Consider the following 72,089-nt stretch of genomic DNA (forward strand, 5'->3'; position numbering starts at 1 on the left):
GACTCAGTACCCATCTTTAAATTTAATTCTAAAATGGATTAAGGAATTGGAATATCTTTCAGTAATAATCTATATATATAAAAGAAAGTCGTTTTTTTTTTGACAGAAGTATGGTTCTCAAAACTCCGATTGGATATTCTCTCAATCTAGACAACAAAGCAAGCTCAATCATGGCATCGGAGATATAACTAATTTGATCCAGAAGTGATACACGCGCAAAGCCTAAAATAAAAACCATACGCAATTTCACTTAACATCTGAAGCTCATAATCATTAGACTGTAATAATATGTACCTAAAATATGCCTATTTTCGTTTCAAAATTACATTGAGCGCCATAATTTATTACATTGTATGTGCGCTAATGAATTCTGACTTTTTGACTCCTGTCCACGATGGTCTAATATAGTTCAATTGTATACAAAAATCATGGAATATTGGAGAAAAATTCCAGTTATTTCACAGGTGCATATTGAGACGGTTTTAAAATTTAAATCTTAAATAGATCATGAGCTTGGAGTATCTTTCAGTGACTATCATTTATCTCAGAAGGGTAATAACGACGTTCAAAAGAAATATGCCTCCTATGTCCCAATTTTTCTGTAGGAAATCGTGTGCGAAGGGTATTTGGTTGTAATTGGCATTTTATTTAAAATGAAGAGTTTTCGTTATAAAATACTACGAATTTATTGACGAACTAGTTGTTACCCGCAGCCAATCGTGCATAATTGCTTTTACTAAGTAATATAAGGACTTCGGTTCTTAAGATTTGCGTGCGAAGCCGTGGGTAACAGCTAGTCAGTAATAAAACTCAGAGTTGCTTAACATCTAAATGAAATTCCTCTTTATATTTATGGGTGCGTGACAAGGAGAATTGAACGGAATAAGTCACCGAGATGTAGTTATCTTTCAATTCCATCTCTACCCTCACATATGCTAAGGAATATGTCATTATTGACAGTAAAGGTCAAGTAGTCTCCTTTGGAGGCAGAGTGAGACAAGAACCTGGAGCAATGCAATACAATTGAGTGCCGAGATATTCCTTTGTAGCATAATGAGTTTTTCAATTATTATGTGTTACATAAGAGTAATGTATGAGCTTCCAGGTTTACATTACACTTTTAAATGACGCTCTTCTAGAAATTAATTGAAACTTGATATATAGCGCAACAAGATGGAATAAGTCGTTAAGATGTAGTTATATTTCAAAGCCATAACTTACCCCAAATATGCTATAGAAGATATCATAGTTAAAAGTAGCTATGGTGGGAAGGGTTGATTCAATGTGAACTTTGGTTCTAGCACTAGGTCACCTTACGCTTAATACAGCGTCTGAAATCTGATGCTGTCACAGACGACTCCTTGAAACATGGAGTCATGTTAGTTAGTTTGATGAGATGCAACATCTTAGATCAGCAAGATAGGAGAGAGGATGGAAAGTAAAGTTTTTCTACCAAAACCTGCAAATGTAAGTTTACTGGAACAGGATTTTAAAATATTTAATTTTTATTTATTTTTTACCATGCAACTATTACTGTCAAAACGACATATATCACAATAAATAATAGCACTTAGCTAACGATGTACTGCTATAGCTTTGATTGTATTAGTAACAATGCGTTTGTTATGCAACTAATTAAGTCAGAGGATATATTTATGTAACATCTTGAATTAGCCATACTTAATAAACACATAGATATTTTACTGTAATAAGTATAATACAAATACAACTAACATATCTTTTTACAAATGATATGTTGTTAATGCAATCAAACAGAACATTTACAAAATGATTTCTTTGTACGATCGTGAAATGTTATGTATGATTAAAACACTACTTTAATTATCTTAACGCGTTGTGTGGCTGAATATTTTATACCAGGTTAATTAAATAATTTACTATTATAATACTACAACTTACAGAGAAAACACTAATACCTCTAAATAAATATTTAAGCTTGGATTACTAAGGATATAATCAGGTGCTTTAATGAAAATCAAAGTTTGGAAATAAAATCAATCTGTAGTAACTTACTTTTGATACGATACACTTGGAACTAAATCATCTAGGCCTACTTGATTAAAGCCCAATGTCGGTTAACAATTAATATAACTCTACGCGTGTTGTTACTGATAAGATATACCTAAGTAATAAATACAAATACATATAGTATTCTTTATAGGTTTTTTATAAGTCAGGCTCTGGAATCTACCTAATGCCCAGGACTTTATCCTAAATCAAAGCGGATTATAAAGGCGTCACACGCAAATAACCGCCGGGAAGCTGGGGCTCTGTAGCGATGATTCAATATACCATACCAATTCAGCGGTTTGATCTTTATCGGTGTAAATGTCCAATTTAATTTTTAAAACTTTATAATGGATCCCAAAATTCAATAGATTACAAGTTTGTTAGGTTTTCTCAGTCCAATATCATTAGGTCATCAGTTAATTTTACTTTTAATTTTTATCAGTAGATGCCTACAGATGATCTGAATGTAAAGGTAACATATAGTTTCCATATATGATTCGTATTAATTAGTTGCATTATAGAATAAATTTATGAAAACGCAATGCGCTCATATACTAAATGATATACTAAAGATGCACAACACTGAAGCCAATCAGGTCTACCGACTGTGCCAAGCCCATTCACTCTCATCTACATTCCACGATTGAGAGAAGCAGTTGTAATAAATCTTAATGTTTCAATACGTATTACAGTGGAGTCCCGCTAATCCGAACACGTGTAATCCGAACGTCGGTTAATCCGAACAGGTCCAGGAGGAATTATTTATAACGATAATGAACAGTTATAGGAACTAATTACATACAAAATGAAAATGGGTGCATCATTTCGTACATAAACAAAGAAAACTTTAATTAAATAGACATACAGTATTTTATTAAGACAAATTGTGTACGGTACAGTACATAAATAATGAAATTAAATACAGTACCAAATTAAGACTTGTAGGTTAAGTATGAGTTAAATTACTGTATTAAGAAGTGAAATCAAACAAAAATTGGACGTACAGTACTGATATTATTATTGAGTACAGTATTAAATGTTAAAAGACATAAATTCAGTTATTCTCTTCTGTCGCATTGAAGGGAGTCTATTGGATGACGCGTAGTTTCGTACAACTATTGAACGCGTGGACCCGTACAATATCCAGTACGCTCACATTGCTTAACAATAGAACTCTCTCACTAAATACGGTAAATGTGCTTAGTATTCGCAAACACGTTTATTTGTCAAGAAATACAATGCAACAGTCAGAAAACATGTTTTAATAAACAATGTTGATAATTCTATAACAAAATAGACCCATTCTCAAGTTTAAAACCGTATTTTTCTGTAATTCTGGCTAATCCGAACAATCACATAATCCGAATAGGGCTCGGTCCCAATTAGGTCGGATTAACGGGACTCTACTGTATTTGCTTACGTATGGTAAAATAGTAATAGAATAAAGGTATAATTAGAAGGTTATAGTAATTTGGATCTACTAATACTAGCGACATGCTTGATTAGTAAAGACTGTGCTATCAGTATTTGTGTAATCTAATTGAAGTGTGCTAATTCTTCCTGTCATAGGATTCACAAAATTAAGAGATCCGCGACCACCTGGCGACGTATACCAATTATTTCCATGTAAGCATAATTGCGCGAGTAGGATCTTCTCTGGTTTGAACGATTTATATTATCGGTGCCATTGTTACGTTTGCCTTGTTGCTCCTACCTAGAAAATTCTCGCTCTTCTAATCTACTACCGGGTAAGGGAATGGTGGGAGAAGCTCCACTTCCTGCTGTGCTTTGCTTTTAAATATTGACATTAAACCCTACACGGACACCTGAGGTCTCCTAATGGTGAGGTTAGGGTGGCTAGGGTAGTAATTCAGGAACTCAAACCAAAAAAGTCATCTCTCGAAAATTTCGTTTTTTTCATATTTCTTTAAGGCAGTTAATGTTATAATCGTTTTCAAGAAACTAAAATTCGTGAAAAATGAGTAAATATCGTCCAAGTTAAGTATCGTATAAGTTTTGACAGTTTTTAGTAAGGTATGTGAGAAACTATTCAGAATTTTCAGAAAAAGTTTCATATTTTGAGTTATGAAGATTTGGATTTCGTTGGTTAATGGAAGATTTATCAACCGATGAAACTTTAGGTTATTAGGAAATTCTCCGAAATCAGCCAGTTTAAGCTCTTCTGACACGGGTATTGTTGTCTAAAATATTCTTCTTAGTTTAGGAGTTTATGAAGGGCTATTAGGACAATTGGAAACCTTTTTTTAGCAACTATAGCGGCTGGAATGCAAAATTGAATTTATATGGATTTTCTCATGTGGTAATGTGTAATTAATTGTAGTTAGTAAATGCTAATGTTTCTCAAAATAAACTATTTTGCTAGTCCAGAAAAGCAAAAGTTTCAGTACTTCATGTAGCTCTAATAATAATTCACTATTCAAATTTGTATTTTTTTCACTAGTATTATTATTTTTTGCTTTTATGACACATACCATTTACTATTTTTAGATAATTTGTTATTGTTACATTCTTGTAATTTACTAATATCAAAATAATTTTTTACCTGTGCACACTAAATATTACACAAGTTTATGGTACTGTAGAGACCAAGGCAATACGATTGCAGAATTATTGCAAGTAATAAAGATATCTTATTCTTGTGCTTTATTATTAAGTAGACCAACTTTGTACTGTATCTCTTTGTTGTAAACCAAACCGTTCTTGAGGTATTAAAATCTGCACATAGTGCAGAAGCGAATAATCATCTACGGTAACGTGGATGAATGTCGAAACTTGACACTAGCGGCTTGACTAAATCTCCTTCCTGTTAATAATAATTGTCATTTACAGTGATTGTAGAATGTTTGTATTCAAGTCTTACCGTCAAATGACAAGCGTGGTTGTCATCATCTCCATCAAATGATCTTGTCGCTCTTACAGCAGAGTCAATCCACTAAATTAATCAGTCTGCTGATATTAATTAGAGTCTGTTCTGTCATACTCTGCATAATATCATCAACCAATCACATTAAGGGAGTAGTGTAACATAATTATATTTACTATTATTGTATTTGAATATCCTAACTCTATTATACTGTAATCAATAAAAATTAGGGATCATATCGCGATATAATGTTCAACTTTAATGAAGCAACAGTGGAGATGTAGGTTTTTACAAAGTTAAATTATATTCTTATACAATTTTGGTACAGCTTACAGTGTAATTAAAATGAAAATAAAATACTAACACAACATATTTTAATGTTTCTCGAAATAAACTATTTTGCTAGTCCAGAAAAGCGAAAGTTTCGGTACTTCATGCAAACAACTTAAAAGTGTGTTTGAGTCTTTGCCCCGTCAAAGTTTGGCTTAGTTTGAAGTTCCTGGTTTCTGATGCGAGCTCAATCTCTAAATTTCTGAACTTTTAATGTTGTCAAGGTAAGTAAGAATATCAACATACCTTACTGTGTGTAGAAATTTTACTGTTGTGTACGAAACGTACATAATATTCACGATGGAATATTCAGGAAATATAATTCACGGCGTTGTAGAGGTCAATGGCAGTTTAAAGACCTAATCAACATTTCGTAGGAGAAACATTCTTGTGACACGCTACTGCCCATTTTCATTTGGTAACTTGTTAACTTGCAAACTCTATTTCTCTTTGGGTCTGCTAGATTTGTTGTGATGTAGGTTGTAAAACAGTAATTTGACGATTTACATTCCATTATGTGAGAACATAATCAGCAAGTTTAATCCAGTTTTGAAAGACTCATGGATTGAGTGCTGATGATATGGTTAAACCTTTATTAGATATAAATAATATCCAATCTGACAATTATGTAGCGCTGTAGCAAACCTGGGTCGACGGATAGAAATCTGAAAAAAGAGAAAACTATTTCAATTAAAATTACTTAATCATATTACACAAAATAGTGGTGAATTTAGTAAAATATGTCACTTGTATATACTCATATATATTTGAGTTGAAATTCGGCTATTGCCATCTACACAAATTTATCGAATGTAAATAACAATCGTTTGACAGGTATTTGGTCTTCCGATCATATGTTAGTTTGGTTATTTAAACGCATATATGACAGAAACGGCCTAATAAAAAATAATTGAATCGTAAAAATTAAGGGTTCTGTGGTTTAGTGGTAGCGCACTCACCCGGCAAGTGAGAGAAGGCAAAGTCCATTCTCACTCATAATTCTCCCACATCACGATATCTCTAAAAGTTGAAATTTGCCACACGTATGCCTCATGACTTAAACTAAAGCATTTACACAAATCAAAGCAAGATCAAACATCCTTACGGTTTGGGCTGGGGTTGCAACCCCTAGAAAAACTAAGTTTTGTTTTTCAAGTTGGCATTAGAAACATGAAAAATTACAGACACATTTTTCTAGACATAAAAATGTATCATTACAATCAACCATCTATAGGGTTTGCAGCCCAAAAATGAACTATAATTTATGTTATCCAATTTCGCCATGTCCAACAAAGATCAACTTTGAGATACGTTACTCGTGTTCTCAACAAAAAAAGAAAACTATTTTCATAAGGAACAATCACCCATAGATGGATTAATGGGATTACAACCCAAAGAAGAATTATATTTTTATTTTATCAACTTTCCGATGTCCTAAAAAAATGCAATATGACATGCATCTCTCATAATTTCGATATAAAAAATAACAGAAGGTTAAAATTGTTACGGCAAGGAAAAATCTTAGAAATTATACGTTTTATTTATTTTCTTAATACAATGTAATAATATTAAGATAGTAATATTAATATTAAGGAAATGCAACTTTTCATATAGCTAATGTTGCTTTAGTTTAGTGAATATGATAGTAACAATATTTTCAATTTTCATTAGTATTAAAGTTATATTGTAATTATGTAATAATATAATCTACAACATGTGTTAAAAGTAACGATCAGTATTACTTGGTTAACGGTTACTGTTACCCTTTAACTATAAAATTAACTTTGCTCATTTATATAGAACGAACAGTCTACTTCTTAATAACATAGACTAAGTAATAACGTTCCATTTCCCCCGAGACCTCTAAGGGTAAGTCTTGGTTGAATATTGTAGGTCAAGTTTATATAGTATAATATTATGCAAGTACTCACTTCTGAATAATGCAATAAACCAACAGTGCAGCAAGGAATTTGTCAAATGGTGGAAAATACTAAACATTGGAAATGTTTTTAGTCACAATTTAATGGTAAAAAACTAAAAATAGTTTATTACATATACAATAATAAATGCCTGTACAAAAACCTGCACCTAAATTTCATAAGCATGTAGTGCATAATTGTAACGATCTTGAATAAGGTTTATTGTCACCAAAAAGGTGTTTGATTAATTTTTCGTAAATTTTCAAGATAAAGTAAATTCAAAAATTTCGTAATTTCAGAATATTTTTTTATTTTAAGAAGTTTCCAAATATTCATAATAAAGAAAGATTTAAGTTTAAAGTGTTAAGTTGCGCCAAATTTGTCAGTATTTAACCGTACAAAACTTACCATTAAGTGTTGGATTTAGTAGTCACTCCCTGTAGATTATGTACTGAACAGTCAGGTTACCAAATTTAGACTCTACTAAACAAAGATGATGTACAAGTAATTAAAAACAATAAAAGGAATAAATTATTTTCTAATAATATTATTATAAATTATTTTAATAAGGAATAAAACAAACTTTATATATTTTACAACAATATTTATTGCCTTTTTACATCATGAAACAAAATAGCTCATTTAAAAATACAGGAGTTAGCATTGTTTACTATATACATTCGTATTTAGTTACATTTTCTAATTGAGCAAGTTTTATTTAAAGTAAAAAAGGTATTGTAACAGATATACACGGGAGTTACTGGTAGAGTAGTAGAGTGATAGTCCAATGTCACGTGGTGGTGGCGAGAATAGCTGCTGACAGGGCGGTGACAGTTGACAACAGGGAGTCTCTACAGCTGGCTGCAACAATATACCACTCTGTTTATGTTTATACACGAGAGGTAATGCTATAGTGGTAAAGTGAGGGTCTAATGTCTCGTAGTGTGGTATGAATGGTTGTTGACATGGCGGTGACAGTTGACAACAGGGAGTCTCTACAGCTGGCTGCAACAATATACCACTCTGTTTATGTTTATACACGAGAGGTAATGCTATAGTGGTAAAGTGAGGGTCTAATGTCTCGTAGTGTGGTATGAATGGTTGTTGACATGGCGGTGACAGTTGACAACAGGGAGTCTCTACAGCTGGCTGCAACAATATACCACTCTGTTTATGTTTATACACGAGAGGTAATGCTATAGTGGTAAAGTGAGGGTCTAATGTCTCGTAGTGTGGTATGAATGGTTGTTGACATGGCGGTGACAGTTGACAAGAGGGAGTCTCTGCAGCTGGCTGCAACAATATACCACTCTGTTTATGTTTATACACGAGAGGTAATGCTATAGTGGTAAAGTGAGGGTCTAATGTCTCGTAGTGTGGTATGAATGGTTGTTGACATGGCGGTGACAGTTGACAACAGGGAGTCTCTACAGCTGGCTGCAACAATATACCACTCTGTTTATGTTTATACACGAGAGGTAATGCTATAGTGGTAAAGTGAGGGTCTAATGTCTCGTAGTGTGGTATGAATGGTTGTTGACATGGCGGTGACAGTTGACAACAGGGAGTCTCTACAGCTGGCTGCAACAATATACCACTCTGTTTATGTTTATACACGAGAGGTAATGCTATAGTGGTAAAGTGAGGGTCTAATGTCTCGTAGTGTGGTATGAATGGTTGTTGACATGGCGGTGACAGTTGACAACAGGGAGTCTCTACAGCTGGCTGCAACAATATACCACTCTGTTTATGTTTATACACGAGAGGTAATGCTATAGTGGTAAAGTGAGGGTCTAATGTCTCGTAGTGTGGTATGAATGGTTGTTGACATGGCGGTGACAGTTGACAACAGGGAGTCTCTACAGCTGGCTGCAACAATATACCACTCTGTTTATGTTTATACACGAGAGGTAATGCTATAGTGGTAAAGTGAGGGTCTAATGTCTCGTAGTGTGGTATGAATGGTTGTTGACATGGCGGTGACAGTTGACAACAGGGAGTCTCTACAGCTGGCTGCAACAATATACCACTCTGTTTATGTTTATACACGAGAGGTAATGCTATAGTGGTAAAGTGAGGGTCTAATGTCTCGTAGTGTGGTATGAATGGTTGTTGACATGGCGGTGACAGTTGACAACAGGGAGTCTCTACAGCTGGCTGCAACAATATACCACTCTGTTTATGTTTATACACGAGAGGTAATGCTATAGTGGTAAAGTGAGGGTCTAATGTCTCGTAGTGTGGTATGAATGGTTGTTGACATGGCGGTGACAGTTGACAACAGGGAGTCTCTACAGCTGGCTGCAACAATATACCACTCTGTTTATGTTTATACACGAGAGGTAATGCTATAGTGGTAAAGTGAGGGTCTAATGTCTCGTAGTGTGGTATGAATGGTTGTTGACATGGCGGTGACAGTTGACAACAGGGAGTCTCTACAGCTGGCTGCAACAATATACCACTCTGTTTATGTTTATACACGAGAGGTAATGCTATAGTGGTAAAGTGAGGGTCTAATGTCTCGTAGTGTGGTATGAATGGTTGTTGACATGGCGGTGACAGTTGACAAGAGGGAGTCTCTACAGCTGGCTGCAACAATATACCACTCTGTTTATGTTTATACACGAGAGGTAATGCTATAGTGGTAAAGTGAGGGTCTAATGTCTCGTAGTGTGGTATGAATGGTTGTTGACATGGCGGTGACAGTTGACAAGAGGGAGTCTCTACAGCTGGCTGCAACAATATACCACTCTGTTTATGTTTATACACGAGAGGTAATGCTATAGTGGTAAAGTGAGGGTCTAATGTCTCGTAGTGTGGTATGAATGGTTGTTGACATGGCGGTGACAGTTGACAAGAGGGAGTCTCTACAGCTGGCTGCAACAATATACCACTCTGTTTATGTTTATACACGAGAGGTAATGCTATAGTGGTAAAGTGAGGGTCTAATGTCTCGTAGTGTGGTATGAATGGTTGTTGACATGGCGGTGACAGTTGGAAACACTATTCTAAGCTATTTTAGTTTACTATTTAATTTTGAAATATTATGCATTAATTCTAAGTTTTCGCCAATAAAGAGTAAAGTGATTTACCCTGACTGAGAACCATGGACAGCTTCTGGTTAGTGAGATCGACGTGGAGTCGGGGAGTGACCAGGCGCTCCCAGGGGGGCAGATTGTCGATGGTGACGCGACAGCGCAGCTCCAGGGCGAAGTACGGACCCTGGAAGTGTCGTCTCTCTGGGAGAAAACTGAGACCCAAAGACTGGGCGAACAAACCATGACTAGAGACCAGGGGATACTGTACCAACCGTGTTGGTTCCGCCTACACACAGAAATGTATGTATAAACATAACATGGCAGAACTTAGCAAGTCTTTGTGTATTATTACCTTATAGATATTTTTAAAGTTGTACGGGAATGAAAATAATTTATGGCTCCATCTAGCTCACAGCTTGCTTGTCTGGAATTTTACCTGAACTGGCATTCTCCTATAGTAAAAGTTTGTGACTTTGTGTATTATTCTATGTAATGTAATAAATACAATATTCACTATGAATTGTTACTATTTATTCTCTTTATTTTTTTAAATTAAACCTTAAAATTATTACAAGAGTCATGTTTTAGTACACTTTCTTGATTATTTAAGGTGATCATATTAATGGTCTAGCCTGGTCATATATTAAAGTAAAATTGTTTCTACATCTTTAAACTTACAATCATTTTACGATCGCAACCAACAATTTCAGCCTTCTAGGAAATTTAAAATTTTCAGCGTGGTATTTATATCTACTTATGTATCACAGATAGTTGCACGAAATATTTACGTTACTAAATGTTAACAATAACGAATATTATAGTCACGCTAATAGCCGTTATAACACCATAATAGCCAGAAGGTTGGGTTACAGTAATTTCCTAATATAGATGTTTTTAAAATTTGTATTTTTAACTGCTTCATCAAAATGGAGTACACGAATGAATCATCTGAAACAGAGCTACGGCGATTAATGTTACTGCATTCTAGATGAAGTAATGACATTAGACGTAAAAGAATTATTGCTCGAAGATCACTTAGGTAATAAATTAAAATAGTATAAGTTGCATCAACGTATTGATTCTGTGTAAACTTTGCTTTATGACAGAACAACCACAGGCTATATGTAAAGAGTTTAACCACTACTATGTGCTTAAATGTATATCCCTCAAATCATAGAGTCTGTTTGTTATCAATAACAATTGTTATTTTACCCTTTTCTGAAATCGTTTTTATAGCACAGAGGAAGAAATAAACAGATACAAATTTATATTTTAGTAAAAAATATACTTTTAAATGCAAATATCAGCAAATATAAAGTATGGACTGAGTGTATCCTATTGTATGATACTATTTCGAATAAAATGTGCAATATTAAAAAAATAACACTGAACACAATTATACCAAAACACCCCATTAAACTCAATTTATTATGTAATAAATTGAATTCACCTTGTTTCGTATAAACATTTATTTCTAAGTTTGTATTATTATTATTATTAACGTTATTATGCTATAACGAGTTAATATAAAATTGTGTTTTATGTGTTAAATTACTTTACTCAAATATTTTACTAGTGGTAACAATAATATTATTCCAACCCTTTCTTAAGTTGTATGTGTCAACCACTATTATCTCTGACATCAAAGATCACACCGTGTCAAAACATTATTTACTCTAAATTGCGTAATTCTTGAAATATTTTGGTCTCGTTGTGAAGATCCACCTTCAGTCAACAGTTTCGGTTTAACATCTGTTGACTGAAGATAGCTCTCCACTGTCAGGTTAAAATATTTCAAGAATATACTCAATTGTGTAAGCAATGTTTTGATGTTTTGTGAACTGGAAGAATGATATTACATATGACTCCTGCCGCGTAATCTTCAAAACTAAGATCATTTTATCTCTTTAATTTATATTAATTGCTGGTCTGTAAAATAATAATATTTATCAGATATGATTGTAGTTCTATGTTGCTAATACTCCAATGTTACAAATATTAATTAACGATTGGGAAAGTTTAAATGACTAGATTTGAATAGATAAACATTAAGTACGTATCTGAATATAATCCCAATATTTATTCCAACATAATCCCACTACTATTATGTGAAAATTAAGTTTGAATAAGTTTTATAGACGCTGTTTCGCCTCCAACATCAGGATTCCAAACGACTGGACTACCACTGGACTTGGGTACTTAATGGTGTGGAAGTAGTTCTGGAGATAAAAATTTTTTTGAATGAACGTTACATATGCCTCAAAAGGTAGTTTGTGACACCTTTGTTATATGTGAGGATTTGCATAATATAACTCTGTATAGCATATAGCCTATATGCTACACGTGTGAGAATGTTTCCTTATCACGTAAGCGCCTATTACACTGTGAGCATAAAACATTATCTCACCTTGGCACCGTTGATGTACCAGGACAGAGAGGGCGCTGGGTGAGACCAAGCCGAGGTACAAGTAGTGTTGATGTGGTCACCCAGGTAGTAACGCCTCTGCACTCCGACTATCTCGGGTTCCGACGTTGGCAGGACTAGAACAACCAGATGAAGGTTTATTTCAATATATATATCGTAGAATTAACTATTATTTTTGCTAAAATTATCATTATGATGTGAACTGATATGAAACGGTGAATCAAATAACCCAAGTTTAATCTTTAAAGTCTTTCAAAAATCCCTCCCGCTCCTTAAGCTGAGTCGCTTTTAAAATTACAAATAATTTTATTGAGTTAAATAACAAGACAAAGGCAATAATGTAAAATTACTTGGTATTTTCACTATATGTAAATGCCTTATTCTGCATTGATAGCGCTGTGTAGGGAATGGACATGTTTAAACTTATTTACCCATAACAGTGAGGTTGTTGCTGGCAAACACAGTTTTGAAGCTAGGCGCCTCAGTCGAGACCTCGCACCTGTACGTCCCGCTAGTGTTGAAGCTCAGCGCTGTCAGCGTTACACTGGTCTTGTCACTCAGGGTTTCCTGTACATAGACACATCAATTGGTGTACTAATAACCAATAAACTATTGATATAAGAGTACATGAGGAGCAACTATGTGAAGGTAACTGCTGTAATGTATTGTAATGAGTTGTCTCTATGTCATATGGTATAAATAAATGAATTCTTCGTTCACCATACATACTTTATATTATGAAGTGATAAATAAAATTCAACACAATTTTATGTATATTTGTGTGTGTATATTATGTGTTTATATTCATAACGTTTTAATCATGCTTAGCATTATTAATGTTGTACAATGTAAATTAATAGGATCTAAATTAATACGAGGGTTAGAAATAGTTATAGGAATAATTAGGTAGAGGTAGTTTGTAATTGTATCATAACAGTCTAGATGGACTACTTTTTGGATAGTAATAGGCCTACATTCAAAACTAACATAAATGTGAGTTAACTCCATTTCTTAATAAGATGTTACGTTATCTACTATTAATCGTACTATGTTAGTTTATTTTTTATTTAAATCACACTGTTCTAAATAGTACGAAAGATACAAGGATACGCAAAAATACTTCTTCTCTATATGATATAAAAAGGAGTCATGAATCACATGGACAGTATGTATAACTTAATTACTCGACATTGTTCCAAGACGTTTTTAACTACTTTAGGTTGAAATTCCCGTGTGTGATTATTAATAAACTGAATACAACAGAACATCGAAGGAACGTAACCTAATGAATAATACACGTAACTTAATTACAGTGTATTATTCTTCTATATAATTCTTCTATTGATGTTATTCTGCATGACACTTATTATGTAGTTGCTCATTTCCATTATGTTTTATCCTCAATGTAAATGTTGGGTTTAGCTTCAGTTCACCACCTTTTTAGTGCAGCGTCTGGAATCTGACGCAGTTACGACTTGATGAGACAATGCACCTGATGAGGCAACAAGAATATCTCTTTACCTAGATTACACTATATTATGTAGTCTAGGTGAGTACAATGTCAAAACGATTTATGTGCAAAGAGTTCATTTTGAAGCTTCTTTGTCACCGATTATTTTATTAATCTCTTCACACAAACATTACTCCAGTTTTCAGGACTCAAGTCTGTGACAGCGTCAGATTCTAGATGCTGCTGCACTAAGAGGAAGGTCTACTGGAGCTAAACCAAACATTCTTATTGAATAATAACATGATGATTGCACTCAATTTGTTTACAATTTTTTCAATTTTTCTTATTGCCATCATGGTTATCCATAAGACCAAAAATGAAATATTAGAATTTGATTTTTACCTTTAGCTTAGACATTTTTATTCCAAAGTAAGTAAATATTTCCTTGGATCAATAAAACCTACTAGGCTTTAGCGAATAGTTTTATGTTGGTTTTGTGGGTAAGATGACACAATGAATAAATTTGGAAACAAAATGAGTAAAAATATGATATTTTCATGTCAAATATTTAAAAAATAATAGAGTGGAAAGTCAATAACTAAAGTCGGTAACAAAATTTGATTTCATCGTACTCTTCCGTTATAGTATCATCCCTACCTCACCGAAACTTTCGAAGACTGCTTTAAAAAAGTATCATATGACAATATATACCGAGCAACATTTACAGTAATCTGTTAACTTCATTTCTAAACAGGCAAGGAAAGCATTTTTATGGTGGATTTCCAAACATAAAATTTGGCTAAGCATATTGAAACCCTATCAGTCAGTAGGCTGACAAAATTGTAAAAGTAAGAAAAAGTAAAGAATGTCTTATTTTACCAGGCAAAGTTAGGGCTAAGCATCCCTCTCTAACATTTAACCTGGGGACCAACGGCTTAAAGGTGACTCAGCGGTCACCTATCCAAGCAGCGGCCACGCTCGACGTTGCTTGATCTGGTTATGTTGCGATAACCGCCGTACCCGCTACACTGTGCCATTGGCAAAAAAATTGTCTGCTGGGTATGTAAATATCTCTCTTCCCCGTGATTGTCTGTCTGTCTTACTGTACACAGGACATCTCATTGACATGAGCAAAATAAAACCTTTTGTATCGCTACTTGCATCATTCCTGAGTTAAATTCATGAATTTGGAAGATATTTATGTCTTCGTAAAAAATTATAAAATCAGAATAACGAAATCTAATTGTCAGTGTCTTGAGGTCCTGAAGGTTTTAGTAACCACATATGCAGTAATATAAATATCAATGCAAAATATCACAATAAATTTGGTTTTGGAATATTCAAGATTCCAAAAGATGCTAATTCCTAAAGATGTTAATTGTTAAAAATGTCCTGAGATCAAAGGCGAAGAATACAATTATAGGAAGAATATAACATTGCAACAAACTAATTTTAAGTGCAATTTATGGGATGTTTAAAATTTAAATTTAGTGGTGTTGACTAAAAATTAAACTCTTTGATTACAAATCAGTCAAAAGAAGGAAAAATGAATCCACAAATCAATATTTTATTAGTAAACAATAATAAGGTAAAATTTAATGTACCTCGTATTTGCAAATTTCAATAAAAACGTTACTCTGTCGTTTCTGAAACTTTCTTAATTTCACATCTACTAAATTCAGAGTCTTTATGTACAAGAGCAAACTAGTTTTAGTACCAATCTATGTAGTAAAAGGTCATGGTTTTATGTTCAATTATTAACTGTAAATGATAATGAACGGTCGATATACAAATATATAAGAAGTAGGATGGAGAGATTTTTGAAGAGCCACTTTTAGGAAAAATCCAAGATGAGGTAAACTTAAGTCAATGATTTGTAGGTCAAAACCTGAAGATCTTGAATTAAGCAATCACAAGAACAATAAAAAATAAGAGGAAATATTAAATAACCAAACTATCAACGCAAGGCCTGTAGGAGTTTATAAAAGTGAATACATAAAAGAGTAAAAAATAACTCAAGAAAATAACAATATGTAACTAGAACTTATAACACTGTAGTTTATGTTAATTATAAGACTGAATATGAATTCCTATTTTTTTATATTTTGTTCTACATTGTGTAACATAAAAAAAGGGACTCTTGTGAATTTACGTCTGTTCTCGTATCTAGAAATCAAGAAAATCATACACATCTATAAGAAATACTTCATTGTGAAAAATATAATATTTAAAGACTACTAGAATACCATAGCAGATATTTACAAACTGTGAAAAATATCGTGGAATATTTTATTTTCCTGAGTATCATGTACAGGGTTATTACACCTAAGGGAGACAAGCAATAAAACATGGCTATTCCCGGAACGCCAATTAAATCGAGGTTCAACAACAACGCTAAATAATTATTTAAATCCATTTACGTTTCCCCATAAATTGTTCGCTCGGTAGATTGTTCTGCGTTTACAATCTTTGGAGAGGATTGTACTGTTATTTACATTACAAGTGATTTATACGAAGTGAATAATTCTCATACAAATACATTTTTATTATTCTTCATACTTTATTTTCGTAGCTGGGAATTTCCCTTTTGAACTATATCTGTTTAATAATAGCCAAGGAGCCCCAATGTACATTATGTAAGAACATGGAGGTCTAATTATATAAGAATTTCCTCTAAGACAGACAATGGTTGTCAATGCTTTTATTAAATAGACAAAAGTATATTATTTCTTAAACATATAAACCCATCAAATTATAGGTCAAATTTTTAGTTACGCTAGTTTAGGTGGAGGGTGAAATCGAAGGGAAGCGAAAGGTTAAACATGCGCCGTGCCAAAACGTGTAAAACATAATTACAAGTAAACTATATCTTTTAGCTCTAAAGCATTAAACTAAATTTGAAAATCGTAAATAAGGCTAAACAATGGACCCAACAGAATACGTACATAAATACATTCAATGCATACATTTACCAGCGTCTTCTTATTGGAAATTAAATGCTTAATATATGATCAAACATTCAATGCGTACCTAAATACATACCTACCTACAAACATACATACGCACAGTCTAAGTCCATCCTCGTATGGTACATAACATGGTACTAAATATCTATATCCCGTTATAACTGCATCTTTGCTGCTCTTTGACCTTAAAATCAATAGTGTTCTTTCTTCGACCAAGAAGAGAACCTATGTGCCAATTTTCAATTCTCCAAAATCTTTATATCAAGAATAATAAGACCGACAAGTACAGAGACGACATGATTTTGAGAAGAAACTGTCTAATCCAAATATATAGCTGTGATAAACGTATTTTTAAACTTTGCCACACTAAAAATGAGGCCCAGAAAAACCTAAGCAACTTAAAATTTTCCTTACACTTTATAGCTTCATTTCCCCTTGAAATTTTACCCTTTACATTTAATGTAACCTATATTATGTCTACATCAAACACAAAAGTGGCTCCTTATATATATATATATATATATTTATTTTTTTTTTTTAAATAAATGCTTTCCCTTAAACTTAGCCTAACACAGCTAAAGATATTTTCACAATAGATACTAAGAAATAAAACACACGGATTTATGTTTTAAACTCGGTGACAATTTATAAAATAATTACATCTAGAAAAGAACATGATGAACTGTAGATAAAGTGTCCAATTCAGTTCCTTAGAAACATAATATAAAGATAGAAGAAATGCATGTATTAATTACATTTATTTTATATATTTAAAAAAAGTCACAGAACAACAATAGTGTACACAACACAAAGTAATGTAAGGATTAAACGCCTAAAGTTATACATTAATGTATACTGCTTCATAGCGTAACATATATTGCAATACCGTAGCAAAACATTGCATATTTACGACAACGTTTTACTCAATCAATGCAAAACATAATATTAAAAAATATTTTATTACCTTTGTCACAAATAAAACTTAAAAAAAAACATTTTATACTGTCTATAAAATTTTAAAAACAATATAAAATTATTAACACAATATTGTTATGGAGAAATGTCATTGACACACTAAAACTATGAAACAGTGACAGAAAATTACCATCGATTGCCTTCAATCTAGAATTTGTTTATCGAGACAGGTTCCAGCGTCAGCATATTGAACAGAGAACAGGCCGTAGGGTTCGTTGCTATCATCTCTGGTTTATAATCATTCTGTCATGTACGTTCTCTCCTATGTTAATGAATATATCCAGACATGCTGCAGTGATATCCAGACATGCTGCAGTGTCAGCATACTGAACAGTACCAACTGGCCGTACTGTTCGTTGCTGTCATCATTGATTCACTTTCATTCTGTCATGTCCATTCCCTTGTATGTTAATTTAGATATCACGACAGGCTGCAACGTCAGCATTATGAGCAGTAACAACTTGCGGTTTCTGTTATATAAATGTTTATAACCATATAATGCAAGCATGTTCATATATATATATATATATATATATATATATATATATATAAAACTGCATAACATACCTGCATAACTGCATATACATATAACTGCAAGACAAGTGGAAGGGGGCATTTTTCAGCTCTTTTAAAATCATTAATAAGTAGCACCACGTATTCAAAGAATAAATAATAAAATTACTGATGTATATATACATCAGTAATTTTATTATTTATTCTTTAAATACGTGGTGCTACTTATTAATGATTTTAAAAGAGCTGAAAAATGCCCCCTTCCACTTGTCTTCACCATTTTGTGACAATGTATTTGGAAATTTAATATATAATTAAAGGTTTGAAAACATTATTTTCATAAATAATTTAAAAAATTATTTCAGAGATTATTTTGGAGACAAGTATTAAAACAAGAAAATAAATAAGTTAAATTTAGTAGTTGCTCGTTATTTATAGAAACACATTTTGTTTTTCGTCTGTGAGTCACTGTGTGTTTTTTTATTTGTTTTTAATTCGTCCACGATGTGAGAAAAATCGTAAACTAAATAAATAATTATTTTTTTCGTAAAATCTACTGAAATAGGATTGCGATCTGTTATAAATAACTAATCGTTAGCAAATGTTATTACTCAGGGGCTTAAATATTTTCTTTTCTTTTACAATTGTTCTCTAGTCTTTACCGCAGGATACCTCGAGAACGATTATATATACAATTTATATTTTACATAGAGGTTCATTTATGTAGCAACGTGAATGTAGATGATAAGTCTTGTGACTATATGGGATTTGCGAGAGCATCAGTGACGTTTAGCTGTTTACAGGATATCTAGAGAACAAATGAACTATAGGTATAACTGTGCATACATTTTCAGCGAAGTCTGTTACACTAAACACTGTCAGGTGTAACTACCCTTCTTAGTTGCATCTAAACTGGATAAACGTACGTACAATTACACAACGTACAAACATTTCTATGAACGTTAGTATGGTTGACTATCCCAAAATTTAATAGATTTCACTCACGTCTAAAACAATGCCTGGACGAGGAAATATCTGCGTGTGGGGAGTGTTGCCCGGCATGTACCTGAAGAACTCCAACTCGTCCTTGTACCACTTGACTGAGTAAAGCTTCTCGCCGTCTGTGTCGAACCTGCAGCAGAGAGTGATGTCCTCGTGGATATCCACGTACGGGGGAACTACTACTTCAGTCAGTCGCAGACTTGTTACCTCTGCAACATTATTATAAATATTATTATAATTGTTTGGTTACAGAACTCCATCTCGTCCTTGTACCACTTGACTGAGTAGAGCTTCTCGCCGTCTGTGTCGAACCTGCAGCAGAGAGTGATGTCCTCGTGGATGTCCACGTACGGGGGAACTACTACTTCAGTCAGTCGCAGACTTGTTACCTCTGCAACATTATTATAAATATTATTATAATTGTTTGGTTACAGAACTCCAACTCGTCCTTGTACCACTTGACTGAGTAGAGCTTCTCGCCGTCTGTGTCGAACCTGCAGCAGAGAGTGATGTCCTCGTGGATGTCCACGTACGGGGGAACTACTACTTCATTCAGTCGCAGACTTGTTACCTCTGCAACATTATTATAAATATTATTATAATTGTTTGGTTACAGAACTCCAACTCGTCCTTGTACCACTTGACTGAGTAGAGCTTCTCGCCGTCTGTGTCGAACCTGCAGCAGATAGTGATGTCCTCGTGGATATCCACGTACGGGGGAACTACTACTTCAGTCAGTCGCAGACTTGTTACCTCTGCAACATTATTGTAAATATTATTATAATTGTTTGGTTACAGAACTCCAACTCGTCCTTGTACCACTTGACTGAGTAGAGCTTCTCGCCGTCTGTGTCGAACCTGCAGCAGATAGTGATGTCCTCGTGGATATCCACGTACGGGGGAACTACTACTTCAGTCAGTCGCAGACTTGTTACCTCTGCAACATTATTGTAAATATTATTATAATTGTTTGGTTACAGAACTCCAACTCGTCCTTGTACCACTTGACTGAGTAGAGCTTCTCGCCGTCTGTGTCGAACCTGCAGCAGATAGTGATGTCCTCGTGGATATCCACGTACGGGGGAACTACTACTTCAGTCAGTCGCAGACTTGTTACCTCTGCAACATTATTGTAAATATTATTATAATTGTTTGGTTACAGAACTCCAACTCGTCCTTGTACCACTTGACTGAGTAGAGCTTCTCGCCGTCTGTGTCGAACCTGCAGCAGAGAGTGATGTCCTCGTGGATATCCACGTACGGGGGAACTACTACTTCAGTCAGTCGCAGACTTGTCACCTCTGCAACATTGTGATAAATATTATTATAATTGTTTGGTAGCAGAACTCCAACTCGTCCTTGTACCACTTGACTGAGTAGAGCTTCTCTCCGTGTGTGTCGAACCTGCAGCAGAGAGTGATGTCCTCGTGGATGTCCACGTACGGGGGAGAACTACTACTTCGGTCAGTCGCAGACTTGTCACCTCTGCAACATTGTGGTAAATATTATTATTAATGTTTGGTAGCAGAACTACGACTTATATTTTTATTTATCTGATCATGTTTACGCTTTATACGTTACTCAGACCTCGGTCTCCCACTTAGGAAAATTTAAATAGAAATTATACATTATATAAACGATATTTATTGAATATAATAATCATGGTTATTGTTTATTTATAGTTCGTATTTTTTTGGTATGAAAGAAAAAACAATCATACCTTCCAAACATTCGTGACTAGATTTTGTTTTGGGAAAAAAGCTTATATATAACTCAAAACCATTTACATTTTGAGTACTGCAAGTTATTTTGGAAATGACTTGAAGTTTTAAGTCCAATATAAAAGCCATAATTCACGCCATTGAGACCTGGCTGGCAAGTATGATCTTTGAATTCAGGCACGGGCTAGGTGTACACATTGATTGAAAGTCTTTGAGTAGACAGAGCTGGAACATAAAGTGGTAACGTTTTACGTAATATATTCTCTGTTATCAATTATGGTAATTTCTTCACATACTTGTCCAAAATGAAATAATTATGTATTTGGATTACCATAGTATAAATTCGCAGCAATCCATTTATAACATTCTTATATTTCACAAGATGGTAATAAGAAAGAAAGTATGTTCGAGACATCCGTCGGCCAACTCTCTCCAGTATCAATTGGGCAGAATATTGTTAATTCCTCGTATTTAGAGAAAGTACTGAAAATAAAGAAAACAAAAAAGATAATGCACAAACAGTGTTATCAAACTCAGGGTAGCAAATGCCAATGGTCACATTTAGAACTTAGTAGGGGCTCTCTTTAATTTATATAAAATCATTCCTTAAAAGGAATGGTAAGTGAAACAGTGGGTATACAGTATCAATGAGGATATTCTTCTATACACTGTATACCCCAAAAGGATTACAACGTTGCACAGATCTGTATTTATTAATTACTTATTTGTTAGTTTGATTTATTTGAAAACTTAGGCAAGCTTCAAAAATTGCTTAAAAATCAAAATAGCTAATTTCTATAAATAAGTTCTAAAATAAGATCGAAATAAGTTATGCAACCATGTATATTCTTTTACAACCTATGAAAGGCCCTTATTGAGAATTTGACAAAACCTTTTTTTAACTAAGAGTTAAAAAAATAATGACTTGTTCAAGGAGTTATTATATTTTCATCGTTTTCAGCAAAATATGTAAACCGAGAGACCACGTTCCACCTTATACCTTATGTAAAAAAAGGTCAAGGTGTACGGATATTCGAGTTCTGAAGATATTATTTACAATTTTACAGGAAATATTCCCGTCACGTTCAACTCGACCCTTGGCGGCACTTCACTCAATCCCTGTGTTTTCCTTTTCGGTTTTTTTTTCTTTATGTTGAGGCAATATACCTCAACATAAAGATAAAAAACTATTATGTAGGCAGTATTTTCAAAACCTCTTTGCATAACAGACTTACTCCGTGTGCGACAAAGGTGCCTGGACAGATTCATTTTGAATTCCATGTACACAAGTCGTTCATATATGCCATATCAGAAATATTAAAACAGCAGTGCTACATATATATATATATATTAATTATATATTATTATTATATATTAAACCCTGGTGACTTCCACCAAGCATATAAAGCAGAAAATAACAGACATAAGCTACAATCAATATCATTACCTTCTACGCGTTTAAAAGATGTAACATTGTCAATACCCGTTAAAAATAACTTATTATTTGAATTTTGAGTTTACTCAAGGAAGCTTATCACACAGATTACACTTTTAGATGACAATACGAAGCTTTGAGACATACTGTACCTTATTTTGAACATATATTTTAAAAGATTTAAAAATGCAGTATATTAATTTTTGTGTATAAAAGTACTTGCCAAAAATTGTCTTTCCTTAATTTTTAACATTTAAACAAATGAAAATGCCGTTTCAATCAACTGAATCCAGAACGTGGTCTCTGGTTTTTAATATATTGCTGAAAACTATGAAAATATAATAACTCGTTGGTATACGTTATTATGGTAAATAGTTGTTTTTTAAATCCTTTGTCAAATTCTCAATAATGATTTTTCATAGTATGTATAAGAATATCCATGATTATAGATATAACTTATTATAAATTAGCTATTTTGTTAAAAAAAAAGCATGCAAAGTATTCAAATAAATAAAACTAACAATTTCTGTGCTTTAAACATATATTTACGAGTATAGTACTTCTAACGTATTTAGATGTTCTCCATACGCTAGTTTAATCAACATGTTGCATAACAAAATAATTTGTTGTACTTAATCACGTAGCTTCGCATAACAGAAGTCTATATAAATTGTTTAGTAGCAAAAGAATTGCATTTTTATATAACTTTCCTAGAACTTATTTGGTTAAAATATCTTAATCAATAAAACGTGATCTCGATAACACTTTACATGTTGAATATTTAACGTGTTACAAGTGAAGTAGATGAATAAACTCCATATAATACAGTTGGTTTAATAAAGAATAGACGCAACAAACTAATTTAGGTAAAAGGGGGCTTAACTTGATAGGGACCAAAATATTGTTACATACTTTAGGAGTGGTTGGTGCTCTGAATGTAAAGAGGAGTTTTGGAATGTACACTCGTGCCAAAATTCGTTTTCGTTTATTAATAAACCTGGAATACCCGATTATGTTATTTTATTTTATTTTTCAGTGTATAAGTAACAACTAACGTTTTTCAGAGGAATAATTTTTACCTTTCTTCGCATTATTCTTACCAGGACCTTTCTAAAGCAATACTTTCACACTAAAAATAAGCAATCCTTCTGGGACGTTGAATATTGCCGCTGGTATTGTTAAAATATTTTTGTGAACCCCTGAGTAATGGGTTTTTCATGTACGTTATAAAATCTAATCCCGATATTTGATAAGATCTCAATCATATTCAAAACCTTAAATAAATTAGAAGAAAATAAATAATAGTAATAATCACTTAAAATAACTATTACACCTTCGTCATCATTGCACTACAAAGCCATAAATTTACTACAACATTGTAGTCATGCTAGCATTGTAAGCATACATTACATATGCATGTACTCGTCACCCGAGGGGATCTGCCACTTGTTTGCAATACGAGCATTGTACATACATTACCATATGCATATACTCGTCACCCAGGAGATCTGCCAGTTATTTGCAATAGCATTGTAAGCATATTTTGCATATGCGTATACTCGTCACCCCAGGAGATCTGCCAGTTATTTGCAATAGCATTGTAAACATATATTGCATATGCGTATACTCGTCACCCTAGGAGATCTGCCAGTTATTTGCAATAGCATTTATAAGCATATATTGCATATGCGTATACTCGTCACCCCAGGAGATCTGCCAGTTATTTGCAATACGAGCATTGTAAAGCATATATTACATATGCATATACTCGTCACCCCAGGAGATCTGCCAGTTATTTGCAATAGCATTGTAAGCATATATTGCATATGCGTATACTCGTCACCCCAGGAGATCTGCCAGTTATTTGCAATACGAGCATTGTAAGCATATATTGCATATGCGTATACTCGTCACCCCAGGAGATCTGCCAGTTATTTGCAATAGCATTGTAAAGCATATATTTCATATGCGTATACTCGTCACCCCAGGAGATCTGCCAGTTATTTTGCAATACGAGCATTGTAAACATACATTACATATGCATATACTCGTCACCCCAGGAGATCTGCCAGTTATTTGCAATAGCATTGTAAGCATATATTGCATATGCGTATACTCGTCATCTCAGGAGATCTGCCAGTTATTTGCAATACGAGCATTGTAAGCATATATTGCATATGCATATACTCGTCACCCCAGGAGATCTGCCAGTTATTTGCAATAGCATTGTAAGCATATATTGTATATGCGTATACTCGTCACCCCAGGAGATCTGCCAGTTATTTGCAATAGCATTGTAAACATATATTACATATGCGTATACTCGTCACCCCAGGAGATCTGCCAGTTATTTGCAATACGAGCATTGTAAACATACATTACATATGCATATACTCGTCACCCCAGGAGATCTGCCAGTTATTGGAATAACATTGTAAGCATATATTGCATATGCATATACTCGTCACTCCAGGAGATCTGCCAGTTATTTGCAATAGCATTGTAAGCATATATTGCATATGCGTATACTCGTCACCTCAGGAGATCTGCCAGTTATTTGCAATAGCATTGTAAGTATATATTACATATGCATATACTCGTCACCCCAGGAGATCTGCCAGTTATTGGAATAACATTGTAAGCATATATTGCATATGCATATACTCGTCACTCCAGGAGATCTGCCAGTTATTTGCAATAGCATTGTAAGCATATATTGCATATGCGTATACTCGTCACCCCAGGAGATCTGCCAGTTATTTGCAATAAGCATTGTAAGCATATATTACATATGCATATACTCGTCACCCCAGGAGATCTGCCAGTTATTGCAATAACATTGTAAGCATATATTGCATATGCATATACTCGTCACCCCAGGAGATCTGCCAGTTATTTGCAATAGCATTGTAAGCATATATTGCATATGCATATATTGCTATTATATACTCGTCACCCCAGGAGATCTGCCAATTATCTGCCAGATTTGCAATACGAGCATTGTAAACATACATTACATATGCATATACTCGTCACCCCAGGAGATCTGCCAGTTATTTGCAATAGCATTGTAAGCATATATTGCATATGCATATACTCGTCACCCCAGGAGATCTGTCAGTTATTTGCAATAGCATTGTAAGCATATATTGTATATGCGTATAATCATCACCACAAGACGTCTGCTTGTGATTCACAACATGCTAGCATTGTAAAAATATATTGCATATGCATATACTCGTCACCAAAAGAGGTCTGTCAGCGATTTCCAACATGCTAGCAAGATTTTGAGGTGTGGAATTCGTTTTATTATATCTTAACTACAGGAATTTTCACTATCAATCAAGGTAAAATAAAATTCAATAGTGTATTAAAAATTACGAAACTCATAGTATTATTAAATTTGAAAAATAAGTGCATAATCCGAAGAAAACAGCTAACAGATTCGGTATTAATTATAACTATTTTACTTATGTTATGATGTATTTATAAGTTTGGATGTTACATGTTGTACAGCCGTATATTTATTTATTTTTTATTTATTTATTCAATTACATTGTTTTACACAGTTTGGCCTCGCCAAGTTACATAAAAACCTTGTCGGCGAGGTCCAGCGATATTTCCTTACTTCTACTGCTCCACTTCTACTGGCAATAATGTCTTTAATAAGTTGTATCGCTTAAATCAAATTTAATAAATTAAACTACTAATGACGATTTATTTTGCGGTTTAGGGCAGGCATCATGTTTCTATTTATATTTGGCAATTGTATGAATATGGTTTGAACTTAATATAACATAACAATAACAATAAAATAATATAACGATTACATAACGAAAAACAATATAAATTACAATAACATGGTTAGATATCTGAAAAACGATTTTTTCTAATAATAATAACAATATATTCTTCTAGGAGTTCAGTGGTGTGTAATACGTGCATACCTGTCTGAATTTGTTCCTCTTTGTCTGTCTCCAGTTGTGTGCAGTAGTGTCGTCTGGTCGAAACAGTTTCTGCTAATCGTGGTTAGGTTATGTTTTGTTTTTGGGTTATGTTTATGTTATGTTTGCTCACTGAGTAAAGTGGGTTTAGTGGCCTTTTCGTAGTCGGTGAATAAAGTAGTGTGAATAAACAACAGTCTAGTACAGTGAGAGTGAATCTGAGTAATGAAAATAGTTTTGAGTGTTGTGCAGTGTAGTGGAATGTCAGTGCAGGCTAGTGGGGATTGGGCCAGGCTAGGCCTATTTCTAAGACATCTACAAATGGCAAGTTTTTGTCTTTATACTTGATATAGAGGTCTAGCTGTATTTAAACCAAATGTAGGCTGCCGATTTAAACTTCTTTAGATTTGGTAAATTTTCTATTTTCACTAGGCAGTTGATTAAATAGATTCGGTACTATATATTCTGGTAAGCCTGCGCCCATAGTCTGTCCTTGGGGTGTGTATTTTGTACTTAGCCAAATGCCTAGTATTATAGCTTCTGTCCAGGGTTTCCTTAAATTGTTTGTTTTTCATAATATATCTGTAAAATTTTAAATATATACAATCCTTTAGGTGTTAGTTGTCCCTTTAAACTATAGTGCGGGTCCAATTGATTGTCATTTATGTCCAATTCATATCCGTAGAGTGCCCTTAAACATCTTTTTTGTAAATTTAGTATTTGGTTTAAATGGCTATTCGCTGTTGTTCCCCAGGTAGTTATTCATATTGATTATTGATTGAAATAGTGCCTTATAAACTGCTATCTTTGCTGGTTCAGTAAGTTTATTTTGCAGTTTATGCATTATGGCAATACAGGGGCCGAGTTTTCTCTGTAGTAAAGTTACATGACGTTTCCATGTTAGCCTATTGTCAACAGTTATGCCCAGGTATCTCACAGTTTCAACCAATTTAATACTCTCACATTGACATTGTTTATGACCATGCAAACATTCACAATCATGGTAATTTAATATTTACTACTCTATCAATTTTCATATTCTTTTGGCAAATATGCATTAAGCATGTCTTTTGGTTGTTTATTATCAAGCCATTGTCATGAGTCCATTTGTTTTAACGTGTTAAAATTTATTCTGTAGTATTTCTTCTGCAATTCTTATATTCTTTATGCTGTGACAGGAGTAGTATGTCATCTGCAAAAGCAAAAATGTGACAATCCTCAATCTTTCTTTAAAATCTCATCTAATATAAATTATAAAAAGAGCTGGACCGATTTGGCTTCCTTGCGGTACTCCGTACTTTATATTTCTCTCATCGCTTAGTGTGTTCAATACTTTTTACCACAAATTTCCTGTCTTTTAAATAGCTCTTAAACCATTCTAAAATAGGGACCCCTCACACCCATTTTGAATAGGGCTGCAACAATCTTATTATGCTCTACAGTATCAAAAGCTTTTGAAAAATCAATAAACAAAGCCAATCCATGCGGTTTAGTGTCCATAATTTTATTTCCTATATCTGCAAAACCCTTTTAATGCCATTTTCAGTGTTGTAATTCTTTCTAAATCCAAATTGTTTATGACTTAATATTTTATTCTCATCTAAGTATTTATTTAAGTTTTCTAATACATATTTTTCTAATATTTTCTCTACAGATGATAATATGGCTATCGGGACGATAATTTTGAAAATCCTTTTTACTGTTATTTTTGTATACTGTCTAACAATAGATGTTTTCAAGCAATCCGGAAATATTCCTTCTTTTAATGATTTATTTATTAATGTAGTCAATGGTTTGGTGATACCATCCATTGCTTTTTGAATGTCTTTCATTCTTACTCCATCGATTCCTGGGGACTTGTCAGCATTAATGCCTTTTATTATTTTTACAATAGTTTTCGGAGTAGCTATTAGGTATGTAGAAATTCTGTAATACACTGTTATCCATATTGTCATTTATATCACATTCCTCTCTATTACCACAGCAGTGTTTTATTCTATCAATGCCTTCTAAAAAATAATTGGCAAAGCTATCCACAATTTCTTTGTTATTCATGGTTTTTCCCATAGCCACCTCAATTGTCTTATCAATATTATTTTTTGTTGTTCTTCCAAAAGATAATTTATGTTTTCCCAAACCTTCCTGGAATTGTTTTTGTTGACTTCGAATAAATGCTGGTAATACCTATTTTTTCTATACTTTATTTTTATTGTTCAATCTATTTCTTAAATTCTTGTACAAATTTCGGAATCTGATGTTAGAGGGGTCCCCTTTCCATAGTCTAAATATTACTGTCCCTTTCCTTTATTAAGTTTTATTAGTTCCTGGTTCATCCATTCTTTCAGTGGAGTCCTTACGTGGTGTCCACCTTGCTTATCAATCCTCCCACCTGTCCTATTTATGGTAATAGTACTTCTGTCATAGATGCTAATGAATTTATTTATTACTTTCTCGAATCCTGCATTTACACTAGTTGTATCTTCTATATCCCAAGTTTCTTTCTCTATGAGTTTCTTTAGCAGTGGTTCTTTTAGTATTTTAGTTTTTTCAACCTCAGTGTCTCTTTTCTTCCTCCCAATAGCTCTATTCTGGCAACTATAGGGTAATGGTCAGAAATTTTGGTTTTAATTATACCAGTGAAAATTTTTTTTAATTGACATATCCAGTTATATAATAAATGTGGTCTATGCATGATCTTACTACACTACCCAGGCGTATTTCCTCTCTCGTGTAGTCCCATATACCCCTTTCTAGGCCCCTTTCTGCTAATGCTGCCTCATAACTCAATACATTTTATATCACTTTTGTTCTTCAGATTTATATTGGTATCCCTATTAGTATCAAATTTTCGAGTGTGTGCAGTTTCGTGAGGGCATAAGTTAGCTCTTCGGTGGCCTGTGGGAGTGAAAAACCACTAGAGGAGGTGGGAGGTCTGTACACTGCATGAATAATAAATTTGTAAGGTTCTTTCGATCCCACTATACTCAATTCTCCAGTAATGTGTTCGTAAGTGCTTATGTTATCAACTGTGATTTGTGAAAACTGAAGCGTTAGGTCATTGACAAACATAACAATCCCCCCTCCCCCCTTGTTTTCTCTAAGTTTTGACACTTTAATGTTAGGATGGCAAAACTAAATAAAGCTAACTCATGAGAGTCACATGACACTTCAGATAAAATAATCAGAATCAAACTTAGGCCTACTATTTTTGGATAAAATTTGTAATTTTAGTGTGTCCCAGTGTTTATTCAGAGATCTGATGTTTAGATAAAGAAGGTCTATATCCTTTCTACTTTCACCTAGGCTATTTGTCCATTCATCAAAACTGCCATAATTACAGTAATATAAACGACTATCGGTTAAATTTAATTCCTGCATGAATAATGAGTTAAGACTAAACTATTTAAAATGTAACAAACAAAATCTAAACATTACTGGCAACAGGTAGAGAGGCAACAAGTAATAACAAGCTAAATAGGAACTATTAAAAAATTAACAAACCCTCTTTGCCTCCAATAAAGGGAACAATAAACTAAAGAGGTGTAAAGAGCAATAACAACAATCAATAACAACACACAACAGAGATCTAGATACAATAAACAACAATAAATTAAACAAACTATGAAAAAATCAACAATTTCTAAAGGCCTACTATAGTATAAATATGGTTAAGAAAAATGCTGTGGTGGTAATATATAGGCTAAATTCATGCTACAGCTTCCAACAAACAATATAAACAATCAAATATCCAGAATACTGGTGAAAAAGGGCTCCATTTCGAAGTTAAACAATTTAAGTTAGTTTTTTGTTTGAGTTTACTTTAGGCTAACCTAGTTTATCTTTTTTAGGTCGTCTCTAGACTTGATGACCAGAACATTTTGACTGGTTTCTCCCTTTTTCACCAATACTCTCCCGCCACTAAACCAAACAAAAGCGTAGCCATGTGTTCTTAGCTTAGCGTCTTTGAGTAACAGCCTATGATAACCCGAAAGACTCTCGTTGAAATAAAACTCCGCTGATTTTTGCTTTTCTCCCACTGTGCAGCCACTTGTCTCTTATAGTCTTTGAATTAGAATTGGACGATGATGGTGGGTGGGTTGCCGTCTTTACGAGGTTGTAGACGATGTGCCTGATGAACTTGGGAAGGCTGGTAGTCCACATGGATGTCTTTGGCCACCTTTTGTAGCACCTCTGCAAGATTTTCTTGTGCTGAGTTTCCTTCCACTTTCAGCCCATGTATTTCTAGGTTTAGCCTTCTACCGTATTGGTCCAGGTCCGCAATATCAGCTGAAAGTTCTGCCACCTTGGTGTTCAGCTTGTCAACTGCTTCTCTGGAAGCTTGACCATTTGACTTAAGGGTGTTAACTTCGGCTTTAAGCTCTTTATTTTTCAGCTCGAAGTTCGACGACCTCATCCAGCAATGCGTCATACTTTTCAGCGAGAAACTTCATAGATGGACTCAATACTGTCGAGTTTTCCCTTCATGTCCATGAGGGCCGTTACTTTGGCGAGGATAGACCTCTGAACACTAGGCTACTAACCTCTAAATCGTCATCCGGGTTTGCTTGGGGAAGTGCGTCTTCATCTTCATTTTGGGATGTAGAACCTTTTTTATTCTTTCTACAAATAGTACATACCCAAGTAGACTGCTTAGCGCCCATGGATGTCCAAGTTTGCTTCTTCACGCTGCATCTTTCAAAGTGGAAGCCTCTGCTACAGGATGAGCACGATGCATAGTCTCCGGTTTTAGAAAGTTTATCGTTACAATTGCCACAGTTTTCTGATGCCATACTGAGAATGATATTTAAAAAACTCACAAAAATATAAATTGAGTGTAACAGCTATGTAATAACTTACAATTTAATGTTAAATGTGAGAGCGTAACGGAAGGCTGTCTGCCCAAAACAATACCGCCTTTTTTATTTGAACCAGATATTCTAATGGCTATGCCAACGGTAGAGAAGCTTTCTATTACTGCAATTTTTATGATCTCATTCCGGGACAACTTTAAAGCAGAGTACGTCTACAAGCTTATCTTTAGTAAACAACTGTTTTTTTTTTTACCTGTTTTAATGTTTATAAGATGTCTCTCAAGTAATCCATCTGCAGGTTGATATACTACATTGATGACACAAATAAACAGATCGCACAGTGCTAGCGACTAAAAGTAATACTTTACATTATATATAAATAAAAGAAATAGTCGATTCTTTGTGACAAAATAGTTGATATTTAACACTGTCAGTAATAATTCATCGTTGTATACTCATTATTTTTAACTTTTCACTGGCTTCTCTTACTTCTATTCATTTAAATGTGTAATTTTAACCTAAACGTATAACCCATAAAAGAAAGTGTCATGACTTTCTTTTAAACTAAAATAGTTCGAAAATTATGTTATTACATAATATACATACATAATATTAAAATATTGAACATTCTTATAAATTATTGAATATACAAAAAGTGAATATTCATAATGCTTGGATTATGATCAAAGGTCCATGTATTTTTCGACTCTTTCTCAAACTTCCTAATAATCATTTGCATCTTGAAACTTAAGGTCTTGAAATTTTCTTTAAATTCTGGATTGCTTGTATGGTTCAAGACCATTATTTACAACTTCAGTCATCATTAACTCATCCTCTTTTTGTAACACTAGAACTAAAGTTATTGTCATTTACCAATGTATTTCTCTTCGTGTATCCGTCAAGGTCATCAGGAATTTCAAATTAATGAACTTTAATATCAAATCTCTATTTATATTCTATTCTATTTTATTTTCACAGATTTTATATTTAGATATTATAATTTAAATGCTGCTCTTACGCAATATTAGCGTCATTATTGGATTATAAGTTGGCAGCTGTAAAATATTTAAAAATAATAAAATTAAGATGGAAAATCGTAATTTATAGCATCTAGACTGTGGGAGACGTTTTATGGCGCAAAATCAGTTTGATCAAGATCACTCAGTATAGAGCCACAGTTAAGTGCCTACTAGTATTTTAACTAAACATTTATTAAATAGTAGTGTTTTTTAACTTGAAACATATTTGTTATGATCATAGTGTAATTATATACCCTAACAAAATTAGCGTTCCATGCTCATTTAGTTGTATGTTTTTAAAATAGTGTGAGTTTTAATTTTATGGAACTAACAGATGTAGATGTCAATACGTAACAAAATTGAATGTTTTGACTACTTTAACAGTTTTGAGTTCTCGTAAATATATAAATATTATTTTACAACATTATAGATCCATTAAAACAATGGTGCAGTTTAAATACCTCTCCGAAAGCATATTTTACACAATGTCACTAAATTATCTTTAACTACAACTCTGGTCAGTTTGTTTCAATATAATATTTTAGACGACCTAAAATCACATATAACACCTGTACTTTACCCAACACGGGGGAAAGTATATCTGAACTTTTTATATATTTGTGCTGAAATATGTCATAATTCGGCAGCAATAAATTTGAACTTGTAATAAATCTTCAACATGAATTAAATGTCAGTTTGAAATATGTTACAGAATATGGGGATTATAAGGAGAAACGCGACACAAGATCAAGTAAATAATTAATAAACAAAAAGAGAACGTGGCATTTACATACAGTTTCTACATTGTTACAATAAAGTTATAGGCCCACACTTTATAGACAGCTGTTCTGTTACGACATTCTAAGAAGCTCTTAGATCACACATTGTGCTGAGCACATACATTTGTTGATTAGTAACACATGCACAGCTTAGAGTAACACTCGAGTTTTACGTTACACACAGGCCACAAACAGATGTTCACTTGCCTTCAGCTGTGTTCAAACTTCAGTATTATAATTATTTAACTTCTTAGAAATATTTCTTCAGATAAGGTACAACATCGATTTTTTTTTATAAAATTCAGCGTTAAATCCTACTGAAACTTTATATTTCCATCAAGCATGATGTACTACAATCGATTGAGTGGAAACATATCACCTTGATATTACTTTTAAACTCTTATTTTATTGTTATTTGGTCATAGATATTTCATTTTAAACATACAACTTCGTAAATAGTCCTTTTTAATGAGTTTTATATTTTATTATGCGTTATCTACAAATAATTTAATATGTTTTTACTTTAAATCAAGTATATTTACTAAGAACAACTCAAAAGAAGGTAAGGTTACGCTTCACCACATGTCGCATAACAGGCTCTGCTGAAGTTGCACGTAGTATTTCACAATACACAATACAAGCTTTATAATATTCTATGGTCAATTCGTTTTAGAGATATCGTGAGAACTTACAGTCAGACAGAAATTTCATTTTTCAGCTCCTCGCGCTTTTTCAGCTTCGCTACCGTTAACGAGATGGCTCCCATAATTCTACGTTTGTATGTAACGGGGTAAAACGTTTTTTAAGTAAACGTTTTCTTATGAGGTAAAGCTCAAGGTACTTTTACTACAACCAACACTTACACACTGAGATATCACATATGTATATTTACTACTCAACATGTATTTAGGTCCCCCACTCACTGACTTTAAAACGGCGAGTACGGATGCTGTTTACTTTAAAATCTTAAAGGTAACACCGTTTCTTACTTCAACTGAATCCATAGTTATATTCTGCACAAAGTTTACCCAGATATAAAAATTTACGGTACACTTTTACAACATAACTTGCACAACAGTGCCAAGTCTTGGATAATCCTGTAAAATAAAGCCAACTTTACAAAAAGTAACGTACACAGCTCTTACATTATATTCCAAACAGCTTTTCATTTATGATAATTCACTTCAACTTCATGCTGTGGTTCTAACGTGGCAATCGAATACACTTTACTTATATGGCATTAGGTAATCAAACAAAATGAGAAACATAAAAATGTTATATTTCCCATTTTTACAGTCCCATCTTTTCATTATTATCCTAGAATTTTCCTATTACGATGATTCGACCTATGTTGCTTGTAATAAATAAGTAATAATATCCAAACTACTTATCACAGAACTAATAAGCAACAAATGAAATAAGACCATTTAAAAATAAAACAAAGAATAATAAAAAAAAACTCATTCGTTACAATAGGAATATTATTGTGTAGTTACTTTAAGAATTCAGGGTTTTTATCTATTTACTGTCAGTGATACATTTTAGTTTTGAAACAGGATTAAGATTCAGTATATTTTTTAAGTTTGGATAATTTAATTGTATAGGCTGGACCACAAAAACATTATTGATTATTATTTTCATCGTGACTTATTGCGATCAAATTTTCTGATAACTTTTGGTATCTGTAGTGAACATTTAGTGTAACGTCGATTTTATTAATTTAAGTACTGAATAGCTTGTATAATAAATAAAATATAATAAATAAAAGGAAAAATCATTACTCCACTCACAAGAGGACATATATGGGAAGAAGTATCATTTAGTGTAAAGTATAACGATAATTGTAATTTCCAATGTTTCTAATGAACAACCTAATTAAGTATTAAAGTATGTGGTAAATAACTAAATAAAAATTCTGTAAAAACGAAATACATAGGTTATCCACAGATTTTGCAACCTTGAGACCAATTAATAAACTGATTATGTGTCTTTGCTGGATAGGAATTTCCAAGACCAAGTATACAAACTTAGTCCAGTTCTCACACACATATTTTTGCGGCATTTAGGATATCCCATTAAATAGCTACTGCAATTACCCTCTGTGCTTCACGTGAGCCTATATTCAATATCACTTCGATCTGTTCGGCAAGCGTAACTACTGCCGTAGTTACAACTTCCTTGGTCGACTTGCGAGAATGATGAGGCTGAGTAACAGATTCTGCAATAGCATTGATTTCTTTAATGAAAGTGCCTCAAATTTGAAGAACAGTACTGGCTGTCTCCCAATATGCTCCTGCGTAACTACTTATTAAATTTAGTGTATGCTTTGATTTTATTACCATAGATTGTTATCCATTGTTATGTATTAATCTGTAGTTTATAGTTTGTTATTTGTTATTTATTGTTTGTATAATGCTTTTGCCGTTGGAATAAACAAAAAGATAAAGGAAAAATAAAATTTTATATATATATATATATATATATATATATATATATATATATATATATATATATATATATATATATACATTTCTGTTCAGTTTCCATAGTTGGTATAAAATGACTGATTTCAAATGTAATATGGATTATCGTTAAAAATAAATTAGTAGAGAACTTAAAATATCAATGTTGGATTGAAAGGATTTCTTTCAATGGTATAAGTGTTACCAGCCATATATAAAAAAATTCAAATTCCCCTCATAAATTACAGATTTTCTTATTTCTGCATTGACTTAAAAAATGTGATTTGTGTGTTAGTACTACAACAAAGATATAAAACACTTCATAATTTGTTACTCGAGTCAAACGTATTTCGTGTTATCCTATTGCAAAATGTAATCAATACTTGATCGGTTTTTGTTATATTCAATGTTTTATTTTAGTTATAGGTAATAAAATATATACATTCATTTAATGAATAAGTTCAAATTATCTTAATTTAATTTCTTTCTATGGGGTGTTGCCTAAAAAGTAATACAAGTTGACAGTGATGTAGGATTTCTCAAGTGCTTAAATAAGCATTATCGGTATCCATTTTTAATGGTATACAGTATTTTATACCACAATATGCTCTGTGCAGATAAATATTGTAAAATAGTATTTCTTCGTGTATTATATAGAATATATTACAATTCAGAATTTAAATGTAATCAGATCAGGTAACTCTAAGGCAGAATGTAACATCAGTTTGCCTATGTTCCAGGAAGACTGATATAGTCTACTGCACATGCGATATTTATACCGTGATCCAGCCCGTCACTCACAGTACGGTTATATATCACCTGCTTCCTTGCGGCTTAGCGCCTTGTAGGTAAAAACTTTATTAATTCATACAACAAATATTAATTCGCATTTTGAATTGTGTATTATTAAGAACATTATTCAATTTTCAACTACAAAAAATGTATCTACCTATTATGTTATTTATCAATTATTATCGATGACAAAATATAAGAGAACCAGTTTAAGGGATTCAGTTACATACATTTTGAAATAATACTCTAATCTACGGACCTCTGTGTTTTCGGGTTTTATTGAGAGATATAGTCACGAAAAATGGGATTAATCCGAAGGACATTATTTTAATTAGTACACTTTAGATCCTATAATGAAAAACCAGTGGAATCGTGTGGTGTGGGTCCAACCGCGTTCTTAAAGTTGTTGTGTTTAAAAAGTTTGTATTGTGATTTGTGTTTTATGACATCGCGGAAAACTGATATACACATTGAGTTTAGATAAATAAGAAACACATTTTTGATGACTATATTACCAAGTAGTGAAGGACTTTGACGAGAAAATAGGTCTAAATATTAAAAAAAATTTTACATGATGCCGGTCAAAGTGGAATCAGAAAATTTCGAGAGGTGTAATCCAGATCCTTTAAAGTGCATATAGCTTCTTAAAAGTTAATAAGCTACATTCATACCCCTTAAGTTTAATTCTTAACTAACGAGGATATACGAGTACTTGGAAAATAATTTCCTTAGATCTATCTTGCTGTAATCAAATAACTTTTTACAATAGTACCTGTCTGTCTACTACTCATCAAGTCAGATTCTTAAAACTTATAAAAAAGAACTCAAGTCCTATCTCATTGGCTGATTTAACAGAACCTATCTTCGAGGGTCTGGAAGTATTTGATTTCTATTGTCTGTGCACAAGACACCTCTAAAACGGAAATTTTAAATGACGCTTCTTAATTTTATTATAAGGAACAACGACTTTTGATAATCTGCGTGTCCATCCATGTAATTTGACTGAGCGTTAGAGAACATGTTTACATTGGCTTCATGGGTAATCATGATGGCAACGAGGACATCTTGTAATAAAAAAATGTGTAAACATCCTTCAATACTCCAAGTGATATCTCGAGAATTAAATAATCTATACAACTTGAAATTTAGTACATTTTTCGTAGCTTTCACTAAAGTCTCTGGCAAAATTATTCTACTGCTTGTCTGTGTTTGCTGCTAAATATTTTAAGAACGAACTGAGCTACAGATTTGAAACTTTGCATGTAAAGTCACTTCTACAAATCAAATCAAATATCCTTTATTTCCATCAGACATATAACATGCATTGGATTGCGTCATAAATATTGCATGTACAGTTTTTATATCTATACATACAGACTATTTATTTCCAATAAATTCACTGAGGGTGTAGAAACATTTTTCTATTAAAAACGCCTTCAGTGTTCTCTTAAAGACCATTTCATCATTTACATTCTTAAGGTCCACAGGAAGAGAATTATAAAAAATTATGGCATTATAAAAACAGTGATGTTTGAAAAAAGAGGTTGCGTGGGGGGTAATATTTAATTTGTTGCTATTCCTGAGATAGTGTCCGGACTGCGGAATTAGTGACTCGAAAATGTCCTGGCTTTGCTTAAAAAAGACCAATGTGTGGTAAATATAGATACTTGGAAAAGTAAGCAGATTGAACTTCTTAAAATGTGATTTGCAGGATTCTGATTGACGGATGCCAGCAATAGCTCTCACCGCTTTCTTCTGCAAAAGAAAGACATGGTTTGTTCTGCAATTTTCAAAACCCCAAATTTTAACAGCGTATGAAAGGTAGGGATAAAAAATATGAAGTCAGAAGCACATCGGTGCCTGTGAAAGATGAAAGTCTAAGAAGAACAAATATACCAGCACAGACTTTACGTGCGACATGATTTACATGAAAGGAGAAGCTAAGATTCCTATCGACAATTAGGCCTAAAAACTTGACCATTTGCTCAGAACAAACCTCTGCATCGCCAATCCAAACACTCAAAGAGTCATTGCGTCTTGATGAAATTGAAAAGTCTAGCAATGTAGTTTTATCAGTATTCACGGCCAAACCATTACTCTGAAACCACTGGACTATTGAATTACACTGAACAAACTTATTTATCTCCATATTGAAACGACAAGACTCATCAATTACAAGGGATGTGTCGTCAGCAAACAAACACAACAAGCCCCTCGAAACACAACTGCTGAGGTCATTCACATACAAAATAAAGAGGAAGGGTCCAAGTATGGAGCCCTGTGGCACACCCGTCTTGACAATCTGCTCGTCAGAAAAGCATCTTTTCCTAGTATTTACGATTACAAAGGTACAAAGGTACGGTCCTAGGTACACATTACAAAGTGTACGTTGTGTTTGGTGATGGGAATTTCCCTCTATGGGATATGGCTAAGCATTTAAGTAGCTTAACAATTCGCAAGGTATCTCAAGAACAATGTTATCTGTATAGTTACAATTTTTCATCAAATTTCAATTCTACATAGACAAGAATTGTTTTGATGAAGGCGCATTGTTTCTATGGGACTAAGCATGGTTAAGTCAGTGAGTAGACTAGCACACTTTCTCTTGTCGCCCGTCCCCAATATAACTCGGGAATGAAATGAATTATAGAGTTAAAATATTGCATGGATCTTTGACGAAGCCTGTTACGCGACACGTGGTATAACGTACTTCTGCTCATAATATTTTGACAGAATGGTTTATGAACTGTAATTATAAAACTGATAGCCTATATAAACTATGAATTATAGCGGCACTATTCACCCGCAGTACAGGGTGGCCATATAATTTTATTAAATTCAAACATTGTCATTCACAATTTCAATTAATGTAAACTTACAAGCGGCTATATGCTCAAAGTCACGTGCGACCATATAAAAACAAATATTTCTCTTTAATTATAAATTATATTAAATAAAATACAATAATACACGTATGTTTAATCCTGTGTCGACCTCAGGATTCATCTCAATATAAAATAAACTTTAATAAAGTTACAATATTCATAATTACAATAACTTAAAACACAATTAACCATACTAAACATTTTTAATATCATACCATAAAAATATATTGTTTTAATATTTTTTTTTAATGTTTAGTTTTGTTGGGATGTTATAAGATATGTCCACCGTGTGCAAGTATATTTTTATGCACATCACCTAGGGTATTGTAATATACATTTCTATAGCGTGTCTTTCAACAGTTAAAGTCCAGTTGTTATGAATGTTTATTACACTTCAGTAAAGTTAGATAAGTTTGCGGGGAGAACAGTACTCAACTACTCGTTAACCTCACCACGACGTGTACTAGGTTATTTCTAAGCAGTTTAGCACGAATATATATATATATATATATATATATATATATATATATATATATATATATATTTTTCTATTATACCTAAAAAAAGAGTACGTTGACATTTTCAGACCTGTAAAAAATATCGCAAGAAACTATAACCGATTGGTAACTATAATTTCTCTAATCATCAAGAACTTTCAAAATTATGAAAATAAAGAATACATAAATGTACTGTTTCGATAAAAAGCAGCAGTTGGATTAAATTAATTATCAAATAATGTTTATATATATCTGTGTGTTTAGGAAAAGTTACATGTCTTCTTTTACTTGTTTCTATACCAAATGTTTTTATTGTTTACAATGTGTGTTTATATCCTTCATTCTTATATTTGTTTATATTTTGTTTATGCAAGTTTTTGATAATGTCACTAAAAATTGACGAAATATTAAGCATTCAAAGTTAAGAAAACGTGGTTTTGTTTTATTATATATATATATAATAGGCACTTACGATACACTTTTAAATAGTTTTGGAAAATGTATACTATTATATATATATATATATATATATATATATATATATATATATAATAAAACGGAAATTGGTTCAAACCATTAAAACATGAAAGATGAAACAGACGTTTAAAAATACTTTATTTTCCGTCCTTCTGCCTGTAGCCTACGTATTCCATATAACAGTGCGAATATCAATAAATGATAATAGTTATCATAATCCCAAAAATGTTCGGTTTGGTAGTAAAGTTTGACTGAAGTAGTAAGTAGCTTAACGGCTTACACAACTCAAACATTAAACATACAAAGCCATCAATACTCAGCTTGACCTTGATACGAGATTGGTTATTTTGTTTGTTTTAGTCCATTCATAAACATTGTAACTATACATTCCATTCAATTAGTTCTGTATTGAACACGTTTACTCTGCCAAAGTAACTATTATGCCTAAACAAGTAGTGATTATAGAATTTATTTATCGATACATACAATCTCTGTACATTACAGCTTAGATAAATGGCGTAAAGAAAGTAATGGGTTCCTATAGTTAAAACCTATATGTAGCTTCCTAAACTAAATTATTGACTAGGCAGTCGAGCTTATCATTTCCAGTCGCAAAAATCATAATGACACGCACACACACAATTCAATCACAGTAAGGACTGCTTATTTCTCTAATTTCTCTAGATTTATTTATTGAAAATAATATTGGTACCAACTAAATAATGATTATAATTATTATTTACTAATAAGAAATAATATCATTGGTTAATCATATAATAAGTTAAATAACTATAACCTAGTTTTACGTTGTAGCCTTTTATTAAAAATTTTGTTACTAATTAATATTTTCTCAGAATAAAAGCTACTTTATAACTTCTATTTTATTGTTTTTCTTATAAAATTTGTTGTATTTTGTTACAGATTCCTTTTGTTTTAGTTTTATTATTATATGGATTTATTTAAAACTCGACCATAAACTTTACTTGAGCAAACGTTAGCACGTGTGTTAATTTTACAATTTAAACAACTGTTAATATGTTAGATATTCTTATATTTCATTTATATAGTTTATTCGATTCCAAGCTTAAACTATAAAAATGGACCATGAAGTTAAACTATAGCCTCAGTAAAATCATATACTAATTCCTTTATTCCAAGAGAACTGTAACTTTTGAAACTATCACTGTACGTAACTTCCTAAAATCTTTAATATAGAGAAAGAAAATTTGGTAAATACGATGGTTGCATAATATTTAAGGGCTAGACATTTCAAAATATTCGTAAACAGCGCGAAATGTGCGTATTATTTTTAATGATATTTATTTTAGGCTTTTATCTTTTAATGAGCTTGTTAAATGCGTGCAATAAATATTTATAATGTTAAATCAATCAAATCAAATCATAATATTCACTAATGTTTCAATTTTTAAAGTTATATACAACTTGCTAGTCCGCTACTAAAGCCAAACCAAACCCAGCAGAGCAAAGATATGACTGCTCAATGTATAGCCAGCTTTACCTGTGAAACTGGGACTGGGGCTTGGTGAAACGATCTACTGAGACTAATGAGGATAGGTTACAATATTTATGAGCGATAAAATATCAGAAAATGTGAATATGAGGAGTAGCGAATATATGACCACTCAAATACAAACCACCTTTACCTGTGAAACTGAGATTTGTGTTTGACGAAATGTTCTAACCGGCTAAATACAATGTACAATATGTATGAGCCAGAAAATGTCAGAAATGAGTAGTGATGAGTGTACATTATAATTTCTTATATATAAGCTAATTCTTCAACATCAAATCATTCATCAAGTCATTCGTGTCAACCAAATTTTGTACATAAGTTATTATTTACTCTTTCCTAATATTTTTTTATCTATTTCTTCACTAACAAGCTTTATCTGCCCACCTGTAAGAATATTTGCCATTATTTTATATAGGCTATCTAATAAAACTTTGCTAAACAAATTGACAAAGATATTTACTAGTACGTACTATCATGATATTTTTTAAATAAAAACTACAAATCATGTTCATATTTTTATGGTCCACTCATAAAAAAAGCACTATATTGTGTTTTAATAATGTAAATTGGCGATTAAACAAAGTGTATCGGTTAATAGAGTTGCCGCACATGTTTCGCCTTTAGTAACACACGAACGTTTGCCAATCGCGAGCCATTTCAGTAAATCTTTACCTACACCTGATTACAGTCCAGAGTTAACACACGGACTTTGGCTAACAATACATAGGTTAGATAAGTCCTACGTACAATTTCACTGGTTGACTAACAATTTAAAATATTTTCACCAAAATTCAGGCTTTGATTTGGTTATAATGTATATTGACATTATAAAAATATTATATGGACTTTTCTTTACCAAATTATTCTTTACAAATATGGTGAGGGTTGGATTTTAAAACTTTCCCAATAACCACTCTCTTTATACAGGATAAAAAAATCTATTTAAAGGCCTAAACATCATGGTATTTTAAGAAACTTAAAAAAAACTGTTAACCAAATTTACAAAACGTACCGAAACTTCAAACCCGTAAAGGCATCCCTTAAAAAATTATACTAGCACTTTTGTTAACATTTAAGAAAACAAACATTTTTAATTTAGGAATAAAAACGAAGCTTAAATAACAAAATCACATACCAACATACGCCATGTTCACCATAACATCAAAACAAACACTCATAAAAAGGAAACACATTACTCACTCATATTGTTGTGTTAAGATAGTCGTAATAATAATAAATAAATATTTTAAATTATATAGTTTGACATGACAAAATTACTTGAAAGTAAGCAAATGATGTTTTACAAAAATTTGAAATGAATATCTACTACATGTTTTGATCCTATGACTGTTGAACGGTAGAACGTAGCAGTGCTATTAGTGTATAAATAATTATCGATTTCTATAGAAAAATAATAAGATACACAAATTTCTGTACTATTCGTCTTTAAAATATTTTAAATTTTGAATAGTTAATATTAAGTTAAGAAGTAGAATTCATCATTTTACAAAAGTAAACCATAAATATGCAAGTTATTTCATCATCTCATAAAAATACTGGGTTATATACGAATGACAAAATAATACATGTAAATAATGTTGTCTGTCTACGATATGAGTAAGTTCAAGATAGTAATTCCTTCGTTTTAATCATTATAGTACTGAACATCGTCCTGAATTTGTGATGCTATCGAAAGTAATTAACAAATATAATGAAAATACCGTATGACCAGGAAACCTTTTCACTCCCCTCATAGTTACTCCAAGCCACCTAATGGATAGAACATTACTTTATATTCAGTTCAGTGTTTAGCAGCTGGACAGGTATAGTAAATTTTACATGTATTTTAATGGTAATATACTCGTATTGCAAGGAAAAACTTGTTAAAACGATATAAATTTAATCTCTGAACATAATTATATATATATATATATATATATATATATATATATATATATATATATATAAGTAGATATGAATGTGCCGGTTCTGGACCACTTTTGGGACAGACAGAAAATCAAGGGAAAATACTGTTTAAAGGACAATAAACGAATCTGTAAAATCAAACAGTAAGGGGTTCCTAGACCACTTTTGGGACAGACAGAAATTCCATACAAAATACTGTTCAATACACCATAAATATGTAAAAACAATTCACAATACAATTTACTTAAATAAACTATGGTAAACTGTATTCAAGCAATATTTCAAGATATGAATATGCCGGTTCTAGACCACTTTTGGGACAGACAGAAAATCAATGTAAAATACTGTTCATTGAACCATAAACAAATCTAATAAAATCTAACAGGAAAGCACGAATGTTAAATAACCGAATCTTTAGCTGTTTTACTGTTCAATGTTTGCTTCTACATTTATAAGCTGTTTTAATGAAAAAATCAAAAAATCTTAATAAAAAATCTTTATTCTACAAAGTTAATTGTAACACAGTCTTTATCTTTAATAGTCTTCTTTCCAGTAACAACCAAGTGTAATTTTTCATTTTTGTTCAATTCTTTAATCTTTTTTTCATCCAAAACAGTCAAAAATCTGTTCGGCAAGTGTACTTTACAATCTTCCAACTCGGCAATTATTGTAAACCCGAATTTATCTTTCATTTTCTCCAAATTCAAGATTCTATATCTCTTTTTTTCTTCCAATTCCACTAATTTCTTATATTCTTTGAATCTTAGTTCACCAACCTTATTCAACTCTTGTAACAGCGCTGCCATTTATTATAGAAAAATCTTTTAACTAAATTTAGTTAAAAGATTTTTCTATAACAAATAGAACAATCTGAAAACATTTGACCAGAAATTGTGCTGATTTGTGTCAAAAATCACTACTTCTCAAAATTTAATTTTACAAATTTTTGCTCTTTAAATAGAACAATCTGAAAACATTTGACCAGAAATTGTGCTGATTTGTGTCAAGTTGTCACAAAAATCACCACTTCTCAAAATTTTAGTTTACAAATTTTTGCTCTTTAAATATGGAGCGGAAAAAGATAGAGTGCCCATACTGCAAAAAAGACATTTTTGAACATCACTATACTCGTCATTACAATTCGAAAAATCATTTGAAGAACAAAGAAATTTATAATAAAGAATTGAATTATTTAAGACAATGGGCTAAGGAGAATCAGATCGATGGTCACGAGAAGATGTACAATATAGAAAAATTGCGTGAATTAAAGAAAAACTTTAAGGAAGATAAAAAAGATCTCAATCTATTTAATGATGAAAAAATTCAATCAATCGCTGAAAAATTGTCCTTAGAAACAAACGATAAAACTAAGTCTGAAATGATCGAAGAAATTGACAAAACTCTTAAAGTAAAAATCCGAAAATATCATTGATGTAGAAGTTTTATCCTCAATACACGGTCTTTTCAAGCAATACATTTTAACAAACTTGAACGACAATTCCATGTCAATTTACAAATATCTTTCAATTATGCGGTCAGAAATTAAAAGTTTAATCGAAAAATTTCAAGAAACCGTTAAAAATATGAAGGGCTATCTCTCTTTAGAATGCGAATACGAACGAACTTTAGTGAACGGTGAAACACAAACTTGTCCAATGTACTTTACTATAAAAGCAGACGAAATCTTCGACGTAAACGACTTTATTACTAAGCAATTTAATAAATTAACACATCGAGAACAGACAAATCATCCAAATAAGGGCTCTGGTTGGACATTAAAACGTTGTAAACAACTGATTTTGAGCCTTAATAAACATGAATTTATGAACGCAGGATCATATATCGATTTACCAAAGGAAATCAAAGATAAAAAAGCTTGTGTAAATATCAAAAATAAAGATGATTATTGCTTTATTTACTCTATCCGATGCGCTATTGAAAAACCCGAGACTCATGTTGACAGAGCAAAACAATACGAAAAATTCGTGAACGATGAGATATTTTCTGGATTCGACTATCCTATGTCTTTAAAAGATATACAATTATTTGAAAAACGAAGCAGCAAAGCAAAGTACAAGTATCCGAAAATGTCTGTAAATGTCTATACTTTTGATGAAAAACTACACATAGTACCGTTGCAAATTTCAGAAGTTTATGACGCCAAGTTAGAAGTTGATTTATTGTATGTTAAACAAGATGATAAATCCCATTATGTTTTGATAACAGATTTAAGTAGATTAGCGAGTTCACAGATATCAAAAAATGCTCACAAGACGTTCTTGTGTCGAAGATGTTTAAGCCATTTCTACAAATATAGTGCTTTATCAGATCATTTAGAAATTTGTAAGCAACATGAAGTTTGCAAGCCAATTATGCCGTTTCCGGGTCAAACAACTAAATTTACCAATTACCAAAAGAAAATTTAGCCATCCGTACGTTATTTATATGGATTTTGAAAGCATATTAGAGAAGATTCCCACATGCAAAAACAATCCGCAAAAATCGACTACAACCAAGATTCAGAAGCATATTCCTTATGGTTTTACTCTATATTTAGTGTCTAATGTGACCAATCGTATGTACAAGCCGATATGTTATCGAGCAAAAAATGAAGAAGAGTTGCCGAACGTTCCTGCAAAATTGTTTGAAGAACTCAATAAATTATCGAAGTACATAGCTAAAAAATATAATTCAAAGAACATGAAGCCCATGAAATTGACTGACGAAGAAGAAATTTCGTATCAAAATTCAAATCTTTGCCACATTTGTGAAGAAAATATCGTATCAAGACACTGAAAAAACTTTAGGGTTTTTACCAGATAATTGGAGTTCTGCTTATGATGCATTCAAAAAATGCAGAGATCACTGTCATTTGACTGGAAAATTTCGAGGTGCAGCTCATAGAATTTGTAATCTGAATTTGAAATTTCCTCAGAATATTCCCGTTTTCTGTCACAATATGTCTAATTACGATACGCATTTGTACATAAAAGAATTGGCAAAACAATACGGTAATGTTGATTTGATTGCAAACACCGATGAACGATATATAAATTACTCTGTAAATTCTGGATACGGGTATGAATTTGATGGTGACAAACCTAGAAAGTTCATAAAATTCTCTTTCGTAGACACGTTTAGATTCATGGCGTCATCTATCGAAAAATTAGCGAAAAATTTAAAGAAAGAAGACTTCAAACATACAAATCATTTTATACAGGATGGAAGAATATTGAATGAAATTATAGAAAGACAGCCAAATGACAAAGAAGAGATTTTTAAAATATTGTCAGGAAAAGGAATATTTCCCTATGAATTTATCGATAGTATTGAAAAACTTGATTACAAAGAAGAGCTGAAAATTCAAGATTTCTATTCACTCTTGACAGATGAGAGCATATCTGAGAAAGATTATCAACACTACTTAAATGTTTGGAACAAATTAAAAGAGAAAAATCTGGGAAATTATTCTGATTTGTACAACATTCAAGATGTTTTATTGCTCGCTGATATCTTTGAAAATTTTAGGAATATTTGTTTGAATTGCTATAAGCTTGATCCAGCACACTATCTGACTGCTCCTAGTCTTGCTTGGGATGCTATGTTAAAATTAACGAAAATTGAGCTTCAGCTAATTAACGATTATAACATGTATTTAATGATTGAAAAAGGTATTCGCGGAGGCATTTCTCAATGTATTAAACGATATGTTAAAGCAAATAACAAATATTTGAAAGATTTCGATAAGACAAAACCAGAAAGCTATCTGTTGTACGTCGATGCAAACAACCTTTATGGGTATGGGCTTATGCAAAATTTACCATATAACGATATCAAGTGGATGGATCCAAAAACGTATACAAAAGAAGAGTGGAAAGAAACAATTTTGGAACTCACTGGTGACGAAAACTATGGCTATATTCTTGAAGTCGATCTTGGATATCCAACAAATTTACACGAACATCACAAGGATTTACCTCTTGCTCCAGAACATTTTAAAAACAAACTTTGCACAACTCTACTGGATAAAACTGAATACGTTGTTCATTCGAGAAATTTGAAGTTCTATTTGGAACAAGGTATGATTTTGAAACATGTGAATAGAGTTATTGCATTCGATCAGAAGCCTTTTATGAAAGAATACATTGATTTTAACACAAACATGAGAACCAAAGCTACAAGCGACTTTGAGAAGGACTTTTACAAGTTAATGAACAACTCTGTTTTTGGAAAAAGTATGGAAAATGTGCGAAATAGATGTGATATTAGACTAGGAAATGAAGAATTTTCAATGAAACAAGCTAAGAAAACAAATTTCAAATGCTTTAACATCTTTGACGACAACTGTATAGCGAGTCACATGTACAAACAAAAGGTTAAATTTAACAAACCGATTTACATAGGATTTTCAGTTCTCGACCTCTCAAAATTGCTAATGTACGAGTTTTATTACAACAAATTAAAGAAGTTTGATCCAGATTTGAATCTGTGTTACATGGATACAGACAGTTATTTTCTAGAATTGAAACGAGATCCTTTTAAAATTATTAAAGAAAATATAGATGACTTTGATACAAGTGATTATCCAAAAGATCATGAATGTTTCACTACTAAAAATAAGAAGGTAATAGGGAAATTCAAAGACGAATTGAACGGCGAGATATTAGAAGAATTTTGTGGTTTAAGATCAAAGATGTACTCGTACAAATATCTAGACAAAAATCCAGTTAGGTGTAAAGGAATTAAGAGAAGCGTTGTAAATAAAACAATAAATATCGAAAACTTGAAGAGATGTTTGTTCGAAGATAAAGAAGAATTTAGGGAGATGACTGTAATAAAAAGCTATAAACATGAATTGTACACAGTTACCATAAACAAGCTGGCACTGAACGCTAAAAGATGATAAGAGAATCGTTTCTAGAAAATAAGATCGATACAGTACCGTATGGCTATAAAAATGAAGCAAAATCTGATATATTAGACGAATTAAATAAACTTGGAAACTTTGATATGTAAATGGAAGATGATTTAATTCACTGTCACAAGTGTAAAAAGAAAACGAAAAATATAGATTCAAAAATCGTTCAAACTCAAAATGGATTGTATAGAATTGCTGCAAAATGTTCAAAATGTAAGACAAACAAGAGTAAGTTTATAAAGAATCCAAATCCAAAACCTGTTAAGCAAGAATTGAAGACTAAAGATGAGATAGAGATTGAAGCTCGAGAAATTCATGCACCAGTACGAAAAAAGTTTAAAAAGAGAAAAATTATAACATTAGGAATTGACGATTTATGGGCAGCAGATTTAGTTATAATGTCTAACTATTCAGATCAAAATGATGGATTTAAGTATATGTTAAATGTTATTGATACTTTCTCAAAATATGCTTGGTCAAGAGCTATCAAAAGAAAAAACGGCAAGGATATTTCAAAAGCTTTCGAAGATATAGTAAAAGATGCCATAAGGATCAATCACAAACCTCCTAACCTACTTCATACAGATAAGGGTTTAGAGTTTAAAAATAAAGAATTTAACGAAGTTTTGAGAAAATACAACATTAAGATTTATCATACTGAAAACGAAGAGAAATCAAGTATTGTAGAGAGATATAACAGAACTCAAAATGAGAGAATGAAAGTAATTTTTGAGATTAATAAAAACTTTAAATGGATCGATATTCTTCAAAAAAATCGTAAACAATTATAACGATACAGTTCACAGCACAATCAAAATGAAACCGAAAAGACGTAGATAAGGATGCAGAAAAGGAGTTTTTAGAGACCGTTTTCAAGTATGTTCCACCTGAAATTCACACGAAAACTAAATTTTAAAGTCAATGATCATGTAAGAATTGTTAGTAAAAAACAAACATTTTCGAACAAATATAAGAACAACTGGTCAAGAGAAATCTTTGTGATTTATCAAATTAATAACACAGATCCTGTAACTTATTAGTATAAAAGATTTAAATAATGAAGAAATAACCGGAAAGTTTTATGAATATGAATTGAGAAAGTCAAAGATTTTTTCTATATAAATGGAGGCCCAAAAGAAATGTTCAATGTGCAAAGAATTAAAAGGTTTTGAAGAATTTTATAAAGATAAGAGTAGAAAAGATGGAATTATTTATAATTGTAAAGATTGTTATAGGAAGTATCATAAAGAGCTGTATGATAAAATAGAAAAATTAACTTTGGAAGAGAAAGAATGTCTTAAATGTAAAGAAACTAAAAAAATTTCAGAGTTTAATAGTGATCACTATAGTAGAGATAAGAAAGACTCATATTGTAAAGATTGTGTAAAGAAGAATCACCATAGATTATATTATGAAGATACTCAATGTGAATGTGGAAGAACTATAAAATGGTTAAATAATTATCAAAAACATTTACAAACAAAATATCATAATTCAAGAGTTTAACATTTTCATCGTGTAATAATTTTTTCTATATAAATGGAGTCTCAAAAGAAATGTACAAAGTGTCAAGAAGAGAATAGAAAAGACTGTTATTGTAAGGAATTATATGATAAAATGAACAAATTAACTTTAGAAGAGAAAAAGTGTTACTTTTGTAAAGAAATTAAAAATATTTCTGAATTTAATAACTGGCAGTATAGTAAAGATAGAAAAGATGCTTTTTGCAAAGATTGTGCTAAAAAAATTTTCAGCGAAAGTTATAAAAACGAAATGCCTTGTGAATATGAAAAAAGAATTCTACAATGGTTACCTAGTTATGCTAAACATTTACAAACAAAATATAATAAATCGAGAGTTTTTAGTAAAATTTAGAAACATTTTCATCGTGTAATTTAGATATTCTATAAATCAGTCGAGATTCTGCCATATTTGTAGTAAAATGATTTCCGTTGTATAAAATATTCAAAGATTCTTTCATTTGGTTATACAGATTGATAGAATTTGGTTCGTCATCAATGAACAAAATCTCTAATTCAGGATAATTTATTTTTAGATGTTTTAATCGGTTTGGTATTTCTCGTTTCTGAGCTCTGATAACGTAATAAGGCCATTCCCACATGTGATTCTTCTTAATTAACACAAAAACAATGGTGTTTTTTCTTATCAAAATCTTTACATACCATATCTCTCTTCATTAATTCCATTCGCAATTCTTGATTCTCTATTTTCAAGGATTTCATTTGACCTGAAATTTGTAACTGTTTTATTTCATCTTTTAACTGCTTATTTTCGTTTTTGAGTTTGTACTCACCATATTTTCTAATGGAAGGTAATACTTCTTTCGTAACCCAATTTTTAAACAATTTCGCTTCTGGTTTATGCGATCTCAAAATTAAAGAATAAAGTCCAGATTCATTAACGAAAACAGTGTTATTTTGGAAGTTTGGAAGGTAAGCTATTTATAGCCCCCCTTATATTTAGATTAAAATAGAAGTTTTTATCATCTTCGTCAACGTTTATTCTGATCGTTTGCATAGTATTTTCATATTCTAGAATTTTTGCTACGTCTTTAGCCTTAAACCAGATCACATTGTTTTCGTCAACAATCGTAAAGATATGTTTTGTTATTGAATTTTAGTTGATTATTGAGTAGGTCTACAACTGACTCCATTTAGATAGAAAATAAAATTTAACTAGTAATTTTTATTTTGAGTGTAAAGTCCAGATTCATTGATAAAAACAGTGTTTTTTTTTTTGTAAGAGTCGCGATTCGATACCCTTGTCAGAATCTATGTTTTCGAAGCTTTTTTTATATTTTTTCTTTAACATTGTCTTTATTCGTATTTTTTGTGAATATTTGTGAGGTGGCCCTCGAGGGCTACCTTATCTTTTAGATAAAAGTATTGGTATTTATCATCATTATCAACTCGTTTTGAAAGTTTGAAGGTAAGAACGATTCGTTTTCCCCCCTTGATTCATCATTCTTTCGACAATCTTAAATATATTGTTGTTTTTACTCTCATTATTTAATAAATTTCCCTCAGAGTCTTGAACAGTTAAGACGATTTTTTGAATTCTTTTCATAATTTTTCTAATTGGAATATAATCGATTTCATTCGGTTTTTTCACTGATTTTTGATCCATAAGCAACATTTGGGAAAAAAGTGTACAAAATTTCAGATTCTTTGTGTAAATGTTCGGTATGATTTTCAAAACTAGGTTCAACGAGATTACAATGTACTTCAATTACATCGAACGGTCTAAATTTTGGCGTTTTATTTCCTAAATATGACCTGATTTGGCTCAATAGTTTCTTGTGAACAAACCCTAATAAATCTACAATAATTGCTGAAAAACATTATTCTTACTGGTGATTTTATTTGAATTTTATTAGAGAGATAATTTTTTTGCATTTCAAACTTGTTTTCGTCAAAGTTTAAAGATTTATCTGATTGTTTGAATGTTTTTCAGATAATTTTTAAGGGAATTTTTTATTTGATCGAAAGTATAATATCCTTTGTTTAAACCATAATATTTTGTTATGTTCTTCTCACTAAATCCTATACAATAAGGAGAACTTTCACTAATATTTATTACAAAATTGTCAGAATAAAAACCGCCTTAAACCGATAAAATAATTTGATTCTTCCTCTAAGTGTATAGGATGTTTCCAAGTTTAAAACTAATTTAGAGCTTTCTGAAGTCAACTTGAACAGCTTCATTTTCGCAAGCGTTTGCTTCAAAGATGAAAATCTTCTATTTAAATGGAGAAATTTTTAAAAGCAAAAAGATCAGATAAAACTTCAAACGTTTGAAGAAAATAAGAAAGATCAACCAATCAGATTGTTAATTGTTGGTTCAAGTGGATGTGGAAAAACAACTTTATTATTGAATTTTATCTACAATAGGTTGATTCCTTATTCCCAATTTGTATGTTTTTAGTAAATCTTTAGAACAAGACGCCTATAAAAAATTACAAGAAAGATTTGAAAATATTGAGAAAAACTTAAACAAAAAAATATCACATTTTTATAATGCTTCTGAGGACATAGTTCCGTTAAAGCGAATGTAAACCCAATTCGTTAATCGTTTTTTTGATGATTGTATTTTGGAAAATCAGGACGTTATTAAGGAATATTTCGTAATGTCCCGTCACAAAAACATATCTTGTATCTATCTTTCCCAATGCTTTTCAAAGGTTGATAAACAAGTTATAAGAAATAACCTGAATATGTTGTGTATTTTTAAGCAAGATGATCACTATTCGAGAAAGATTTATAACAATTATGTGGGATCTGATATGAGTTTTAACCACTTTATTGAGTTATGTGATAAAAATTTGGAAGGAAGACTACGGATTTTTAACTATTAATCTAACTTTGACCCCCCCCCCCCCCACCCCCCCCCCCCCCCACCCCCCCCCCCCCCCACCCCCCCCCCCCCCCACCCCCCCCCCCCCCCACCCCCCCCCCCCCCCACCCCCAAATTAATTCGGAAATGTTGCCAATGGGTTTTTATTGTGTTACATTTCTTATCCTTTTTGACTCTATCCTGCTAGTTACCCCTGGTCACGTGTCTAATAAACATATAGCGCAATAAGCTGGAGCTTTGGTAAAAACAAAAGATTATTTTCTATCTATAAAATAATTGTAAAGTTTTTAGAGGTATTTACATTTTTTTCAAGATATCTTTACTTCCTATTTATTTCTCAAATCATACATGATGCAATTTTCTGAAACCAAATAAAAATTAAACTCCTTACCATCACTGTGCGAAGTCTACTATTTTGGAGGAAAAACACCGACTTTGATTTAGGTGCTCAACAACTGGTTTTAGAAATTTGTAAAAGGAGACATCATGTGAATCTATGATATTAAATTTGAAATGTCCCTTAGTAGCACTAAAGATTGTCGTAGTAATATAAGAAATCACGACCTGTAATACGTCGAGAGCTTTTTCCTAGCTTTTCTCCATGACATCTTCTAGATTAATTCTATTGACTTCAAATAAAAGCATGTCTTTTGGAAAATTTAAAATTTTAACTGTTGGTTGTAAGACCGGTTAATAAGTTTCCCAAACCATACATTTCTTTAGTATGCAAACTTAATATGCGATATGTAATGAAATATGAATACAAAAATTACGTACACGTAACCAATGATATTATTAATTAATTATTAATGATACAATAATATTTAAATTGACTAAAAATCTTCCAAAACATCACTACACCAACGACAGCTAAACTTTGGATCTTGTGGTAGAACTGTATAATATTTACAAATGTGTGAAATAGTATAAGATTTAGTTTTATTGTTTAGAAAAATTAATTTATATTTGTATTCTATCTCTAAATAATCGATAAGCTGATTGAACTGCAGTATTAACGATGAGGTAGAATCAGTTATTGCCTCCCCATTGACCGAGACAGATAGAGAGAGAGAGAGCTTTAATCGAAATCATTAAGATCTGACAGGTGTCATTTTGAACAAGTATTAGGTTATAATCACATGCAATTTTTTAATATTTTTAAGTCGTGTTTGAGAGTTCTATATTCCAATTTATCATCATTTGAGATCACGTGACATGCCCTGATCGGTCGGCATAGCGTCCCTTTTCCGGGACATCATTTTACTATAACACTACCAGGTCTACGAGGAGAGTGCACTTCTGGATGGTTTATATCTTCTAGTTGAACCTACTCTGAGATATACATCAGTACAGCAAAGGCCAATGTGTCACTTATATCTGGGCAACCCTATAATGTCCAGGAGCTAGTATACTGCGGAGAATAACTGTTGGAGTAGATGGAGCTCCCTTAGTGTTACAGGGAGTTGCTTTCCTGGACATGGGGGAGTGCTGTACTCTGCCTACTTTAACTGGAGAGGCTAAAACAGAGCTGGTTTCTCCTTCTTCAAATGGGACAGGGCTGCGATATATACTGCTACCCCTCCTCATGGGATTTCAACAGGAGATGGCCCTTATCTCCCAACCCTAACCACCCTGAATAACCTGTAACTTAGTAAACAAGCGCAAAGGTCCTTTTATGACTAATGGCAATGAAGGGGTTCTCAGATTTTTGTTCAGAGTGAAAAATTACTACCAGATACAATGTTTTTATTTTTATAGAAATAAGAATTGCTTGTAATAGGTTAAGTAATGCTACTTTAAATATCACCAATTATCCTTGCAACAAATAGTTTAATATATGGTGAATAAAATAAAACGTGAATAGAAAAAAGATCTAAAATAAACTTGCGAACTATACATTTAGCTGATTATAAAGGGTAACACACTCTCTAGTTTATAATTACATAGTTTAAGTAAATCAATTCAAAGTAAATGTCTTACATTTTCCAAGAAACCAGAGGCCTATGGAGTGAAGGAGAATGAGTGACACTGTCTCCAGCGGGCTGAGGGTAGAGGCGAGCGTACATTCGAGCAGTTACTAGCTGCGGTGTAACGCTCGCGTGGCGCTCTCTGGGGAGGCGAGACAATGAACGTAGTTTAAACTTGCGCACAACTTCTACTAAGTCATTTGTTCTAACGTTATACATATGACGTTACACATGACCTAACTTAATTAGATAACAGTAAGAATATATTCAGCTATTCTATTAAATATTACATTTGTGGCATTCTGTTTGATTACTGTCCACAATAATCTTTATACACAACAACCTCGATATTCTAATATAAGTGTCTGTTTTTCATTGGTTGGATTTTTTTGTACTCCAATCGTGCTCTTGTTAGCACTTACAGAAAACTATCCAAAGTTGATTCTCCAGTTTAGTAAGCCATTTTGTTCTTATACGGTGGTCGTTAAAATTTAAAGAAATCACAACACAGTTATTTATGGACTTTAAGAATACTGGAATACATATAACAGTTGCTAAACATATTTTTTATCTAGAACGGTTTTTATATATCACTACAATGTAAATTCCACAGTAAATAAATGATTAATATTCAGGTGTCATAAAACTTACTTACTTCTTACGATTCAGCCAGGAGGACTACTTGAGTAATTAATCTAATATATACCAAGATCGCATTTCACAATTCTACATCAACAAAGTTGCTACTCGCAATAACTCGAGTACATGTGTGCATGCAAAGTGTGCAGTACGTACTATAACTTAGAGCAGCGGTTCCTTAGAAACAACTCGAGACAGATGTAACAAACCTATACAATATTAACTAGCAAAGAATGATACCCAACTTCTTATGATATAATATGATTCTATTTGTTTCTTATTATCATTGTATATCTTCCATACAGCATTGTACTGAATGGGCAATACGGATATTGAATATCGATATTTGTTGCTTTTTAAATGTTGCTACAAAAGGTGCAAACTAATAAATATTTCCTCTACTATAGTACAAAGGAGCAAGTCCTCTTATTTTTCAAGATATAATGACTAAGTATGAAAAAATAACTACATAACTGTATCCACCTTCTTTACCTAGTAAGTGATATTGAATATTGATATTTGCCTTTTTAAATGTTGTTACATAAGGTGCAAAAACTAATAAATATTTCCTTATACTATAGTACAAAGGAGCAAGTCCTCTTATTTTTCAAGATATAATGACTAAGTATGAAAAATAACTACATAACTGTATCCACCTTCTTTACCAGTAAGTGATATTGAATCTTTTTAAATGTTGTTACATAAGGTGCAAAACTAATTAATATTTCCTATACTATAGTACAAAGGAGCAAGTCCTCTTATTTTTCAAGATATAATGACTAAGTATGGAAAATAACTACATCATAACTGTATCCACCTTCTTTACCAGTAAGTGATAGGATTTCACTACAGCTACAATATTTTTCATGGATGAAAGATTGATAAAATACTGTAACTAGTACTATACCATACGTAGTACGGGAGAGTGTGTACTAATAAATAGAGCTTAGCCTTTTGGGAACTGACAAGAACTTATTATAACGCAGTGATATAGGATAGCTACTGATATTCTGGCAAGGACGAATATTAATGACTGATATTTTAACTAACATAGCCTTATTTACAAAACATAGTATTAATAGTCCTGAACACATAAAAATATTTGGCTTTCAACTAGATCATGAATACTGCATTGTATCAGGTTTACAGATAGTTTATAGATGGGTGGTTTTCCGAAGCAGTAAGGGTTGGCCCTTTAAGGAATCATCATAATCCTAAATCCGAATTAAAATATTTATGCTTCTATCATACTGCGTAGGCTAAATAGAGTTTAACACTTTCATAACATTAGTATGAACTGTAATCTATAATTATTTTTTTAGAAATGGGTATTTTTTCTGTTTTATTAGAATTCCCCTTAATTTTAAAACATAGATGCTCACTAAGAAACTTAACTCACGAACTTAATTTCAAGGATTCATCCCACTGGCTCTAAATAATCAATTGAATATTAATAAATTATTAAAATCTCAGGTGGTATCAGGGGAGTGAGAGGGGGGGGAGAGGGACAAGGGGGGTGAGAATGACAGGGTCAGACAGAGAGATTTTGTAGTATAGATTCTATACGGTGGTGTAATTGACATCTGGCTGGTTCGTTATCTTAATTTAAAATAAATGTCTCATGATTTTTATCAAATTACACGTTTATTACAATTCATAATTCTCGAACTCGCGAGACACGAATGTTTAAGAAGTATGATAATGTGTCGATCAATTCTTAACAACTGGAAAGGCCCAGAAAAAATATACATCTTATTGTGACATGACTGTGTTCAACTCTTCATAAGATGTTTTAAAAATTATAAATGAATTTCAACATGGTCAAAATCCCTAACTACAAATTGAGTTTAATGTGCTTTGTAATAATTCTCGGTGACAAAACGGGATATTTGGCAAAAACTACAAATCTGTCAGTCAAATAATCACCTAATAAATTCAATTTATTATTTAAAACGCGAGCATCATTTCGTTTGCGATCTGGCCCACGGTTCCTGTGGCTGGTTGCCAAATACAGTTATTCAGATACCATCTTAATGTTAGGCAAGACCCACCTTCACACAAAGGAGGTTTTACATTTATAAAACTTGAGAGCACTGGTGAATTGTTAAAATATTTAAATATACTAGTCTAGATACAATCAAAGGATACATGAGATTTTGATGTCCCAAAGGGAGTCATAAAGAACAGGATACTGGTTGTCAGATGGGCTTACTGAAAAGTATAAGTGATGTAATCTTTAATTTAGCCAAAAATAAATAAAAATAATAGTGATAATCAAGTTGATGAGCAACCCTGAACGACAAGAGAAATATTCAGTGAACAGAAATAGTGAGTCCAGTGCTTTCAGAATGAAAGGCGATTAAGCTGAAGAAATAATCCGTTTAAAGGTTCAATTACAAAGGTACATCGGGGCTAAGCGGATTAATCACCACAATAGGAGTGTTATATAATTTATTCCTATTGTTTGAGTTTTTTTCTTTGTATATATATATTTTTTAAACGCTTTAGTGTGATAATTAAACAGCTAATAGTGTGATAATGTTGTTCCTATTAATTTTCTCATTTTAGTTAAACCAGAAAACACAAATTAAATTCATGGAACAATCGATTATTTTATTGCACAGTGTATTTTATGATAAATTATAATAATTGTGTAATGCCTGATGATGGAATCATTGATTCCGAAAGGCCTTGCGCAACAATAAAACTAATATTGGATAATTTCTTATTCATTTACCAGTAAACCTTTTTTCCAATGCTCCAAGATTCTTCAATATATCTATGTTTTTAGAGTCTACAAGATTTTATATGCTCCTGTCATTCTTTGGAATTAATTAAATTTATCTTGGGTTGGTACGCTCCCCCATGTCCGAATTCAATATTCAATTAAAACATTCACATATTGGCTTATAATATATTAAATGTATGATCAGAGTTGAATTTAAATATCCATTCTGCTTAGTCAGAATAAAGGTAAATTACACATGTGCCTTTCATCTCAAAATATCTAACTGAAGATACATTATTATTTTGGACGTTTAAGTTTCACAAAACTGATGCTACGATAACTCTCATGCTATAATCTTATTATGGGCATAATCTTAACACTTTCAAATATTTGGAATTTTTGGAAGATAAAAATCGCTATGAATTTTAAAATCATGGACTTTATTTAATTACAATCGTCCCAAAATTATTTTTGTAAACATACTCACTTACAACACATCAATTTCGTTGTATACATCAAAACACTTTTTAACGGCTGCACTCTTGAAACCATACAATTTATTTTTTTTATTTACCAACGGTAAACCATTTTCCAACAATATATATAATAGTTTCTATCATTTTTCCTGTGACCAAACATGTCTCCAGAGCGAGTTCCATTAGAAGTGCGGAAATCGATCCTACTTAGGAGATAAGAAGAGTCAATAAAATAGTTAAGAAGCTTGAACAGAAATGTGGCGCCCTAAAGTCGTCTTCTATTGCATAAGGGCATGGGTCCAAGTTATTTAGCAAATTCTTCAAATTGCACTTCAAGATAGGGAAACAAAGTCTCATTCCAACAAAACGCGAAAATCTTCTTTGTATCCTCTAAAAAAGTTGATTATGCTCATTATAGTGAGAATACCAGACCACAAAACAGTATTCAAGAATTTCTGAATTAAGGTGACATGCAGCATTGTGAGAGTCAATATACTTAATGCATTTGCAGGAAATCTATAAAGGAAGCTGAGCTTCCTGTTGGTTCTAGAATACATATGCTCAATGCGCCTCTGCGGACAGAGAGAGGTATCAAAGATAACAATTGGATCACCAACTTAAAGAGCGTCGAATAATGTGGTCACCTCCTAATTAATAATTTTGAAGAATATGCTCTCTACAGTAATAGATAGACATCAAGCACCATTTATTTATGTTGAAGGTTTAGAGTTCTCCTCACACCATCGATTAACTCTGACAATGTTATGCTAAAGATGACTGCAGTCCCTTAAAGTTACTAAGTTACTGGAAAATCGATTAAATTATAATTAAATTTCTTCGTTGTGCTATATGTTTTCTTGCGTGTATGCTTTTTTATTTATTCTTTGTGTTTTGCTTAATTCTATTAATGTCGATGACGTGTTCGGTTTTTAACTACTTGACGACATGATTTTATAATGGGACAGCGCTCCCGAAACTAGTCATCATTGATAGAACACATCGCATTTACGAAGGTACGTAGCCTTATTTAATTAATAATAGATACATAGTTTTTACGTAATAGTAATAGTTTGAAGTAAACCCACAAATTCATTAAAATAAAAAAAAAATTTGAAGTATAACCGCTTAAGATATGTCATTCAGAGTTGTCGCAGAAACAATAAAAATATTTTAGTTAGTTATTAAAGCTTTCCTACATAATGCTGTCTGGCACTACTGTATCTCTGGCATGGGCATGATGCCTACCGCTTTGTTTTGTATACATTGGTCTATATTGTATCGAAGTGATTATTGTTATTAATAACTACTCGTATATGTAGAAATTGAACTACTAGGCAGCTACTATTGTCCACAGTTACCAAGCGGTAACTGTTGTACATACTTTTGACTAGTTTAATCATTTCTCCTATTATTCATAAAAGAATTATTTATGAATAAACTTTTCATATTGGTGATTATTATTTATGTTATTTTCAGCATTCCTGGTTTTTACATTTGTTGAAACGCATATCACTACTAATGAGAAACTACTAATTAGTTTTATAAGAAAATATTAAGAAAATTTCTTGAATTCTTGTTTAATCAATGGTAAATGTAAAAAAATGAATGACAGTTTTTGAATAATAAAAAATAATTGGTTGTATTGTAACCGACGATCTTTTTTAATTAAAAGACGATTTTCTGATTTAACGGAAAAACTAACGGATGGTACTGCAAAGTTGGAAGTGGGCTGACATGTGCCGACAGTTTGTGGTAAATAACTTTTTCATGAAGCCATCAAAAAGCTGCCAGGTAACAGCTGGCTCACCCGCGCGTCCTGATTCGATATCTGTAGCCTGCTTCCTCGTCATATCATTAAAAGACATTTCCGCTCCATAAGGCCGGAACAGTTTTCTTCTGAGTAACGTTATTACGGAACGTTTTATCTAATTAAAAATTATTGAAATGCATCATAGCACCCCGTGCAGCCTTTTAACTGTAGGTAATTAACTACTTCTCGTGTTTCATTGACTCAGTTTAATTAATTGAATTTTTAACATTAAAGTAACAGTGCTTTTCACATTGCACAATGTATGATATAATCTGCAGGATACAACTACTATTCAGTAGGCACACGTTGATGCACTGTAAATGTGAAAACTAATCGTGTAAGTATAAAATAATAATAATATTGCACGGTTGGAAAAGGTTCGTATTTTTCAAACCTGAATAAACATTAGAATTACAAAACAGTATTAATGTTTTATACTTATATTGCTTATTATGAAAGCAATTATTTGTCACAGGCTTATATTCAAACATCGCTACAGGAGTCCAACATTCTCTGCGGTTGTTCGCTAGTGAAGCTTTCATAATCGGGTTTTCCGCGCTCACCCTGCCACTGCCAGGACAGCACCATTTACCCCATTTCTCTGACAGAAAACTTTGTTCTCTTTTTTTCTATCTAACCAATATTTTGAGGTGGCATTCCTAGAAGCATAGACTTTCAGGACTATGCATGATACAAGTGCTGATGAAATTGTAACTATTTCTTTCAAATATTCTGTAACAAACCCAAATTGAATTACGGTTTATATGTAAAATGGGAAATACAAATGAACCGACAGAGATGAGTCCATCACTTTTGGTGACTGCAGACCGCAATAAAACCACTATCGCCCCCTTTCCATTGATGACAAATTCAAAGTGGTTCGATATTGGGGTCCACATTCCGTGCTAAGAAACACTGTTTGTGAACCACTTTCTTTTAAGTAAAGAGCAACGCCTCCTGAAATACGGCGGGCTTACATGTAAGTAATATAAAAGTCTACTTTTAATGTATAAAATTTTGGCACCAGGGCAGCATTCCACATAAGAAGCCCTCTGACTTGCACGTCACACCTAAATAGTGTAAATGGGAATCTCCGATCAGAGGAACATTTTTAAACTGTCTCAGCTAGAGGCTGTGATTGTAGAGGGGGTATCACAGTGTAGATGAACGACGCTAACTGACGCTGAACTGTTTGAGAGGTTGATGGGTTTCACTATCTTGGCCTGTTGACTGGTTAATGAAGAAAATCAGCTGCGATCTGTTCTGCCCAAAGTTCATCTTCACCGGACCTGCTTTAACCCCTTTTCTGCCTGTCTCACCTCGGATCTCAAAACCTCCAGGTCTACCTTCAGCACCTCCTCTGTAGTAAGAGGGCACTGCCATTCAGATGTAAGGGTATTGATACTCTACTCCAACAGCCTGTTGCAACTACAGAGTTTGAAGCATTTATCTTTGTACCGTTATTTAGTTTTACTTCATATAATACATATTTTTGCAACCCAGTTACTTGTTACTGGTGAGTACAAGTTACATCCGATGTTCTTGGAACTAAGTTCTTGGCGGATTGATAACCTAATTGGTACGCGTAATATTTCTCTCGGGAACTTTGTAGCTGCCGAACCTCGCCAGCAAACATTTATATAAGTTAGCCCTTTCATGCGAGACATCTAATTTGAATGTAATGTAAAGTAAAATTTATAACTTGTAAAGTAACTTACCTTGAATGTGTTTTATTTGCCAGATCAACTTGGATAATATTTGTGGCGATGTCCTTCTGACGAGACCACGTTGTCGTGATTATAAGTTGTCTCGATAAATGGCTAATTCCGTAGCGATTTTGTCTTAGGCGAATTGCAGTTCGCTCTTCGAGCTCACTTCTTGAGTTCAGGTCCTAATTACTCCATGTTTTAGACTTCCAGTCTAATAATCTTTCCCTTTTCCGACTACAGCTGCATTGTTGAGCCAAGAATGCTGATGCCCGCGTTTGTGAGACAAGTTCATCGTAAAGGGAAGGTGTTTTTAAAGTTTCAGTAATTATTAATTTCGAAGGTACAATCTATAGAACATTGGAAAATTGAGGCTCATCCCATGGTATCATATTTTAGTTCATTCATACTCTATTTGGCAGCAAAGTGGCAATACTTTATTTTATTTTACCAACTAGAAGTGGTGCTTTTATGTTTATTTGTCAATATTAAACATATACGTAAACTTCGAATTTCAAGTATTCATTACTACGACCTCAGCGGTATCCAACCCCATGTGTATTGTCCATTCGGTACATCTTCATACGCCGGTTAAATTACTTACGTTAGGTTACAAGTCTTTTAGCGTAAGCATCATGTTGGTCCTACAACTCATAACACATGATTGATTTGTCTTTAAAGGTTAAACCTGATTTTCAGGTCCACTGACTTGCTAGCGAAGTTTATATATTGTTAATCCCGTCATGAAGTGGCAAGATAGAGTTATCAGTAAATTTTGTGCATTTCTATTCCCCAAATGAAGTGATGAATTTGTATTTCCAATTCCACCACGAGGCTGGTGAGATAGAGTTCCCAGCAAATCCGTTGTGTTTCCGATCGAGCCTTGAGGTTGGCGAGGTGGTTACCACCTTAAGCCATTGTGCTTCCACTAATGTTGGAGTTTGTAATTGTTTCTCATGACAAAGCTCTACCATTTAGATCAATATCGCAAATGCAATAAATTAACTCAAATTTACTTTCTTGAATACGTATAAAAAGTGTTTTAAAATGAGATATTTCACGATATTGTGTGACTTAAATAACGATTCAACAAAACCTAGAACTCGTTAGTAACACCGAACTAAAAGTGTAATTCTAAGTTTTCTTTAAACATAAAACGTATAATATTATAAAATATGATTTTAATATTTACAAATCTCAAAGATTATTTTAGATTTGTATTATGTTTTAGCAGTCTTAGGCATGACCACTAATTACAAAGCATTGGGAAAGAAAGAAATTTATTAAGCTTGATTATTAAATTATTCTCATATTCATACAGAAATCCTATTTTATGTATTAAGTCTTGGAATCTTCCAACTATTTTTTCGCACAAAGATAATATATAGTTAATAGTTCAATTAATAAACTGTATTATAAAATACAATTTGTTGATTGTTTTATCTATGCTATAGACTTAAAATAAAAATTAATACTAACTTACACATTTTACTTATCTAGCGTTTAAATTTTGTTATCATACTTTATTATAAAGTAAGATAAATAGTTAACTTGGTATAAACCAATAGCTAAACGATTACTTTATTAAATGGCTCTTGTAAAATGTAATTATATAAATCTTACATAAACTTTAATGACGTATTTTGTATCCTTTATTTGGCAATTTGGCCTCAATTTTAAGTTCATTTCGAACGTGTATTGATTTGGATCATTCTACCGTCTATAACAGCATAGACCTAAACAGTTCATATTTATGATCATGAATGCCTAAGTATGAGAGCTAATGTAACCAGAGAGGCAGTCATCATCACATGTCTACGTCAATAACAATATCAGTTAGTGTTTTATAATTAGGGCTAATTTTATATGGAGATGACGTATTGCTGTATTAAACACAAATAATATATAGCCTTTATAGCTTATACAAAGAGATACTATGTCTTCTGATCCACACAACGAAGTTAAAAAATAATTTTTATCATACTATTTAAAAGCTTGCACCAATAATTATTAAATATTTTGTGTACTCGTATGTAATAAACCCAGGAACAAAACCTCTGTACTAAATTTAAAAGTAATCTAAATTATATACCGAAAATTTGTATACTTTAGTTTGTAATCTTAAAATAAACAAACTGGAACAAGTAATAAAAAGTTAAAGAAAATGAGTCTTTACCTAAAATCAATTCAGTGAAATCAAATATGTATATTAGAATATTATGCTACCAATATTTCTTATACAATTTATGTACCTCTTCAAATAATAACGTGGTTTAAAACTTCCAGATTTTATTCTATGCAATAAAATTTCACTTGTATTAATGTATAAGCTTGTATGAAAAACTTGTATAATTCTTCTGAGTCTGTCGTTACAACAATACCTACTCCATTGGCCTCAAAGACATTTTCTCTTACTAACAGTGAAGTAAAGCTATTTATAAAGTACATACAACAGAAGTTGTGTTAAAACACCTCACAGTTTGACGAGTGATTCTGGACTGAGAAAGAGTCTCAATATTTAGTACATTACGACATCATTGTTGTTTAATCCCTCAGGTATGGGCTAACTACACTTTAATGAGTAAAAAAATCTTATATTGAATGGCATATCATGAAGAATAGAAAGACGGGGAATTGCCACCATCAGATGTTCAGCACCGATCCGGTTGTTATATATATTCTACATTTGGCACCGAATAAAAATCTCAAGAATGATGGTGAATATACATGACAATGCGGGACATGATGGTGAGTTGTAGTGAGGCTTTGTTCAATGTAGACTGCATTTTGTGTGTCTTGGAACAGTGAACATGATACTGTTGGATACATGGATACTTGGAACAGCCACTGTTGAGACACAAGATACGACCTGCAGAAGAGGCTGCAGATAGAACAGTGACCGTTATTGGTTAGGGATATTATATAGTCTTTAGAGTTGACTATTGGTGTTTCATTGGAACAATTATAGTTATTTTTCAGGAATACTATACGGTCTGTAGAAGCGGCTCTCGATAGAACAGTGATTGGTATTGGTTAGGGATGTTATATAGTCTTTAGAGTTGACTATTGGAGGAAGAATGTTGGGCATTTGTTTCAGTCATGTCTCCTTGGAATAAGGAGAGACCACCTATGTACAAGTCTCTCCAGTCAAAGCGGGCAAGGGTTGCACACAAGTCTAGGCTAGCAACTGCATGTAACACTATCCACCAACTCCAACACTTATCCCCCACAGTAGACTAGACCTATCGATCTACACTTGCACCCACTATCTCTAATTTTGCGATGATGTGCCGATCCTGGAAATCCATCCTGGGTTGCTCAGATTTATGTGACACATTGGATTTTATTATACTCGGTGTAGGTTCAAACGGAAGGTATAAACCAGCGAGAAACGAACTCTCCTGGGTATTCATAAACTACCCTGTAAACTATTAGTAGTATGAATCCATTGCTGCATTTTACATAAAAAATGGGGGCTTTAAGTATTAATAAGTACAACTTCACCGCGTCCAAAGATAAACATTTTCTTTTTACTGATCGCCGACGAGGAACCCCATTGTTGTTTAGCCTTTGTCTAAGTTTCACAGTTCACCGAGTCAAATTAGGGTTTTGATTGAGATATCAATATTAACAGCTGTTCTCCACTTCTCGGCGGCTCTGTTTGTTCTTTTCCATTTCCCGGATACTTCTCTCAAATTGAAATTGAAATACTTGGTATATACTCAAAGTGAATTTTAATAGCAAGAAATTTTCATTTAATAACGTGTGTTCGTAGTTTTAATAATATGTTAGTTTTAAAGCTGTATACAAGATTATTGTATTTCGCTATATTATAGATCGTTAAAAATATTATTTTTAGATAAAACTAAGTTATTTGTTAAAAATATTTGCTCGTTTACATTGCACTGAAACTAAGTATTATGTCTATCTATCATTGTAAAAATAGAATTAATAGTATCTCTTAAAATAATTTTTTTTTTGGGTTAAATTCTATATTTTTATATATACTTCTTACAAAACAATAAATATGTCAACCATAATCGTTACAGTACATCAGCACAAATATTAGAAGTAAACATCGTAGAAAATAGATTTTGAGTAAATCAAAATAGACTAAGCAAAACTGATTTCAAATGTAATTCTTCGGTTTAACATTATTGTGGTTATGGGCACTGTTTGAATAAAAATTGTACCAAATTATTTACAAAATGGCCGGTCAACAAAACAGCTTACTTTGTACAATTTCCTTACTATGTTTTTTTTCTCGCAAAATATAATTTGTTCACTTTGTTATTCTCAAAGGACTTGTAACATGGACGGTGAGGTTAAATTTTATTGATATCTATCTAATTTTAAAGCTCGTGCAACAATATTTCTTTACTCTCCAATAACTTTAAACTATATTAATTTAATAGCTTTTTCATATAATATTTCAATATTCAACACATTTTTACAGCCGACATTTGGATAGCTGCAATAAGTTTCAGATATCCAAATGTTTTTTTTCCTCACTACATAATTGTTTTTGAAAAATCAGAATAAATTTATTCTGGTTTTAAACTAGAGATTTTTGTACTTACGAGTTTAAAAGTGACGCTAATATCTAGCCGATTAAGAATATTATAATAAGCTGAAATCGAGAAATATCTGTATGATTGAAGACTCTTGGAACAATTGGAAAAACATATATACTACTAAATGTAAAGAATACAATACTTTTCCAATTTATTTATTTTTCAGACTAAGCCTTTCGAAACCAATGGTTTCATTATCAGGCGACTCCACAAATAAATATTTACATAATTTGTATTACAATTAAAATGCCATATGGTGTAAATATGCAAATACAAAGGTTTTGGAAATATTTCAGCCAATATAAAAATTAGATATGGCTTCAGTATAATTTTTGAATAAATTGAAAAGAAAGAAGACTGGAATTTTAAATAGGGCTTCCTTCTTCATTGTTTATGAGTTTTTCTTTATTTATGTTTATGTGTAGTGTTTCCCAAGCATTTAAGTTCATTGGTTTTGTTACTTCATTTATTAATTTTCGAAAAATAAATAAAGAAGTATTGTATTCTTTACATTTAGCAGTATTTTACATATATGATGTTCAGACAATTTCAAGATTGTATTATATAACATTTGTAATGGTTATGAAAAGGCTTGCGATGCATTTTCAGGTTACTTTTTCTATTTTAACTAATGCCTTCACAAATAAAACGCGTATTTCTTAAATTCAAGTGATTGCTAAAGTAATAAAAGCGACTGTCTGCTCTTGATGAGTGAACAATAATAAGAAACCAGGGTCTCCCCCTCAACCAGCTCCACTCTACCAAAGCACTGAGAAGTTGTATCACAGTGCAATGCTATTTTATGTTATACTTAACTTATTTACTATGTTAAATTTAATCTGTTTTGGCATTATCACTGTTGCATTTATTTTAATAGGGAACTATCCTAATATCACGCACACAATTTGTAGAGTGATACTGTTTGGATTAGCTTCAAGCTTAGAGGCCACAATCAGTAGCTTTGTTAGGGGAATATTTCACGAATTCAATAATAATTTTACTATTTCATCGTAAAACAGAAATCTAATTAATATGTGGTAACATATCACACACGCCTACGGCCTTCTATAACCTTTGAATAACTCTAGTGCGTGCAGTAGCGTAACCATGTTAAATTTTAATATTATTGATTGTAATTTGCTTCATTATCTCCTCAGGAATACAGATCACAGCCAACGTCACTTCGTGGGCATATTATATCCAGGCGTATTATCTGTACAGTATAAATATGTTCATTAAATTTTAATTTTTTTAATATAAATATAAATATAGCATATCAGTGCGTCATTGCAATCTCCTTTGAAGTTAGGTTGCAGTTAGAATTCACGTTACTAAAATGTTAGGCAGATTTTGTGTAACAAACTGAGCTACTGCAGTTGCCTCCATGGTAGGTGTTAAAAGCAAGGTATTTATAACTTGACCGAACAGGACAAAAAGAACTCAAAACCACCCCAGTGTCCAAGATATCCTATATAACGCGACTTGTGTAAATGATAGCTGACCCAGAAAAGCCCCAGACTTGGTGCTAAAATTTATTGTATACTTCGGCTAAGTTCGTTGACCAGTTCGGTACACATTTGTTCCAAATATTGAAAGTTTTTTAGATATTGATTACATGGAAATCCCATTAGAAATTTTCGATCAGCAATAACTGGCGAAAGAATGCTGAAACAATGTCATATTTCGTAAAACATGATTAAACTTATATATTTAACTCGGCTAAGTTTACTGGAAAACTTGATACGCCATTTTGTCCCAATATGGTGGCTGTTATAATGTATTGAAAAATTATTGCTTATCTATTTATGGATCTAGAGAAAAAAATGTTTTGTACAAATGCATTTGGAATCCTGTATGTCTAAAATAACCCATCTTGAAGTGGTCAAAAAAATACTTCAATCCACTGAGCCTGAACTATTATTTCTTATTACCTATAACTGTAATCTGATATATTAATAAACTTATACTAAAACAGTTATTGTACTCGTAAATGATGGTTTCCTTAGATGGTTAAATATCTTAGATACAACTCGTCCCTTTATACACATCCGCCACCTCGAAACCTTAAAACAACGAAACATTTGAACTTAATAAATATATTTTCAAATTCCTACAGCTGTTAATAAGGTCTGTATTGTGTACAAGCTAATATAAAACATTTTGCACGGATAAGAAGTATCGCGATTTTAAAAATTATTTATTAACGGAGACTAGCAAATAAGCTTATACGAGACATTTTTAGGTAATACTACGGTTTTTACCGTGTTCAGTTTTATTACTTCGGTTACTTTCTGGTCCTCCAAACCGTGTATGGCTGTCATTGTGTACCCTTAAGAGATATCGAAAAGGTTTTTTTGGACAAAAGAAATTATATTAAACCAAGGATTTACTGAACCTTGCTTAGATTTTTTGTCTTCAGTAATTTCATATCAGAGGTACAATTTCTAAACTATAAACAACAGTCATACACCAAAATATTTTCGGATAAATAAAAATAGTTTTAATTGCTTAGATTTAAGAAATATTTTGGTGTGGTATTCATTATTTTATATCCACTTGAACGGCCACGACCTTGCACTTATTCATTATTTTAATTTTGTCTGGTTCTAGGATAGCTAATATAAATCTATATTATGTTTATAGCTAATATATTTATAGCTAATATAGATTTATATTAGCTATCCTAGAACCAGACAAAATTAAAATAATGAATAAGTGCAAGGTCGTGTCCGTTCAAGTTGATATGAAATAATGAATACCACAAAAAATATTTCTTAAATCTAAGCAATTAAAACTATTTTTATTTATCCAAAAATATTTTGGTGTATGACTGTTGTATTTAGAGTTTAGGAATTGGTACCTCTGATATGAAATTTATGCTGTTAGCATAACAGTTCATAATAGTTCATGTCGACTGCTTCAAATAGAGTCTTTCTGAGTCAAGTTCTGAGGTTCTTATGTTTTAGGACATTTTCTAAGATAGATTAGTACTTACCTAATCGCTGAAATCTAGAACGCCTTGGTAAATTATGGTTACTTTTTAAGACAATTTACTCACTATAAATGTAAAAAAATTTAAACTAATAAAAAAAATGTGTAAATTAACAGTTTATTACATTTGACAGGCTCATTCCATTAATATTACACAAGTTTAGAGACTAAGATGGGATTTTTCGTTACTTTAAAGACCAGTGGGGCGTAGCCCGGAGGGATTTTCGAAATAAGAATAGGACTATATTCATCCCAGGAACTGTAAAAAATGTCCATGTAAAATGCCAGTACAATCGGTTAAGTAGTTTACGTCGGCAAACATAACAAACAAACAAAAGGACTTTCTCATTTATAATATTAATTAGGATTGGAACTAGGATAAAACACACAAAATATTCCATTTAGGACCATCCCATGCACTAAGATTAATAATTTAATGATTCTCGGTTGACGTCTTTTAGTTTCCTACAAGTATTGCCTTAGTGTTTGATTTACAACATTTCACGTCAAGAAAAAAATATTTTATGCTAAAACTATTTTACTCGTACTATATTTTATTCAACGTTTATTATTTAATTTATATCAAGAATGCCAGCAAGTAAATGATGTGTGACGTTGAACTACTGATAACAAATAAACGGAACTGAGTGAAAACAATACTTGTTAAGAATAAGGAGAGGATCATTAGAAAAAACGAGGACAACGATGTCGTTTATCTCAGTCCACGTCTAGTAGTAAAGTCAGCTTTCAACTGGGATAGTTACTACAATAAATGTCTTTATTATACTAAAATAAATTATCAATATTAGTACGTCTCCTCGACTTATTATTTTGTTATATTTATTTTCTTATTTCCAATTTTAATTTGTATTATTATTTTTTTTAGTTTTAATTTTAAACTTTTCAAACACACCTTAATAAATCGGTCACTCAAGATAGAATTTTTATAAGCTACAAGTTTTCATGGTATAGGTCACTCTCTCTAACATTCTTTACAATAAGCTGTTGAAATATCCACAGAGCCACTTGGTCAATTGATGTGAGTTTCTTTAAGTGCCAATCTCGTTAGCGTAAACGTTCGACTAGGCCTATTATAGCAAATATAAATCTCAGTGTTACACACAATAATCTTAACAAAATATAGCATAACCCAATTTGCAGTTAAAATAAAATATCAAAGAAAATAAAACCTCCAAGAACTCCTAAGCAAACCGTTATAATAAAATTCAAAGGTGACCCTCAACAAACACAAATTAATATTAATTGCAGTAATTCTCCAAAGGCAACAAAATGAATGTCACTTCTCAGACCTGCCAAGTTAAATATGATCTACAACTCTGCCAAGAGGTGACCCAGAACGTTTAAAATACAAACAGGGTTGTCTCACATCCTAAACCATGACTACAAATTGCTTTTCCTTCTCCATAAAAATTAAAATAATAAGTGTTGAAAGTTTTAAAGTATATTAACCGGATTTTAAATGAGACCATTATAAATGAGTTAGTAGCCGAGAAACTAATTGTGTGTCACATAATAAAAAGAATTTGGTGAACATAAAAACACAGTAGAATTGAAAACCCCTAGAATCAAATAAAACAGGTGATTAGTTATTTATCTGATAATTAATTAAGCTTTTTTAAGTTACCTTGTAAAAAAAGTATCATAACTTTTTTATTCTAAGCTTGACTCATTATCCTTTAGTATATATGGAAAATAAATGATTTTCCATTTGATCATTCTATTTGACCGCTTAGCGAAGCCTTTTCCTCGAGTTGCTGATAAAAAAGCCGTTTTCTGTCTGTCTGTACCACCTTGACTTATAGGGTTTAAATTAGCTGTGAAACTCGACCTGTAGATCACTATTGAACATGTTAAACTACGATGCGTAGGAACTATAAATCTTGGTGGGTAGGTACCATGCTCGTAATGAGAAGAGCACAAAATAAACAACTAGTAAACATTGTAATCGGGATGAATTTACTTTGTTTAATAAAAAGGTTTCATACATAGCTTAACATTTTTAGCTTAACCTGTAGTATCATCTTCAAATTTAGGTCAACTGTAAAAGATGAATATACTATGTATTACTGA

At 32.2% G+C, this 72,089-nt stretch overlaps 1 protein-coding gene across 1 annotated transcript; it reads right to left on the minus strand.

The window, feature by feature from the left end:
- Positions 1-7,757: 7,757 nt before the first annotated feature.
- On the minus strand, positions 7,758-22,523 carry LOC124361217. Its single transcript, XM_046815259.1, has 13 exons — positions 22,490-22,523; positions 20,938-21,018; positions 20,694-20,834; positions 20,535-20,573; positions 20,330-20,470; positions 20,171-20,209; positions 20,014-20,106; positions 19,832-19,924; positions 19,537-19,742; positions 13,059-13,194; positions 12,610-12,743; positions 10,257-10,488; positions 7,758-8,025 (listed from the first exon to the last, which is right to left on the minus strand). Exons 1-13 carry the CDS (start codon positions 22,521-22,523, stop codon positions 7,955-7,957), a joined length of 1,440 nt encoding a protein of 479 aa, XP_046671215.1. The 3' UTR covers positions 7,758-7,954.
- Between the last annotated feature and the right edge of the window lie 49,566 nt (positions 22,524-72,089).

This window comes from Homalodisca vitripennis, chromosome 4 (assembly GCF_021130785.1).
Source record: "Homalodisca vitripennis isolate AUS2020 chromosome 4, UT_GWSS_2.1, whole genome shotgun sequence".
Taxonomy (NCBI): domain Eukaryota; kingdom Metazoa; phylum Arthropoda; class Insecta; order Hemiptera; family Cicadellidae; genus Homalodisca; species Homalodisca vitripennis.

Bases quoted from the DNA above. Each gene is read 5' to 3' on its own strand.
- LOC124361217 (XM_046815259.1), bottom strand. From the start codon at position 22,523: ATGAATCTGTCCAGGCACCTTTGTCGCACACGGA. The intron at 20,574-20,693 runs GTAACCAAACAA...TATCTGCTGCAG, and splicing joins CAAGGACGAGTTGGAGTTCT to GTTCGACACAGACGGCGAGA. The intron at 10,489-12,609 runs GTGAGATAATGT...TTCTGTGTGTAG, and splicing joins GGTACATCAACGGTGCCAAG to GCGGAACCAACACGGTTGGT.